The 63,497-nt window shown below is 48.5% G+C and overlaps 2 protein-coding genes and 1 pseudogene across 3 annotated transcripts; 1 reads left to right on the forward strand and 2 right to left on the reverse strand.

The window, feature by feature from the left end:
• Positions 1 to 3,089: 3,089 nt before the first annotated feature.
• Positions 3,090 to 7,590, forward strand: TOB1 (transducer of ERBB2, 1). Its single transcript, XM_054460072.2, has 2 exons — positions 3,090 to 3,761; positions 5,643 to 7,590. The coding sequence occupies exon 2, from the start codon at positions 5,791 to 5,793 to the stop codon at positions 6,826 to 6,828; it is 1,038 nt and encodes a 345-aa protein (XP_054316047.1). The 5' UTR covers positions 3,090 to 3,761; positions 5,643 to 5,790; the 3' UTR covers positions 6,829 to 7,590.
• An 8,924-nt stretch (positions 7,591 to 16,514) lies between these two features.
• On the reverse strand, positions 16,515 to 22,603 carry LOC129017590 (large ribosomal subunit protein uL18-like; annotated as a pseudogene).
• Positions 22,604 to 28,227: 5,624 nt separating this feature from the next.
• WFIKKN2 (WAP, follistatin/kazal, immunoglobulin, kunitz and netrin domain containing 2) lies at positions 28,228 to 35,482 on the reverse strand. 2 transcript variants are annotated; one of them, XM_054460073.2, is made up of 2 exons: positions 34,036 to 35,482; positions 28,228 to 31,077 (listed from the first exon to the last, which is right to left on the reverse strand). In XM_054460073.2, the coding sequence occupies exons 1-2, from the start codon at positions 34,243 to 34,245 to the stop codon at positions 29,557 to 29,559; spliced, it is 1,731 nt and encodes a 576-aa protein (XP_054316048.1). In that variant the 5' UTR covers positions 34,246 to 35,482; the 3' UTR covers positions 28,228 to 29,556. The 2 variants fall into 2 exon arrangements, with proteins under 2 accessions (XP_054316048.1, XP_054316049.1); XM_054460074.2 differs by having other exon boundaries at positions 28,234 to 31,077; positions 35,137 to 35,482.
• Between the last annotated feature and the right edge of the window lie 28,015 nt (positions 35,483 to 63,497).

The following is a 63,497-nucleotide window of genomic DNA, read 5'->3' on the forward strand; positions in this document are numbered from 1 at the left end:
CCATGTGCAAAACTTGGATAAAGAACATTTTATACCTCGTGACTGGCAATGTTCAGAGATGTGAATCAGTTTTCCCTTTTATTTGCAATCCATATATATATATATATATATATATATATTTTTTTTTTTTTTTGAAACAAAGTTTTGCTCTTGTTGCCTAGGCTGGAGTGCAATGGCGCGATCCCAGCTCACTGCAACCTCTGCCTCCCGGGTTCAAGTGATTCTCCTGCCTCAGCCTCCCGAGTAGCTGGGATTACAGGCATGCGCCACAATGCCAGGCTAATTTTGTATTTTTAGTAGAGACAGGGTTTCTCCATGTTGGTCAAGCTGGTCTCGAGCTCTCGACCTCAGGTGATCCGCCCACCTTGGCCTCCCAAAGTACTGGGATTACAGGCGAGAGCCACCGTGCCCTGCCTTGCAATCTGTATTTGAAAAACAGCTGCAGTATATATGTTAGGAACATTGAGTTTTAAGAGCGGAATATTTTATTTATTTATTTATTTTTTTGAGAAAGAGTCTCACTCTGTCGGCCAGGAAGAGTGCAGTGGCACAATCTCAGCACACTGCAACCTCCGTCTCCCAGGCTCAAGCAATTCTCCTGCCTCAGCCTCCCGAGTAGCTGGGATTACAGGCATGTGCCACTACACCCGGCTAATTTTTGTATTTTTATTAGAGACGGGGTTTCACCATGTTGGCCAGGCTGGTCTCAAATTCCTGAGCTCAGGTAATCTGCCTGCCTCAGCCTCCCAAAGTGCTGGGATTACAGGCATAAGCCACTGCTCTCGGCCAAGTGTGGAATTTTTTTTTAATTGAAAGAGACATTAGATACGATCTAATTCAACCCTTTTTATAGGTGAGAAAACTAAAAGTTTATAGAAACTGGTGTGAAACTCAGACCTCCCAGTACCCACCCTTCATTGCTTTTTCCAGAATGCCATGGGGCCTCCGTGTGTGTGTGTTTATATTTGGTCAGACATCTTCTTACACTCCTGGGCTAAGCAGCAAGCAATAACTCATTAATTTTTGACATCTACGTTTCTGACTTAAAAATGCTTTTAATGCTACTGATATTTAATCAGTACCTATCAGATGACTGCTCTCATATTTCAAATCTGGAATTACAGATAGAAGACATTCAGAAAAGAGAACTTGTCCCTTCTCTTTAAAGAATTATTAAAAAGTACAGATAAGTTTGACAAAATTACAATTCATCTATCTTTAGACATTTTAGTCTCAGGCATGCCTAATATGCCCCCCCAAATATAAAATTACTAATCAAGACACATGGTCCCGCGGTTCTAGATGTTTGGTACATTACCATTATTTGCCTAATGGTAAGAGAAGTTGTGCTTCTAGAACACGTGAAAAATGAAGTGTTTCTTTTGGTAAGGCATTCCAAGGATATCCTATCTAGTTTCTTGAAATTTCTGTGCTTAATTAGAAAATTAAAAATAACTCACTTTTATTACAGATGGAATTGTCATTACAGAAAACCAAAAACAAACAAAAAAAGAAAACTGAACAAATAATTTATATTTGACGTTTTGATGACATTTCAATGCAGAGGAAGGGACATTTTAATTTAAATGCTTTCACAATTTTGCCATACTTTCACAGTTCAATTCCACTCCTGTTTGCAACTAAAAAACCCAAACACTAAAAAAAAAAAAAAAAAATCACATTAATCAGAATTTAAGGAGTCACTTAGTAAAACTATGTTTTAGGAATCTGTACAATAAACATGAAATCAGTCACCTGACCACTCCCCACCCTCAGCCCATTCCACAAACCCATCTTCCCACCCCTTCTCCTACGCATTGAGCCTTCAGAAATACCCCTTCTCAATGCGGTTCCTTCTAAAAAGGAGAGGCGGGAGAGTCAGGGTGGAGAAGGCGGCTCCAACCAGATTTTGCGTCCAGAAAGCCAAAAGCTTCTAGGCCTGACATTTACGGCGGGTTTGTGCCCGAGGAGCACAGCTGGTCTACACGGGCCCGCCCCGTAGACACCCTACTCCTCGGTGAGCTGCGGTTTAACTTCCTTATAGCAGGTTGACAGTGCAGGCCCCACCGTTTGGAGGGGAAGGCGGCGCCCCAACTGGTGTTTTTCCAGGAAGTGCTCCAAGAATGGAGAGGAGAGGGGAAAGGGGAAAGGGGAAGGCCAGGCGATGGGCGTTTCATTCATTGCTTCTTTCTCCCCCTCCCCTCCTTCGCTCCCCCCAGACTTTCCCCTTTTCCCAGTCCGAGTTTGACGTCGGTCTCCTGGATACCAGGCAGCCAATCGCCTGGTTGCGAAGGGACCAGCGCGGCCAATCAGGCGTCGTTGCTACCTGCGAGTAATATTTTTAGCTGAAAGGGACGCTCGATTCCACTCCCGATGTAATTTCGTGTATTTCTCTGGGGCAGGTTGTGAAAAAAGCACTTACCCGCCCCCCACCACGAGTCCCTCTCTTACCCCACTCCCTAGGTACCCGCACATATTTCAGCCGAGAATGATCTTAAACGCGCTTTACAAGCAGGCACCGCGTTTATTCTGTGCACCTGCGATCCAGCAAGCCCTAGAAATGCACACAAGCGTGTGTGTGTAGACATGGACACAGATACATACGCAGTTTGGCCTCGTGTCGCCACACTGGGCACGGCGTGGGCTGGGACATTTGGAATAAACGGATCCGAGTCGCAGCCGGGGTCGCACCGGGAGGCCTGAGGCTGCGGAAGCAGTTAAACTGCCGGCGGGGCGGGAGCTGTGGCGGCCTCCCTTCCCCACCCCCAGCCTGGCTCCACGGCTTTGGGTTCTGCAGCTGCCACTCTCTGGGTGGCGGTTGGCCTAGGCCTTGGGGTGATTAATATTCAATTAATTGGGTGCACAAGTCCCGGTCACAGTTTGCCCTTTCTCTACCCCGCCCCTGGGGTGGGCTGGAGGCCGATTTGGTAGCTATTCCACGAGCAGGATCCTCCTTGGCCGCAGACCCCCGCGGAGAGGGCACTTTCTGGGTACCCTTGCCGCTCCTCCAGCCCGGGTTCTCCTGAGCCGCTTCGCCACCAGCTTCGTCCCCCTCCCCCTCTGCCCGGCGCTCTCCGCCTAAACCGGGCGTCAGCGCCCTACCCCACCCCTTTCTCTCTCATTGGCACGTCTACCCCCACAGTCCTTTTCCAGACGTTCTCTTCATTCCGTCCCCAGTGCTCCGATCGTCGGTTCATTGGCCCTCCTGGAGCCCGGAGGGTGCGGCTTCCCCACCCCTGCGTCCACCGCGCGTCCGGACAGGGGCAGGCGGGACTTGGCCAATGGCGTCGGGGGGCAGGGCAGGGGCGGAGCCGGCCGGCGGGGGACCGGGGTGCGGGGCGGGGAGCGCAGGGAATGGCTGCGCAGCCGGAGCTGTGTGACGCGGGGCGAGCGCGCGCACCCCGACGGAGGGGATGGGGGCGGGGAGGAGGCCATAAAACGAGAGGCGGGGCGCGCGCCGCGGCAGAAGGAGCGAAGCTCTGGCCCGGCGTGGAGCGGGCGCACTACGGGGACGCTGGGCCGGGCACCGAGCTGTGTAGAGAAGTGAGCGCGCTCGTCTGACCCCCGTGCCCGCCACCCCGAGCCACCAACGGCGATCTCCCAAGGCCCGCCCGAGGCCTCTGTCTTCTGTCCTCAGCCCCGCAGCGGCGACGTCTTGCACTCGGCGAGCTCGCCGCTCCCGACCCTCCCGCGCCCCCGCCCTGCCGCGCTGCTCCCCGCCCAGCCGCGGGTCTGTGGTCCAAGCCGCCCCGAAGCAGCCCGTAAGTATCTCGGGGCGCCGGGCGGGGTCGGCGAGGAGACGGGAGCCCCGGGCCCAGGCGGCGCAGGAGGGGCTGCAGCGGCGTCGAGCCGTGGGCCCTCGGGAGCTCGGGGACGGCGGGGTCGCGGCCCTGGGCGCCGAGGGGGCAGCGCCGGGACTCGAGGGGAGCGGCTTCGAGGGGCCGCCGGCGCGTCGGGCTCCTCCTGGGCAGTTGACCGGGGACGGGCGGCCCGGGGCGAGCTGACGGGAATTGGGGGGTTGGGGCACCCGGAGGAGCGACGAGCTCGCGGTGGAACGCTGGGGTTCGAGGGGCCGGTGGCCGCGAGGCTGAAAATGGTGCCGGGGAACCGGTGCTCCCCCAGGCTCTGGCCGGGTCCCAGGAGCCCGGGGCGGGGGCCACGGGGCGGGGAGCGGCGGGTCGGGTTACGGCGGGGGAGGGGAGCGGCTGACCCGGCGCCCCGACCTGCTCGGTGCTGGGTGTCCAGCCGGGAGAGGTTGCTCTTCCATTTCCCGGGCCTTCCTCCTCCTTCTCCGAGGAGGCTCGTACTCTCTTCCTCCTCCACCTCCACCTCCTCTTGCTGTTGCTGCTGCTGTAGCGCTTGGGCTCCGAGGGCTGTGAGCAGAAATCTAATGAGATCTAACTGGCTGTTTATGTAATTCTTCACACTCCTGCCTGTCTTAAGGCGTTGCTTTGTAACTACCTTCCATCGAGCCTGAATTTCGCTCGGCTGCACCTTCAAGCAATCGGGCTTAATCAGCTGCGTCTGCCGGCACTCAGGCTTTTGACTTGGGAAGTGTTTGTAGTTTGGGGGCAGCCAGAGATTCTTTTTCCCTTTGTCACCACGAATATGGAAAATAGAACAGACGAATTAAGACCAACTTGATTTTTAAACGTCCTTTTAAATCAACTTCAGTGTGCAAATAGATCCCTTTCGCAAATATCTTCTGTTTGCCCTTGATCTTTTCTTATCCCCACCCAGTGCTGATCCAGCAAACGTTTAAAGGTCGACCTTACCATACTTGCCTCTCCGGCTGTTACCGTGAGAGGGAGGGAGGGACCGACGGAGGTTTTTTTAAATCAGACTAAAACTCAGAAACCCTGGCCATAAACAGAATAATCAATAGTTTTAATTTGTGTCGTTGCTTTTGTTATACTTGCTGCCGAATAGGTATTTCCAGATTTAGAAAAATACACATTGAAAACAAAAGGCCCAGAGAAGCTGGATTTTATTATATTGTATGCTCTTAGTATACTTAAGGCCGAAACTATATAGAATAATTTGGTTCATAATTATTTACTAGGATGAAATTCATTTAGTACTCAGTGTCTTTAATTTTAGCATCATGTACTATGGAAATTAAATTGATCTTCCTAACTTACCAAATTTTTAAATGTCAATGACAGAGCAGATTTAAACAGTATATATCCAAAGTAAACTAAAACGTGGATTCACTTCTAAGTTGGTGAATAACAATAAAAATTACTACCTAAAAGTGGCATCTATATATATGGGGGTGGGGGGAGGATGCTGAGTACAATAAATATTCTTGCGAGAATTGAGGGGAGAAGAACACATGTTCTAGAGATTTTTCTTCTTAGAACTCTATTCAGAAACAGGTTTTTAAAAGCATTATTTCATTTGTAAATCTACATTTTTCTGTGTGATTTTAAACTTTAATAAACGATTTTCTATTTTATGTTTATTTTGTGCTAGTAACAGTTTTCAGGCTTTCTGTCCTGGTAGACATTTTTCTTTTTATCCTTAGCAGACTAACACAGGATATTAGACATTTAGAAAGGTGAAATTACTTTGGGTGGGGGGAAGGTGATGGGACTTATATTACATTTATCTTATTTGGATATGTTTGCTTTTGTTTTAAGGAACAAGATCACTCAAGGTGAAGGATAATCTACTAATACCAGCACTTTGAATGAAAATTTGTTTCTCTGCCACAAACTGAACATCTTTTTTTTTTTTTTTTTTTTTTTTGGTGGGGGAGTTGAAACCTAATTTTGTGGCGTAGCAGCTATGCAGCTTGAAATCCAAGTAGCACTAAATTTTATTATTTCGTATTTGTACAATAAGCTTCCCAGGAGACGTGTCAACATTTTTGGTGAAGAACTTGAAAGACTTCTTAAGAAGAAATATGAAGGGCACTGGTATCCTGAAAAGCCATACAAAGGATCGGGGTTTAGATGTATACACATAGGGGAGAAAGTGGACCCAGTGATTGAACAAGCATCCAAAGAGAGTGGTTTGGACATTGATGATGTTCGTGGCAATCTGCCACAGGATCTTAGTGTTTGGATCGACCCATTTGAGGTTTCTTACCAAATTGGTGAAAAGGGACCAGTGAAGGTGCTTTACGTGGATGATAATAATGAAAATGGATGTGAGTTGGATAAGGAGATCAAAAACAGCTTTAACCCAGAGGCCCAGGTTTTTATGCCCATAAGTGACCCAGCCTCATCAGTGTCCAGCTCTCCATCGCCTCCTTTTGGTCACTCTGCTGCTGTAAGCCCTACCTTCATGCCCCGGTCCACTCAGCCTTTAACCTTTACCACTGCCACTTTTGCTGCCACCAAGTTCGGCTCTACCAAAATGAAGAATAGTGGCCGTAGCAACAAGGTTGCACGTACTTCTCCTATCAACCTCGGCTTGAATGTGAATGACCTCTTGAAGCAGAAAGCCATCTCTTCCTCAATGCACTCTCTGTATGGGCTTGGCTTGGGTAGCCAGCAGCAGCCACAGCAACAGCAGCAGCCAGCCCAGCCGCCACCGCCACCACCACCACCACAGCAGCAACAACAGCAGAAAACCTCTGCTCTTTCTCCTAATGCCAAGGAATTTATTTTTCCTAATATGCAGGGTCAAGGTAGTAGTACCAATGGAATGTTCCCAGGTGACAGCCCCCTTAACCTCAGTCCTCTCCAGTACAGTAATGCCTTTGATGTGTTTGCGGCCTATGGAGGCCTCAATGAGAAGTCTTTTGTAGATGGCTTGAATTTTAGCTTAAATAACATGCAGTATTCTAACCAGCAATTCCAGCCTGTTATGGCTAACTAAAAAAAAAAAAAATGTATGGTACAAGTTAAAATGCACGGGCCCAAGGGGGATTTTTTTTTTTTCACCTCCTTGAGAATTTTTTTTTTTAAGCTTATAGTAAGGATACATTCAAGCTTGGTTAAAAAAATAATAATAAAACATGCATCATTTTTCATTTGCCAACCAAGCACAAAGTTATTTTATACTGACTGTATATTTTAAAGTATACTCTCAGATATGGCCTCTTACAGTATTTAAGATATAGCAAGGACATGGCTGATTTTTTTTTTTATAAAAATTGGCACTAATAAGTGGGTTTATTGGTCTTTTCTAATTGTATAATTTAATTTAGTACAAAGTTTGTAAAATATCAGAGGATATATATATATTGTTTCTACGACATGGTATTGCATTTATATCTTTTTACTACAGTGATCTGTGACAGCAGCAGCTTCATGTTGTATTTTTTTTACTGAAATTGTAAAATATCCATCTTAAAGACATCAACTATTCTAAAAATTGTGTACAGGATATTCCTTTAGTGGTGGAATTAAAATGTACGAATATTTGCTTTTTCAAAAAAATGTATTTTCTGTTAAAAGTTTAAAGATTTTTGCTATATATTATGGAAGAAAAATGTAATCGTAAATATTAATTTTGTACCTATATTGTGCAATACTTGAAAAAAACGGTATAAAAGTATTTTGAGTCAGTGTCTTACATGTTAAGAGGGACTGAAATAGTTTATATTAAGTTTGTATTAAAATTCTTTAAAATTAAAAACGCCTATTGTGGTCTTTGTTTTTAAGTGTTTTCTAAAGATCGACCTCTGGAGTTATGTTGTAAATGCTAATGATGGAAAAAGGCCTGACTCATTGAGTCACAAAGGAGTAATGGAAAGCATTTGCTCTACTAATGCACCAGATCGTGTTTGCCACATAAAAAATGCTATCAAAACTATAGCCTGACCAGTGCTTGGGACAACTTTATTTTTTAACAGCCCTCTTCAGTCCGCATTTGCATACCCCATGATAGATAGAGATGGTATGGTAAGGTTAGCTATACAGCAAGTTTCAAAATATGCTGACATGGAGGAGTCAGGGGATAAGATGAAATTCCTTCATGTAATCTGAGATGATTTATTTGAAATTTATATGGAGAGAGCATTGGGTCAGTTTTCTGTTTTTGCTCAGGAAACTTGCTTGGACAAAACGGCTGACTGAACTTTAAAAAGAAAAATTTACATCACTTTACTAATCTTTAAAGTTTAGCCATTGCATGTAGCTAGAGAACTTATGGTCAAAATCTATTCACAGCTGGACAGATTGTTAGATGTTCGTATTTTCATTTTCCCAGCAAAAACGCTTATGTATTTAATTTTTTGCAAGTGGGTACCCAACCTGCTGGTTTGAAGGATTTAGAGATATTGACAATGTATCAAATTGGAGTGGCTTGGTGAGGATGGAGTTTTTTAAAACTGAAGAGCTGGAGGGAAGAACACTAAATGAGTCATTTCACTAAATGTCAATTGATACAGTATTGGCATAGTATTGGTGAGAAAGCTGTCTTAAAAAACTTTATATGTACTTTTATAGTAAGAAACCAGCACTGCCTGGGTTACCAGTGAAATAAATTTGGTCTCATGAGCTTTTTGGACACTAGTCTACAAAAGCCTTTTGTTATTTACCCATGCAGTGTAGAGCAATAAAAAGTTTTAAGGAAACAAGCACTGGAAATAACAGAGCTAAGCTGTTTGTCAGCTCCATGGTGAGGCTTTTTGTTCTTCAGGGGACAGAATGAGGCTATGAAGAAGTATTGGAATAATGGGTGCAAGCAGCAGAGATCTGGTCTGCCAACACTTAACCACTTACATGCTTTTGTGATCACGAAGTTTGAAGAGCTGTAAGAACAATCTGGGTAATGACTTTAAGCACTAGTTTCTGCTACAGACTGATAAAGTTATGTTTGGGAGAAAACTCTACTTATAAATGAAGGCTCAAGTATAATGTGCTTTTTCTGAAAATCATAAGGCAGCTGGACAGAACATAATAGAATTTATTTTTTTTTGAGACAGAGTCTCTTGCTGTTGTCACCCAGGCTGGAGTGCAGTGGCACCGTCTCGGCTCACTGCAACCTCCACCTCCCAGGTTCAAGTGATTCTCCTGCCTCAACATCCCGAGTAGCTGAGACTACAGGCGCCCGCCACCATGCTGGCTAATTTTTGTATTTTTAGTAGAGGCAGGGTTTCACCATGTTGACCAGGCTGGTCTCGAACTCCTGACCTCAAGTGAGCTGCCTGCCTTGGCCTCCCAAAGTGCTCTGATTACAGGCGTGAGCCATTGCGCCTGGTCAACAATAGAATTTGAAACTGTCTGGAGCACAAATATATTCATTTTATTTTGAGACAAGGTCTCACTCTGTCACCCAGGCTGGAGTGCAATGGGGCCATCTTGGCTTACTGCAACCTCCACTAAAGCGATTCTCCTGTCTCACCCTCCTGAATAGCTGGGATTATAGGTGCGTGCCACCGTTCCCTGCTAATTTTTGTATTTTTTGTACAGGCAGGGTTTTGCCACGTTGCCTAGACTGGTCTCAAACTCCTGAACTAAGGTGATCCGCCTGCCTTGGTCTCCCAAAATGCTGAGATTACAGGCGTGAGCCACCACACCCAGCCAAGCACTAATATATTCAGATTTTAAATACTGAGGTTAACATAAGCATGAATATCTGTTTCAGATCTTAAGGATATATGTATTGACAAAAATCTTAGGGAAATTTCATCTTGGTACATATGTTTGACACCAGAGAATGATTAACTCAAAATGTGATCTTGATTGGTTTTATTAAAACTTGAACTTGGTGTCCTTGAGAACTTCATCTTTTTTTTTTTTTAGAGAGTCTCGCTCTGTTGCCAGGCTGGAGTGCAGTGGTGAAATCTTGGCTCCCTGCAACCTCTGCCTCTCGGGGTCAAGTGATTCTCCTGCCTCAGCCTCCCAAGTAGCTGGGACTACAGACGCGCGCCACCACGTCCAGCTAATTTTTATATTTTTAGTAGAGACGAGATGGGGTTGGCCAGGATGGTCTCGATCTCCTGATCTCATGATCCTCCTGCTTCGGCCTCCCAAAGTGCTGGGATTACAGGCGTGAGTCAACGCATCTGGCGAGGACTTCATAATTTTTTAAAAAATGAACAAAGGCCCTGTTTACATGCCCTTTTTGTTCATTAGGAATGGGAATTTTTTAAAAGGTGCTTTTGCCTAGCACATCGGAGAAAAGCTTACATCTTAGTCCCAAGTCATTTTCTCCCCAAGGTGCCATCATGCTTTTGACTTTCTGTGGGGAGACTGTTTCGGTTGACAATTTGATGAATTCATTATTTTCATAGGCCTTTCCCATTTTTTTGACTCCTATAATTACAGATACTGTAGCAGCCTCTGAATACCCTGAGTGTCCAAAATGTTGCCTTACAGATTTCATAGCTCATGGATGAGTAAGGAATATTATACCAAAAAATAGCTTTCTAAGTTTAGTGTATTCGTTTTCTGCCCTGCCTTGTCTTTTCTGAAATCAGGTACATTGTGAAATCTCCTTTTCACCTATAATAGATGGCAAATGTAAATATAGGCCTTCTTCAAAATGCCTCCTTAAAGATAACAATATATACTGTGATTAGTTAACTTAGCTTTTGAAGGTGAAACTAAAGGTGCTCTGAGTTTAAAATGTTTTTCCAGGGCAGGTGCTGTGGCTCATACCTGTAATCCCAGCACTTTGGGAGGCCGAGGCAGGTGGATCACTTGAGGTCAGGAGTTTGAGACCAGCCTGGCCAACATGGTGAAACCCATCTCTACTAAAAACACAAAATTAGCCAGGTGTGGTGGCGTGCACCTGTAGTCCCAGCTACAGGCTGGGAGGGTGAGGCAGGAGAATCACATGAACCCAGAGGCGGAGGTTGCAGTGAGCCAAGATTGCGCCACTGCCTTCCAACCCGGGTGACAAGAGCGAAACTCAGTCTCAAAAAAAAAAAAAAATAATGTTTTTCCAATTGGGTGTAAATTTCGTTCCCATATACATGTCTGGGATTTTAATTGAGAGACTTAACAAATCTTCAGGACTTCGATTATTTTAAAATAAGTCACCGTAACACAGAAAGAAACAAAGTATGTCTCATTGGACATACTTAAGCTAATGAAGTAAAATGCCAGTTGGTAGACCTTCCTTTATATCTTTTCCCTACACAAACAGAAAATAGCATAGGCATGGTACATCAGATACGTACCCTTGCTTGACTGGAAATGCATGCTTTCGTCAGATGCTGGGTAACAACTCTAGTGCAAGAACAGATACAAGAAAAACAGAAGACAAGTATGTAAAATGGTCACTGCTGAATAAAACCCATTGCATTGTTTAGTATACCAATCAGTTGATGCTTAATCAGTTTGGCCCAGGAGGTCATTTGAGATCAGAGTGCTTTAGTTTTTGTGGTATATTAGGAAGATTATATCTTGTAGTTTAAAGTATTTAGGATCAATTATCTGTGGGCATACAATTGGAAAATTAGCACATTTTCCAATTGCATGCCCAGTTTGAAACCATTTTTGAGTGGCTTATGTAAACATGTAGTTGGAGCCATTTTTTAAAATCTTTTAAATCAGGAAATAAACATATAGCACTTACTATGTGTCAAGTGTAGTTCTAACCCAGTTTATAGACTGGGTCAGGGGGAGGGGGATGGGACTGAGGCACAGAAAGCTTCAATGACCCAAGATTGCATGGCCAATACATGGCAGACTAGCGATTCAAATGCAGGTAGTGGTTCCAGAGTTCACGCTCTTAAGCACTATGCTTTGTTCCCTCAGATTAGTTGCTATTCTGACATGAAGTCAGGGTAATAACACCATTTTTGATGTATTAGCTACGTAATTTGCAGAATCTTTACAAAAGTGTTAATGAGAGGGGTCTAGTGGAAGGCTGTTAACCATGCTCAGAATATGCCATGATGATATTTTGAGTGAGACTTTATATTTCCATTGGTCATAAACTGAACTCATAGGCAATAGGGAAACGTTTTTAGAAATCATTGTTATATCATTGCTCTAGTTTTTTTTTTTTTTTTTTTTTTTTTGAGATGGAGTCTTGCTCTGTTGTCCAGGCTGGAGTGCAGTGGCACAATCTCGGCTAACTGCAACCTCCACCTCCCTGGTTCAAGTGATTCTCCTGTCTCAGCCTCCTGAGTAGCTGGGATTACAGGTGCACACCACCACACCCAGCTAATTTTTGTATTTTTAGTAGAGACAGGGTTTCACTATGTTGGCCAGGCTGGTCTCGAACTCCTGACCTCAGGTCATCGGTCTGCCTCGGCCTCCCAAAGTGCTGGGATTATAGGTGTGAGCCACCACACCTAGCAATGCTCTAGTTTTGTTGGTTTTCATAATTCAGTCGTATAAATTACATCTCTTTTCAGAACCACTGGATGATTCCCTGACTGTATATTTAGTGGCCAGTTACAAGTAAAGTTGTAACCATTAACCTCCTGTGGCTATTTTCACAACCATTCCTTGTCTCTGCTTATTGATAAGCACTCTAAAGAAAGGCCAAGGCTGGGTGCGGTGGCTCACGCCTGTAATCCCAGCACTTTGGGAGGCCGAGGCGGGCGGATCACGAGGTCAGGAGATCGAGACCAACCTGGCTAACACGGTGAAACCCCATCTCACTAAAAATACAAAAAATTTAGCCGGGCGTGGTGGCAGGCGCCTGTAGTCCCAACTACTCGGGAGGCTGAGGCAGGAGAATGGAGTGAACCCGGGAGGCGGAGCTTGCAGTGAGCCGAGATCGTGCCACTGCACTCCAGCCTGGGTGACAAAGCAAGACTCCATCTCAAAAATGAAATAAAATAAAAGCCAAGTGACCTACCTTCAAACAATGTGTTTCTAGTACCTATGATTTGTTTTTAAATTACTTTGAAAAGCTAACTTAAAGATTTCTGTACGTATAGATATTGTGATTAATGGTCTTTTTACTTTTATTTCAAAACATTAAAACTTTTTTTTAAATTTTAGTTTTTAAAGTAGAGTTGGGGTCTCACCATGTTGCCCAGGCTGGTTTTGAACTCCCAGGCTCAAGTGATCCACCCACCTTGGCCTCCCAAAGTGCTGGAATTACAGGCGGGAGCCATCGTAACCAGCCTATTTTAAAACATTAAAGAAACAAATTGACTTCTCATTTCAAACTCGTTCTGAAAACCTTTCTTGAAAAAAAAAAACAATTTGGTTTAAAATAAAAAGTCATATTTTAGAAGCATGAGCTATTGTGGACAAGCTTACAAACCTTTGATTGTTGCTATTAGTTTTGAATATGTTTGCACAGTAAAAAGAAAAGCCCATTTTAAAAATGGCTCAGGGCCAGGCGCGGTGGCTCACGCCTGTAATCCCAGCACTTTGGGAGGCCGAGGCGGGCGGATCACGAGGTCAGGAGATCGAGCCCATCCTGGCTAATACACGGTGAAACCCCGTCTCTACTAAAAATACAAAAAATTAGCCAGGGGTGGTGGCGGGCACCTGTAGTCCCAGCTGCTCGGGAGGCTGAGCCAGGAGATTGGCGTGAACCCGGGAGGCGGAGCTTGCAGTGAGCCGAGATTGCGCCATTGCACTCTAGCCTGGGCGACAGAGCAAGACTGCATCTCAAAAAAAAAAAAAAGAAAAAAAAGGCTCAGGAGAATTTCTGTAGTTTCTATGTGGATTAAATCCTGTTATACTAAATACTATTTACATTGTTGGGTTAGTTGACATTTGATTGGAGCAAATATTGCTGACCCCTTAGATGAGCTTTAGGTGGTTTAGATTGGGCTGAAAGTCTTATTAATGGAATTTGACTCGTAAGTATTAATAGTAAAACCTATATTAACCATTTCTCAGTATTTGAAGTTTTAAGATTTTATGTCTTAGAGGACTCGGTTTGTATATATAGTCTGTTAGTGAGAACTTTGAGATCATCTCACAATTAGGCAAAACTTAGACGAAAACATTTAATCAACAGGCAGTCCCTGTCTAGTGGCTAAGTGAAACTATAGGTCTAAATTCCTTGCTTAATTGTATTAAGTCATTTGATTCAGATGGCTCAGTTTATTCATCTGCAAAATGAGTACAGTGATACCAATATGCTTCCTTGAGGAGCTATGAGAACTAATCATTTGCTATTAAGAGTTGTCAGTGAACTAATAGAACATGTGTCCATAGGGGCTCACAGTATTTAGAAGCCATAAAGTCCAGAATTCTAGCCATGTTCGCTGCCCTTTGAAATCAGGAAAGTAAATGAAGATTATAACTGCCTTCTTATATGAACATTTTGCTGTCAGTTATTTGCGTCAACAGAAAATTGAAATTCTACAGTAATATTCTAAAACCTCATGTTTCATAAAATAAATATAATTATTTTCATAAAAATAAATATCACGGAGTTTGTATTTCTAGTTTTGAGGCACTGAAGGAAACCAGTGCATTCTTTTTCATACAATAGGCAAGTTGATTAAAACCCAGTATACTAGTCGACATTTCCTTTTGGGAGCAGCCATAAGTGTTTGCTAAGTTAAAATGTCCTTGCTGTTGTGAAAAATATTGACATAGTTGTTCTTATTTAAACAACATTGCCTGAGGAATAGTAGTTAAAATGTAGCTTGGTGGTGGATACGTCATATGGATAATGGTGCTAGCTTTATTTTAGTGCAGGTAGAAAAGAAGAGGAGGTTTGCTTTACCAAAGGGAAAAACATAGAGGACTTGGAAGGAAAAACACATTCCGTCTGGCATTATGAGTACTTACTTCACTGATAAAATATGACCAGTGTGCAGTACAGAGAACAGGTGTAAAATATTTTTAGACAAACCTTGGCATATACCGTAGGTCACATCCCTTCTGCCTATACACTCTTCAAGTGTTTCAGAAATAATTGTGGAAAAACCACATTGACAAAATGAGCTAGACATTGATTTTATGTGGGGTTTGTTTGGTTTTTTTTTTTTTTTTTTTTTTTTTTTGCACTGAATGTTAAACATAAACTTCCTTCCCAGCCATCAGGTTGCAGCTATTTTTAAACTCTGGTTCTCCACATGCCCTTCTACAGCTCTTGAGGTCTTTTTTTCCTCTTTCTTAGTGCTAGTGAGAAAGCTGGAAAATTATGTTGCACACTCTTTTGGAGTGTGAAGTCTGACTTAAAACAATTTCGTGCTTCTTTTAGGCCAGAAAGAAAGAGTGTCAAGAATGGACATGGCATCAGTCTAGCTTGTTTTCTAGCAAATGGTGAGTATAAGTAGATAACTTCTGGATACTGATAGAAAGGAATACTATCAGTATCATATCAGTATGGTTTAAGAAATGGAATTATTGGCCGGGTGCGGTGGCTCATGCCTGTAATCCCAGCACTTTGGGAGGCTGAGGCAGGCGGATCATGAGGTCAGGAGTTTGAGACCAGCCTGACCGATAGGTGAGACCCCATCTCTACTAAAAATACAAAAATTAGCAGGGCTTGGCGGCACATGCCTGTAATCTCAGCTACTGGGGTGGATGAGGCAGGAGAATCACCGCAATCCAGGAGGCGGGTCGCAGTGAGCCGAGATCACACCACTGCACTCCAGCCTGAGTGACAGAGCAAGACTCCATCTCAAAAAAAAAAAAAAAAAAGGAAGAAATGGAATCATCATACCCTGCAAATATTGTACATTTTAGTACAGGATCCAGACACCTTGTGACACAGGTTCAGTAGTTCCCAGGCATAGGAACATCTTTTTCTGTTTTTCACTAAATGCAGGTATTCCTTTCAGATGGCTTTCCCTTGCCACCCCTCCACTAGCCATCAATGCATTTCTTTTTTCTTTTTTCTTTTTTTTTTTTGTGGTGGGGGGACGGAGTCTCACTCTGTCACCCAGGCTGGAGTGCAGTGGTGCAATCTTGGTTCACTGCAACCTCCGCCTCCTGGGTTCCATCAATTCTCCTGCCTCATCCTCCTGAGTAGCTGAGATTACAGGCACGTGCCACCACGCCCTGCTAATTTTTGTATTTTTAGTTGAGACGGGGTTTCACCATATTGGTTAAGCTGGTCTCGAACTCCTGACCTCGTGATCCGCCCGCCTTGGCCTCCCAAAGTGCCGGGATTACAGGCATGAGCCACTGCGCTTGGCCCCATCAATGCATTTTTAGTAAGGATGAAGGTTGAATTTTGTTTTGTTTTGTAATGAGAATGCCTATTCTTTCTTCACTCTGATTATCCAGATCTGCCTACTGCCCTCAAATCTCTTTTCCCAAAAAGAACTCTCCTAGTTTTGCAAACTACCTGCGATTCTAAAGTTTTGGGGAGCCCTGGTGACTTACTTTATTCTAATTTCTTTTTATTTCCAGAAAACATGATGGGAATCTCTTAAACCATTTTAATACAAGGTTTAAGATAGCTGCAATTTTTGCAGTCAACCTTTCTAGAAACTAAGGTGTCACCAGAGGCTCTTTAACTAAAGACTTTGAGAACAACCAGTTTTCACACAGCTATAAAGGATTTTACCTGGGGAAATTCTTCTTTGTGAATCTTGAAAAAGGCTGGAAGAAAGGAGGGAAACTTTTTTTTGGTAACTTAGAAAGAAGATTCTTGTTTATTTTCTGAACCACTAAAGTTCAAAGAACTTTTTGGGTTCTGTGTAAAAGGAATAGAGAGATGGAGGTGAGAGCTTATCTCCCCAGGAGCATCTGCCAAAAGAGAAGGGTCTGGCAGCGGGCAAGGGACCAGAGTGTTATATCTTCTATCTGCCTTTGCTTCCAGGGCCTGGGAAAGGTGGAAAGAACAGTAAAGGAGAGAGCTTATGCATACACTGCCTGACAACTTGCCCTGGAGATCAGTTTTCCCGGAAGGAGGCTTTGCAGAAGGTCTGACACTGCAGTTTCCCGAAGATTGTGCAGGTGTTTTTTTCCCACATTTTCAAGGAGGATGGGGAACTGCTCCTATGTAAAGCACTGCCTATTTGAAGGATGATTTTTATACTATCACAAAGTCTCACAGAATCCAGAGGGAATGACCAACCCCAAAACTCAGTAATAATAATGGCAACCCTTATATGAATTTACTATGTGCTAGATACTACCCCATTTAAATTCAGTTCAACTTCATAACAACCCTCTGAAGGTTGTACTGTTTCACCCATTTACAGATATATAAGTGGAGGCAGAGAGCTCGCAACAGTCACAGCCAGCGGAGCTAGGATTTGAACTGTGGGATTCTGTTTCCAAAGTCCATGATCCTTAACCATTACACTATCCTGCTCCTTTGGTTGACTTCAACTGGTTGGTTTTATAAAAAGAGCCACACTTGATTATTTAGAAGTCATCTAAGCTGCACTTTGTGCCCAGTCCCCCTCTCCTGCAAACCTCACTTGTGATTGTTTGCTCAGCAATCCCAAACTTATTTTACTATCAGCCTTTGCCAGGCACAATTAGGAAAGGGAAATCGGTTGCAAAAACACAATGGAATAAGATATGAGTTTGAGGGCTACGTGCTAGCTTTACTTACTTACATTGCTACTGCTCTCTGGATGATTAGATTCATTGAGAAGCAACTACAGGCACTTCACATACTGAAGTCTTGGGTCCTGAGCTTTACTAGTACTTGTGATAGCAAAAGGGTGATGTTGACTCAAGTTGCTGCCCTGGGCTCAGATTCCATTCTTGTCCCTAAATTCTTTCTCAAACAAGGTGAGATATGATTAAAAACAGCTCCTGTATTCATCCACTCAACACATTTATTAAGCGTCTCCCGCGTTAGGAACTGGCAGTGATATATACAATCCTTCAGAACCTCTAAAGGAGCTTACACTCTAGCAAAGGATAACACACACGCCCAAATAATCATAATACACAGGAAAATGTAGGGGTATGAACAAAAAAATGGAGAGACTGTGCCTATCTTAGGGATTCTAGATCTGGGAGGAGATATCCAGCTATGAAGAATGGGTACAATGTCCACTGGAAGCACCCGGGGAAGCCTGGGCTCCCTCATATTCCCAGGTCCAGTGGAGGAACAGGCAGTTGAGAGGAAAACCTTGGTCCTGGTGTGTGTGTGTGTGTGTGTGTGTTCTTCATCAGATGTATCCACAGTAGGAAGAATGTGTGCTGCTAACCCTTGGGGAAAAAGGCGGAGGAAATCAGAAATAGAAGCTCTGCTGCCAGCCCATCTCTCCTGGGAGAACCTGCCTTTGAATTTGAACATTTTAACTTATTTTTTCACTGTTTCAAGCTTTGTACAGAAACATTATGAAAGAGAAATAGTTTAAAACTTCTTTATTCATCAAACCCAGGAGTGAGATGGGGAGGACCGGTAAGAAGTCCAAGGAAAGAAGAGGTGGGACTGAGAGGGGCGTCAGGCTGTGTCAGAGGGATGTCGAATTCCTTCCTTTTAAGACAGTTTCAGTTTCATGCTTAATCTAGAAACCTCCTCAGGCTAGAAGCTCCCTCTAGGGGTCATCTCATTTGTTTTCCTACCTTTAGTGACAAAGCCTCTTTTGGTTTTGTGATGTCAGGGCTCACAGCAGGTACTACCCCTCCAGAAGTTGGTGTTGGTGGAAAGTGCGTGTTCATTGCACAAACTCAGACACCCCCAGGTCACTCCCAGTTGCCACTCCCATCGCCACACCCTACCCCTGGCCAAGGTAACAAGTCTGTGGAGCTCTGCAGTTTCTTTTTCCAGTTTGGCTTTTTGGGTGCTTGTAATATCTTCCGGTTTGAATATAAATCGAAGAATGAGGCTTTGAAGGGAAAGCTTTGTATAAATTTCAGCCAGAAATTAACATTCCCAAGTAACTTTTCGCCTGGGTCACTTCCCCGGGCTATGCCCTTCCCCAGGCTTCTCTAAGTTCTCTTGGTGGCTGAGCACTCTGTCATCCACTGAAAATACCACCACAAGCCGGCCAAGCTCCTTCATGTGACCTGGGACTGTTCAGAGAGCATCGCTACTCTGTACAGAGCGTGGATCCTGCTTTGGCACAGAAGACACCAGCGTCTGATCCTTGTCTCACACTCACTTGACCAGCGGGGACACATGTTTAGGCCCCACAATTTTCCCTGCAGATGTAAGAATGCTCTAGAGTGGTGTAGGGGGCTTCATTCAGCCTCCAAATAACATTACTCCTCGTGATCCTCTATGAGGAAGAATATGGGCTTTGGGGTCAGACTTTTTTTTTTTTTTTTGAGACAGAGTCTTGCTCTGTCACCCAGGCTGGAGTGCAGTGGTGCAATATCAGCTCACTGCAACCTCCGCTTCCTGAGTTGAAGGGGTTCTCCTACCTCAGCCTCCTGAGTAGCTGGATTACAGGTGCCCAGCACCACGCCCGGCTAATTTTTTTGTATTTTTAGTAGAGACGGGGTTTCACCATGTTGGCCAGGCTGGTCTCGAACTCCAGACCTCAGGTGATCCGCTGCCTCGGCCTCCCAAAGTGCTGGGATTACAGGCATGAGCCACCACGCCTGGCCTGGGGTCAGACTTTGAATCAAATCCCAAACTCAACCTTAAATAGCAGTGCACTGTTAAAACGATTCCACCTTGGATTTCCTATCTGTAAAAGGGTTCCAAATTCTACTCGTTAGGGTTGGTGTGATGAGTATGTAAGATAAATAAAGCATTCAGCATAATATCCTCTTCCCTACATAGAATAACCTGAACTCTCTTTACTCTGTGGTGAGAGAGGGCTCAAATCCTCCACCTTTCCCCGCATAGCTTAGCCTCAAGGGCATGTACTCAGCCTATTTAGGGGAGGTCAGCTGGCCATAAATGTGCCTTTTCATGAGAATCCTAGGAAGTAAAACTTCCTGGTATATTAGCAGGGAGAAGGGAGGACACAAAAATGAGATGAAACCAGACTTGACTGTTCTTGAATCTGTGGTGGAAAATATCACACATGCAGTTAAGTACGTGGCCTTTGGAGTCATACAGACACGCCTAGGTTTGGTTCCCTGCTTGGCCAGAGACTTTGGGAAACTTATTCAATCTCCCTGAGCCTCAGTTTCATTATCTCTGAAATGGACAGATTATTAAATGGAGGTGAAAAATATACACATCACAGGGTTGTAAATATTTAATGAGATAATGCATGTTGAACACATATTAAGCGCTGTAAGCTGTTAGTAATGGAAATTATTAACCCTACCAAAAGGATATCTAATTGGTAAAGAGTGCCCACCTTCTATGAGGCCTGGGACAGAGATGGGTTACCATCTGTGTAAGTCTTACTAAAGCTGTGTTCTGGTCATCCATAAACACCAGCTTCAGCACTTATTAGGGTCACAGGGTAAAACTGCTGGTTGTAATGATTGTGAAGATTGCTTTGAGTCTGTTATTGATCATACCAGGGTCCTAAGGCTGTTTCCCCTTTTATTCTGTTGCCCCTTGTGGTACATTGAGATGGAGAGTGGCACTTGAAATAAGGGATCAGTGAGAGCTTAGTTCTGTGCCCCGAGGTATTGGAGCTGGGAATGAAGGGTTCAGAAATATTCTTAGGGCCTCCATGGAGGTCTCAGAGGTTCCTCATCTCTAACCAAATTACTACACTTTATCTTTGCTTCCTGGGCCTCCAACTGCACAACCCCGAATGTGCGAGTATGTGTGTATGCATCTCCCCATCCCTCTTCTCCTTTTTCCTCTCATTCCCTCCCTCCTCCTCTCCCCCTCTCTTCTCCAGCTACCCTCCTCCTGGACTCTTTCCTTGTCAGCAAAGGAGACTGCATCTGTTCTCGTTTTGCTCTGGGAGAGGGGCCTGTTTTCCCTTCCTGGTTCTTGCTCCAATCATGGGCAGGGACGTGCAACAGCAATTATCCCCAACAAGCTGAAGCAATGAGGTCCAGGACCAACTACCCTGGAGAGGCACTATGGCTACCATTATTATTCTGTTGTATAGATGATAATACTAAGGCACAGAGAAGTTAACTACTCAAAGTCACAAAGCCAGTATTTGAGCCCATGCTCTGCCATGACTGACCTTTTCTCACTGCCGACCCAGCCTGGATAGCAAGGAGATTTGGGGATCTTGAGGCCTAAAATATCTGGTCCTTTATTTACTTATCTATTTATTTATTGCTTAATATGTTGATTGTCTTTATCTGAAAAATCCTCATAGAAAATTGTTGTCTAGGGCCGGGCGTGGTGTCTCACGCCTATAATTTCAGCACTTTGGGAGGCTAAGGCAGGTGGATCAACTGAGGCCAGGCATTCGAGAACAGTCTGGCCAACATGGTGAAACCCCGTCTCTACTAAAAATACAAAAATTAGCCTGGTGTGGTGGGGTGTGCCTGTAATCCCAGCTACTGGGGAGGCTGAGGCAGGAGAATTGCTTGAACCTGGGAGGTGGAGGTTGCCCTGAGCCAAGATTGCACCACTGACCTCTAGCCTGGGTGACAGAGCAAGACTCTATCTCAAAAAAAAAAAAAAGAAAGAAAGAAAATTGTTGTTTGGTTTAGCCCTCAGCAGTCTGCTCCTCTGCTCTTGTAAGACAGGGCTCAGAAAAAACAAGCTTGCCTTCTTTGGAGCTACCCAATCTTTCTTCTGGGCAAGGGACATTTGGGGATGGTTGTATCTCCTCCTTTTAGCTTCTTTCTCAGGCTTCTTCTCATGGACTGGTGACATGGTTTGCATCTGTGTCCCCACCAAATTGCATGTCAAATTTTAATCCCCAGTGTTAGAGGAGAGGCCTGGTGGGAGATGACTGGATCATGGGGGTGGTTTCTCATGAATGGTTTAGCACCACCCCTCGGTGCTGTTCTCGTGATAGTGAGTGAGGAAGTCATTGGGAGCTCTGGATGTTTAAAAGTATGTAGCACTTCCCCCTCTCTCTCTTCCTCCTGCTCTGGCCATGTAAGACGTGCCTGTTTCCCCTTTGCCTTCTTCCATGATTATGAGTTTTCTGAGGCCTCCCCAGAAGCAGAAGCTGCTATGTTTCCTGCATAGACTGCCAATTAAACCTCTTTTCTTCATAAATTGTCCAGTCTCGAGCATTTCTTTATAGCAGTGCAAGAATAGACTAACACAGCTAGATTCTCTTGTATAGCAGCATGAGCTTCCTTACACATCTCCTCCACCATGTCTGTAGTTACACTGTTCTTTATGTATTGAGATAACTCTTTCTTGTAAGCATCTCTATTTTCTTCCATTAGGTGATGCATCCAATCTGCAACATTCTGACCTATGATGTACTTCTGATGCACTTCTGCATTAAATTCCTTGCCTTCAGAATCATAAACAGGGAATCATTTGGTACTGTGAGGGATAGACAAGCCTCCATCCACAGCTCCCTTCAGGGCCCCAAAAACTTTATTGCCAATAGTAGTTCTGGCAAAGCCTGCATCCAAATAGCAGGTGAAGGCACCGGGCTGACCATCAATGCTTTCCACATTATAATTCATCTCTGGTCGCCTTCTCTTGGCCATCATAGATCTCGTCCATGCCGAACCTATTGAGAAGCCTGCGGGCCAGCACAGGCTGGTACAACATGCTGCAGCGTCATCTGTCAGGCCAACCTTCACATTGCATTTTGGCAGTTCATGTGCATAAGCTGTACAGACTATCATATCCCCTTCTATGTGAGCATAAGTAATCTGACAAATGATATCTCTATTAGTTACATGACTTTTCCTGTATTTGGGCATGTTGTACTTGTTTTTATCCTATATCACCAAGTGTTTCCAAAGATAGTAATCAGTTTTACCCTCTTGTCATCTTCTAAATTTCACGTGTATCTCTTAAAGTAGGTCTTGTTCTTGACGTCTTTAACCACCCCCATCCTGCAGAACAGAGCCCCCTGGGCCCTCTTTTTAAACGCTTATGCAGCACACTTATAGCAGCAATGACCACTAACAAAATAATTATTAGACTGTTAGTCAGCACTTCCATGCAAGAAACAAGATGACAGCTGCAGCATAGGCGTCTCTGAAGAGCTGCTGAATAACTGGCCTGGTGGCAGACTGATTCCTGGGAGGCAGCAGCCGTCATGAGCACTGTGCTGTGCCATGGGAGGACTTAGCCTCTCATTCCCACTGTCTCCTTCCTATCAGCAGCTAAAAGTTTGGAGACCTACCTACCATATTCAGCTAAAAGTTTGGAGAACTCATCTTCACCTGCGTGTCATGACTGTTGGTGCTGCGTGTGTGTGTGCACTTATTTGTGTCCCTCTTTGGGAACTCTGGGGTATTGAGGGAGGCCATCAAGAACTTTATTTGCGTGAAGATGTATAAACCTGGCCGAGCACGGTGGCTTATACCTGTAATCCCAGCACTGTGGGAGGCCGAGGCAGGCGGATCACTTAGGTCAGGAGTTCGAGACCAGCCTGGTCAAAATGGCGAAACCCCATCTCTACTAAAAATATGAAGATTAGCTGGGTGTGATGGTGGGCGCCTGTAATCCCAGCTACTTGGGAGGCTGAGACAGGAGAATCACTTGAACCCAGGAGGTAGAGGTTGCAGTGAGCCGAGATTGCACCATTGCACTCCAGCCTGGGTGAGAGAGTGAAACTCCGTCTCAAAAAAAAAAAAAAAAGAGAAAAGAAAAAAGCTGTATAAACCTTTCAGGAGAAAAGATGAGGGCATACTGAGGCTGAGATCAGGGTCATGAGACAACGGGAGTGAAGAGAATTTCGTGTCAATCCTTTGTAACAGGGGTGTGCAATAGAATTTCCTGTAATGTTGGAAATATTCTGTCTGTGTTGTCCAATATGGCAGCTACCAGCCACATGAAACATGCCACTTGATCCATAACTAGTGTAACTGAGGAACTGAATTTTACGTTTTTATTTAATTTAAATTCATTTACATGAATTCAGTACTAACAGTATTGGAGGGTATGGCTTTATAAAATTTCTATAAACCCTTGGTACTCCCAGAGGTCAAGGACCAGTTGGAAGTGGTGGTTATGGGTGTTTAGAAGGGGAACTGCCATTTGGGGTCCTCAGCCTTTAACTGCGATGGTTAAAATACATATGTAATATCGTGATAAGATTACAGGTGCCAAATTCGGACAGACTTGGCTTTGAATCTTGGCTCTTTCATTTAATGACCCTATAGCCTTGGGTCCTTTAAACATTTAGAGTCTCCGATTCAGCATCTGTAAAATAGCACCTATGAGGGCCTCTTTTCCTCCATAAAGCCTATAGGGCTTGCCCTATTCATTCATTCATTCAACAAACACTTAACGAACATGGTCAGGCTTGTGTTTGGTGTATAGGTGAACAAAGCACGGTCTTTGCCCTCCTGAAGGTTGCAGCTTAGAGTGTGATCTGCCAAGTGGTGAAAGAGTAAAATAATATGGTGCCTTCAGAGGGTTGGGAGGATTCAACCGGGCAGTCCACGTAAAGTGCCTGGCGCAGGGGTTAGCATTCTCATGTCCACCCCACTCCTGGCACTGTGATTCTCCCCTGTCCAGGGTCCTTGAGAAAACCCCAGGCCCCTCCTCGCTTCCAGGCTACCCACACAGGAAGGAGATAAAATCACCGTCCTCTGCTCTCACTTAGACTATGGGCAGAATTGGATGCATCCCTCACACCAAAACAGAAAACAAGTTATCAGGATGGGTCCACCTCCTCCTGTCGGGTCTCTGGCAGTGTCCTCAAGGCCTGAAAAGGGCCGAAAGCACACAAGTGCCCCCTTTGCCCCTGACAGACACCTGGGAAGAGGCCCCACCTCCGGGAGAGGCTAGTCTATGTTGGGCTGGGTTCTGCTTCCCTCATCCGAGTGGGGTTGAGGGTGGCCAGAGTATTGCTGGAGACCTAGTGGAGTTCCGTGTCCCGGGGTAATTTGGGACGGGACTGCAGGGACTCCAACGTGACCCTGAAATGGGTCAAGGGCCTCAGGAGCCTGGGAGGCAGGCAGGAGAGGGGTGAGGGGCTTGCCCACCTGCCCACCCTGCCCTCTCCCTCAGGAGATGCCAGCTGGAGGTTTACTCTTCCTTCCTCCTGTCACAGCCTGAGTGAGGAGTGTCACCTGACCTCAGGGCACATTCCAGAATGAGGCCACAGCCAAGAATAGGGCCCAGGAACCCTGCCACCCATCCCACCTGCATTAATCACAAATTCTCCAGAGTAGGAGGGAAGCTTCAGACTCCTCAGAGAGGTGAGAGGAAGAGGAGGAAGAGGAGGTAACAGGAGGTGGAGCTGGGAAAAAGAGGGAGGACCCCAGAGAGGCCTCTTCTAGGCTTGTGGTTGTTCAGTGCAGCAGCGCTGCGTGGCCCCTGGTCCCAGGACCCTCTGTTTCACCCAGCAAGCCCCGCCATGAGCTCTGAGAGCTGGGCCCACAGTGTCCTGGAGGCCCTAGGCAATGATTCTGATCTGGATCAGCACAAACACAGAGGGAGAGGGACTCAGAGAGGAGTGCTCACACAGCCAGGGGACAGCAGAGGCTTCCCCAAGGAGCTGAGTCTTGAAAGATGAGTAGGCAGAAGGCTGATGAATCTAGGCCAGGACTACTTGTGTGTGTGATAGAAATACTTGTCCCAGGATGAGGTTGTAAACAGCCCTGAGTTGTATGTGTGTGCTGATGGGAGGCAGTCTCTTTAGAGATATTCGGGGTCCTGAGAGGACGCCACACTGCCCAGCCCAGAGCGGGGTGTGTGTGTGTTTGCGTGTATGTGTTGCACACTAGGGGAAACAACATAACATGAGCATTAAGAGCTCTGGGCTGGGCGCAGTGGCTCACACCTGTAATCTCAGCACTTTGGGAGGCGAGGCAGGCGGATCACCTGAGGTCAGGAGTTCGAAACCAGCCTGACCAACATGACAAAACTCTGTCTCTACTAAAAATACAAAAATTAGCCAGGCATGGTGGCACATGCCTGTAATCCCGCTACTCAGGGAGGCTGAGGCACGAGAATCGCTCGAACCCGGGAGGCGAAGGTAGCAGTGAGCCGACATCACACCACTGCACTCCAGCCTGGGTGACAGAGTGAGACTCCATCTCAAAAACAAAACAAAACAAAAACTCTGAAGTCAGACTGGCAGGATTCAAGTCTTGGCTCTGCCACTCACCCGATTTGGGGCAAGTTTCTTATCCCCTCTAGCCTTAGTTTTCCTACCTACAAAATAGCCTTCTGTCTCCTCCAGTTGCAGTGGAGCTTACAAGAGCTGGTACCTGGCACATAGGACTGCGCACACAGGCTGCTGTTTTACAACAGGACAAGGGGACAGAGGGAGTTCCCCAGGGCCTAAGGCAATCACCGATGCTGTGGACTTATTCTCCCCCTTCCCTAGTCAGGGTCCACCCCATCCCTGCTCTCCAGCCCCACTGTCCGGGGGGTGACATCAGACTACGGAGCGGCTAGCTAGACAATGGAGCAGAATGTCCTAGCAGGCTGGAGGTGCTGGGGGAGGCGGAGGGTGGAAAAAGCCAAGCTGCCCTGCCCCAGAGGCCCTGGGGGCTGATCTGGAGACAGGCCACTCGGGAATAGGCCTCTGAAGAGGCAAACTGAGGGTCAGAACAGGAAGGAGAGAGCCAAGTGGGTGCAGGAAGGTGAGGAGTGAGTATCCAGGGCAGACAGGAGACAGGCGAGTCTAGCCTGGATAAAGGGGCCTCAATTTCATTATGTCCCAGGACCTAGGCTGGGGCCAAATCTCCTCAATTTGACTGAGCAAAGCAACCTCCCGAGACTGGCTGGCAACCAGGCCCTGGGAGCTCCATCCACCCTTTCCTGAGCTCCTGCTAGATGCCAGGCTTTGTATAAGGCCTAGGGTAACGGAAAGAAAGGACCCCCGCTTGGTTTCAAGGATAGAAAATGAATGCCAGGTAGTAGGTCAGAAGTTATAATAGGTTCGAAACCACCCATTCCCTAAGTGCCCATATTTTCTTAACCCCAAATCAGTCTATAGTGGGTGCTCAGTTTGGATATACTCTGTGAGCAACAGAATAAAACATTTGAAACCGCAAAGCCCAAGACCCAGAAACGCGAGGGGAGGGCTTTCGGTTCTGGGGTCTGTTCCGAGCCGAGAACTGCCAAGGTTGGGAGGGGGCAGGGGGCAGCCACTCGGCGCCAGGTCCTCCTTCCTGGGCTTTCCAGTTGTACCCGGTTAATAGGCCCCAGCTCCCGAGCCCCTTGTAGAGTGATCTTACTACCCTCTGTTTTACAAATGAGGAAACAGAGACTCAGAGAGATCGCAGGTAAGCAGCAGAGCCCAGATTCAGACCTAGGCAAATCCGACTTCACGGGCTGAGTTTTCTCGCTCTGCCAGGTGGGGCTGGAGTGTGACAGGGACCCCAGGTCTGGGGCTGTATGTGGGCAGTGGTCTGGTGACAGGGAGCCCCACAATGGGATTTTCCTGAACCTCACACCTTCATCAGGGAAGCAGATGTGCGGCTGGGGGCCCTGCTGTCCCGGCCCAGCCGCAGGGTTTAGGTCCCATATCTGTGCAAATGGGGTTGAAAAGGGAGGTGACAGGTGCTGGCATGTGGACAATTGCCCCCACAGCTTGCCTGGTAACGTGCTAGAGCTCGAGCTGGAAGCAGGTGCACAGAATGTCCCTGGGCCTCTGAGGACAGGGTGAGACCACCCTCACCCTCCTTGGTGACCTGACCCGAGCAGGGTGGGGGCCCGTGGCTGCTGCCCACACCACTTTGGTGGCTAAGTTTTGTGCTCAGTGTTCTCCCGATGTCAACTTGAGAAACCCTGGATCCTCTGCCTCTGTTCTTCCTGCTCCCGACCTCCTCCTCGCACCCTTATTGCAGATAAGATGGGCTGGGCCAGGCTAGGCTGGGCCTGGATTCTTCTTTTGGGTTGGGGCCCAGGAAAACACACGCAAGTATGCAGGGGAGTGGTGTCTCTTGGGGACAAACAGGCTGTGGGGTGTGCCATGGCTGAACACGTCTCCAGGGCTGGGGAGCTGCTGTGGGCCTCCCTGGGGCCAAAGGCACAGCTGTCCCCATTCTGGGAACCAAGCCCCACGCCGTGAGCATACCTAGGGCCTTGAAACAGTCTTCCTGGGACCAGGCCTCACCTAGAGGCCCCCTAGTGAGTCACAGCTGGCAGCTGTCCTTGCCTGCTCCGTTCCGATCTCCTCCACCTTCTCGCCTCTGAACTTGATACCATTGGTGGAAGGGTCTGGACACTGCACCTGACCGACTGTGCCGTCACGCTGGGGTGAGAGCAGATTACAGATCAGAACACCTGGGCTGGTCCCCACCCCTTCCTGCCTTTGTGTTCTTGGCAAGTCACCTCACCTCTCTGACCTCAGCTTAACTCACAGAGCTGAGCTGAGCATCAGTTAAGGGGCCTTGGAGCTGCAAAAGGGGCCCAAATATTACCAGCGTCTCTCCATCCCCCAAAGATGCTCCCACTGGCCAGACTTCCCTCTTGTAAGGTCACCAAAGCAAATGACACTACCCACCTCCCTCCCTCCGCCACCGTAACCCAAACGAATCACACAAGAAGGGCCATTGATACTATGAGCTTTTAATTGGTATCTTCCTCCTTATATTTGAGGAAGAAATGAGGACGCCCCACAAGGACCTTCTTCAGCTTGGAGGGGCAGGGACAGAATAGGGCAGAGGAGGGTAGTGGGGGCAGATGCAGAGCTGACAGTGGGGTTTCCCAATCCTCTCTCTAGCGGCCGGAGGGCCAGGATCACACAGAAAGTCTGGAAACACAAAAAATCACCGACGAGCTGCCCCATCCTTTGCCCAGGTCTCACAGACAGCCTCCTTCCAGGTTCCCGTGGGCTCCCGAGGCTGCCACCAGATGGGAGCATCGAGCAATGTTCCTTTTCCTTCTCCAGCCACCTCCCTCCTCTCTCAGTCCATTACTATCCCCTTCCCTGCCTGCTTTTTCATCTTCCTGCATTTCTCCTGCTACCAAACAGATCCCGGGGCTTTTGTCTGCTCTATGTCCAAGGAAACCAGTGGCATATGAAAGCACACCATCCATCAGATAGAAACTCCAGACAGTTGTGAGTCCAGCAGAGGGGTGCGTCTGGGGGCCCTGGGATGAGGACATCTGTGTTGGGGCTCTAAGAGCTGGGCAGTGACTAACATCTCTCTGTGGTCCTGGCACCCAGTAAGCATTCAGAGAACATCCACTGAGTTGAACTGAACTAGATCGACAAACCAATGCAGCCAAGGAGAAGAAATATGTATTCTGCTGGTGCCGTGGTGGCGTCAGAGGCAAGCTGACCACCACCCAAAGGCACCTGTTCCAGCAGCTTCCATTCAGGGCAAGTCATGTGCTGGGCTGGACTCTGCCTCCAGCTTGCTACTGCCCATGCCCCTAACCCCAAGTGGCCTCTGCTCATGGCAATCGAGGAGGCTGTGGGAAAGGTGTCCCATGAGTCCCTGGGCCCTCCTATCTCTCCCCACCTACCCCCTTTGCAAGCCAATCCATTCAACTGTTCCTGTGACCAGCACACAGCGGCCATCTCTTAAACCCTTGCTGGGAGACTGGCTAGGGGAGGGTGGCTGGGAGACCCAGGGGTGTGGGGCCAGTGAGGGGAGGAGAATGTCTGAGCGAGCTGGTGGTCACGAATAACTTCCGTGTGTCCACTGACTTCTCCTTTTGTCCCCCTCAGCTAAAAAGGATATGAACCCCTTATTGAACCCAAAGAACAGACGCTGATCTGAGACCCTTTGTGGCTTTTTGTCTGACACGTCGGTTGATGTTTCCCTGCTGTCCCAAGCCTGTCTAATCTGACCTCGCCCAGTTTGCTGAGAGGCATTGGGGTGGATAGGTGGAAGAAGACCAGGGAGGGGCAGGGAGGGGTGGGGGGCTTCAGTGCAAGCCAAGAAACTCCTTGAGGACGTCACAGGTCTTCTTGTGCATGACCTCGCGCAGCTTCCTGACCCGGCGGGCACTTGACGCGCCCACAAAGCTATCGGGGTGCAGCACGGCCATGCCGCCGTCCACCTCCCCCATGATGATGAGCGGCGTCTCGCTCACGGTCACGTTGGGGCAGGGGCATGCCCAGTCCACGTGAAGCAGAGTGACCTCCAACGGCTCCCGGCCCAGGAACTTGAGGCCCATTTTCTCATCCTTTAGGACCTCATCCACAGTCACCAGGGCGCGGCCCGAGTCAGGCTCCTCGGTCAGCTCAGAGACTCGGCCCAGGATGACAAAGTCGCTGCGACAGAAGCTGGTAACGAGCTTCTGCCGAGGCTTGCAGGCCCGACAGCGCTGGTTCCCCCTGGGGAAGGGGCACGACTCTTCGCAGGCCTCACGGCTCTCAAAGTTGTTGCCATTGCCCTCGCAGCCACCATAGACAAAGGACTGGCACTGGCCCGTCTGGCTGTTGTAAGCCCAGCGAGGCGCGTAGGCTTTGCAGGGCCCCTGCAGGGCGGGCAGGCTGCACGCGGCCAGCGGCCCACTCATGCAGGCCAGCATGCAGGCCTCATAGGTCTCAAAGTGGTTGAGGTTACGGTGGCAGTGGCCAAAGGTGAAGGTCAGGCAGTTGTTGGCCTGGGCGTCGAAGTGCCAGCGGGTCTGCTCTTCGCCACAGTCCTCGCTGTCTGGGGGCTTCAGGCACTCGGCCGCCGGGAAAGCCGTGCCATTGGGGCTGCTCTCTGAGGTGGCTGCAGCCTGATGCCCCCTGACCACCGACAGTGGGAAGTCGGCCCTCAGGACCCCGGCCACGTTCCGGGCCGTGCAGGTATAGATCCCAGCATCCTGCAGCTGGGCGTTATAGATGACCAGCTGGGCAATGTTGGTGACCACCACGTTGCCACGCACATGGTTGGGCCGCATGACCACGTTCTCCCCATCCTCCAACTGCTTCTCCCAGGTGATCTCAGGCCGGGGCCGGCCCACCACATCACAGAGGAAGCTCACTGTCTCACCCATAGTGACCGACTGGTGCACAGGGTTGTTGAGCAGCGCGGGGGCCGCCATGTCCAGCTCAGGGGTCTCTGGGGAGGCTGTGGTGGGGTGCATGGTGGTCTCAGGTGGCGGGGGGCTGGTGTTGGGCCAGGTGAAGTGATAGCGGCAGGTTACAACAGCCAGCGTGATGCCTTTGGAGCAGGCCTCGGCATCCATATAGCAGCGGTTATAGTAGGTGAGGCCATCCGAGGCACAGGTAAAGCTGGGCTCCTTCTCACAGCGGTCTTTGCACTTACACACGGGCTGGCCATCCCAGATGTCACACTCAGAGCCCTGCTGCAGACACATGAAGTGGTCACACGTGGCCTCCTTGGGCATGCCCACTGGGCCCTTCTTCCCTTTCACGTCCATGTAGCGGGCCGCCACGCAGCTTTTGGTCCCACATACGTTGGGGCAGCACTTCTCATAGGTCTCACACTCCTGAAAGAGCCAGAGAGGGTGTCCTGAACAGGGAGGAGGAGGAAAGGAGGGGCTCCCTATCCTACCCCATGGTTTGTGGGGAGGAGAGCTAACATGTACTCACCATCTAGTGGGAGCAAAACACTTGAAAATAATAACGAATGCATACGTAGCATCTCCTGCATACCAGGCCCTCGTGTAAGAACTTTGACATCTGTGAGCTTGCTATGCTCATCACAAGCCAGAGGTGGGTACAGCCATTATCTCCACTCCACAGATGATGACTGAGGCACAGAAAGGCTAAGTAACTTTCCCAAGGTCACTCAGCTAGCAGGGTAGGAAGGGGTGGGCCAAAGACTCTAAAAGGAAAAGTTTTCCTACAACCATTTTACAGATGAGACTGCAGCGACTCCGAGAGGTGATGCCCAAGTTCAACAGAGATGGGAAGTGGCAGAACAAGGCTCCAAGCTCCCAGTGGAAGGGATCGAGAAATGGCGTTTTTTCTCCTGCATCATGTAGCACAAATGAGGTCTAGCTTGAACAAGGAGGCCTGCCTTTCATCTCTTTCCTATGGGAGTGAGGATGCCTTGCCGACTGGAAGAGATCACATCAGAGGCTAAGAGGGGAATGCCCGTGGGACTTTATCCGAGGTGATCCACACCTCTCCTCTCCTCAAGGAGACCGACACACACAGGGAACAGAGGCTGTGAGAGGGCCCAGATCGATCCACAGCCAACAGTCAGGGCAGGCATGATGGGCCCCGCACGCCAGGTCTCAGAGCCTCAGGCTGTGCCAGGCCCAGGTGTCAGCTCCATGTGGGACCTTTCACAGGGAAAGCAACAAGAAAAAAGTCCCTTTGTGTGGCAAAGGTCAGCAAGGCCGTCAGCAAGGACTTGCCAGGCCGTAATCCCCTCTGATATTCTGTGGAGCCACGTAAAGCATTAGTTTAATTCCTCGAAATTAGCAACATGCTCCTGGAGCTGACACAAACAAGGATTTCACGTGGTGTTTTCAACAATAACACATCGTACCCACTGGGCAGGCAGGCAACGCTCCTAATCCTCCACCAGGTAGTAACTCTGTGAATTACTCCCCACTAGGGCTGGCCTCTTGTCATTCCAACTTTTATTTCGGCCTCTTTGACATTCCACATCAGCTAAGAGGGGGAAAATATCCCCCCACCCTGGCTGCATGGAGCCTGCCTGCTTGACTTGTTTACTGTTCTACCCCTTTCGGCTCAGAATGGGGACTTTGTTTTGCAGCCCTTGTTTGGCATAGTCTTCCAGGCCACACCAGGGGAGGCTTTGGGACAGGGATGGGCAGCTCTCAGAGCTGGGTCTAAGGGAAGAGAGACCCCGCAGGGAATAGAGAGCAGGAGAGGGAGTGGGAGCAGAACCTTCTCCTTGGCCTGAGCCTCATCCCATTCCCTAAGACATTCAGGACCCGGAGGTCCATGAAAGGCTGGGTCCTTGGGCACCAGAGGGAAGGTATTTCTGGCCACAGGGAACCTAGAGGGGGTCCTTAGAACACTTCTGTGTAAGGGGGCCAGAATGTCCCCAAGGGCTGTCTGGATACCCAGCCCTCCACAGGTGCCTTCTCCCCAAGACACAAAATCCACCAGAGTCTCACCATCCCCAAACCCTACCTGGTTTATCAGGCCAGCCTGTGCCTGCAAATGTAGCCAACCAATGGCATGACCTTGGCCAGATAGGAGCAGCCACCACTCCTCCCGACTTCTTATCTTCCTTTCACTTGGCACCACCATTGCCCACTGGGAGCATCTGTCTTGGGAGGCCTAAGAATTGTCCCTGGGCACTGTGAGGTTGAGGCCACCCTCTCCAGGTCAGCCCTCTGCTCTCCTGTGGGTAACCAGGCATCTACGGGGGAACCAGTGGCTCTCATGTTCCCTGGGGATGCCCCAGCCTGGATCTGGAGCCCTGGGAGGCTTCGTGCTGCCCTCAGAGCTGGCCAGACTGGGCAGGAAATAGCTCTGCCTGGAGCAGGTGCAGGTCCCACAGCCTGTTGCCCCAGAGGGGGTGGGCAGGAATGGCCCTCAGGAATGACTCGGGAGCTAGAAGAGAACTGGCCCTGCCCTGCGGCAGTGCCCTCTGATACAGAGCAGAAGGCAGGACCAAGGAAGCTGGGAGGCTGAAACGTGGTCTCCTTCCTCCCAGGGACACCAGAGATCCATTCAGAGCTGCTCCTGCTTGGCCTGCTGTCAGCCTGGTCTGCTCTCAGGCTCAGGGTCCAAACTCCTGAGGAGGTGGCCTGGAGTCCGATGCAACCAAAGCTTTGTTGTTAGACGTGGGTTCCAAGCTCATCGTTTCCTCACTGGCCATGACACCTGTGCCCTCCCTGCCTGGCTCTGTGTCCACTCTCTCACCTGTGAATGGGCTGCTGATGCCCACCATGCTGACATGTCATGCCAACACACATGACGTGCCTGGCATGGTGCTGGCCCACAGTAGCCCTCAGCACACATGAAGGAGGAATCCTCGAGTTCCAGTCCCTGATGAACTGGGACATCGCTCCCACCTCTCCTTCCAGGCTTCGGTGTTAATAGACAGGATGGTGCCCTGTTTCTCTCCAGGTGGACGGGGCCTGTGTTCCTTCACCTTCCTGGGCCCTGCAGGGCACTCCTGCATGGTCCCCATCCTGTAGCTCCCACCCCCATCACTCACAGGCTCACATGGTCCATCTCTGGCTTCTGGACCCCACTCACCTGGTCCGCCTCACACTCCAGCTTCTGGACCCCACTCACCTGGTCCATCTCACACTGCTGCTTCTGGACCCCACTTACCTGGTCCATCTCACACTCCCGCTTCTGGACCCCACTCACCTGGTCTGCCTCACACTGTGGCTTCCGGACCCCACTCACCTTGTCCTCCTCACACTCCCGCACAGTCCCTACCCCATGGCTCCCACCCCCATCACTCACAGGCTCACGTGGTCCATCTCTGGTCCCTGGACCCCACTCACCTGGTCCGTCTCACACTCCCGCCTGCAGGTGCTCTGTGCGTCCACCCAGAGGTTGGGATTCATGTCGTTGGGGCAGATGCCGGCGTGGGAATAGCGGATGGGCGGCAGCGCCAGGCTTCGCGGGGGCACCCCGAGCAGTAGCAGCAGCAGCAGCAGCGCTGCCACCTGCTCCCAGCGAGACCAGAACCGGTGACACCTTAGGGCCCACATGGTGCAGGCTGGGGCTGCTAGAGACCTCCCCTGAAACGATGCCAGGGTCTGGGGCCCACCAGGGCCTTCTTCTCAGGGGCTGCAGACACCTGCCCTCCCCACCCCAGCAGGTTTCCTGCTCAGGCTGCTCTGCCGCTGCTGCCTGCACCAAGTCAGCACAGCCTGCCGGGCTGTGCGGCTTCAGATAAAAGAAAGGTCTTTGGAAGGAAGCTCCCTCTCCTGAGTGTGCAGGGAGAGGAGCCACAGCAGGGGCCCGCGCCCGGATTTATATCCTGGGCGCGCCACCCGAGTGGGAGCCAGCTAACCTGATGCCTGTCACAGGCAGGCTGCTGGCGCCTCTGTCCCGTGGCTGATCACAGACTTATTGCAGAAGGGGGGGAAAAAAAAAAGAAGCTGGAAGCAGTTTAGGCAGCGTATCTGGCACGGTGGGACACCTGCTTGTTTTTGACTCCAGGAGGCCTTTAACCCCTTCAAGGGCCAGAAATGGCATGTGCTTTGCGGGGAGCTGGCTCCAGGACACGCAAGCTCACTCTGAAGGAGGGCTTGTTTCCCTTTCCCCCACCTCCTTGGGGCCGGGCCCCCTCCTCCTCTTTGGCCACCTCTAAAGAACACACAATCGCTTGTTACGAGGAGGGACCTGCAGCCGCCGGGTTAGCATCGCCCGGCTTGATAGTACATTTGAGAGCAAATGACGTGGAAAAACAACAAGTTCACGGCCATTCCAGGGCGGGCCTGCGCCGCGCTGTGCCCTGTAAGCTGACTCCCACCCCGGCCCCAGCCCTTTGTGGGGGGTGTGCACACGGACAGCTCCCTATCTCTGTGTCCAGGGCAGTTTGCGTCTTAAGTTCCAACTTCAGTTAATTTTCCCCAAATCATTCCAGAGACACATACCAGATATGCTCTGGCTCCCCCGGCGGCTGGGACGGATCACATTCCCCGCTCTTCCTTGACACACCAAGAAAACCTCCGCGGTCACAGTGTCTCAGGATTGTGCCGGAGTCCAGCTGCCTTCGCTGACTACCACAGTGGCTGCTCTTCAGTGAGCTCCTTCTGACTGCCAGCCTTGTCTGGCCTCCCCCACTTCCCAAAGGAGAAGGTCTGTGGTCGAAGAGGGCGAGCGACTTGTCCAAGGTCGCACACAGTGAGCAGTCCTGGTGGTACCAGCTGCCAGATGCACTGGGCTCTTCACACGTGTGGCTTCTCTGAACGCATCATCTCATTTAATCCTCACAACAAACTGCACCTCCATTTCAGATCGGAGGAAAGGACGCACAGAGAGGCTAAGCAACCTGCCCATGTCGCACAGCTACCCCACCACGGTACGGGAAACAGGGACACCAGCCACAGCTACCCCACCACGGTACGGGAAACAGGGACACCAGCTTGCTGGGTGTGGGCAGGGGCCTTTTAAAACCACCCCTCCCCCATCCATCTGTCAGAACTGCTGTCAAGGCACAGCCCAAACTCTGGTTTTCACAGACTGGACAAGAAATTTTTGAAACATCAGGGGCTATATTTGTGGAGGGGCCGGGAAGAGAGCCAGAAGCTGCCAGGGGCTGGGGGCGATTCCTCCCCCATTTGGCAGCAAATGGCTTGTATCTAAAATGCCACACAGCAGCCTGCAATCTGAGTGTTTTCGAGTTGGTCACTCGATCCTGGGGGTAGGGGGCGGAGGCACATAGAGCCCCGAAAGAGAGGTACCTTTCCAAGGCCAAACCACAAGGGCCTTGAGGAGCTGCTGTGTCCCAGGGACAGTCGGTGGGGTGGCCCCCACACGCATCAGAGACGGAAGGGATCCTGAAGGCAATCTCGCTTTACAGCTAAGGAAACTGAGGCCTGAGCCCAGGCCACTCCTTCCCCTACATCCACTTTCCCCTTCAGGAACACAGCTCGCCATCTCACAGGACTGTAAAATGGCCACGGGACACTGGCTTCCACGCCCAGACCCTTCCCCTTCCCAGCCGGGCGGGTGCTGCCTTCTCCCTGCCTGAGCTGGTTCCTTCCCGTTGGGCGGCCATTCTGCAGGATCTGTCTTTTCTGCTTATGTCAAATCGCTAATGAAGGGTGTCAGATCCTAATCCTCTAAATTATTGGAATAAACTTCCCTTCGAGGCCAGTCCCCGTAATGAAGCCAGACAGCGGGCGACGCCGGCTGCTTTGAATTCCCGGTAATTTCATCAGCCCGTGTTCCAGCTGCTCCGCGCGGGGGCCTTCACACAGCCCTTGGACAAACGCGGTTTGCGCAGCCTCCTTTGATAGCACAAAGGGACATGGACAGTGACACATTTCTAAGCAGGACTTAGAAAAACTGTCACAGCCCCATTAGGCCTGGACAAGTATCCAAGGAGAGGAGGCCGATTTCTGGGCAGTCCCAAGAGACCATTAGAGGGCGTGAGAGAGATGAGAGGGGGGTCGGAGGAGGGGAGGCGCCCAGCAGAGGTTGGGGGGTGCTGAGGAGGGCAGGAGAGGGGCACACGGCAGGGCAGGGGAAGCTTGGCTATCGTACCCCTACTCCTGGGGCTGATGGAGAAAGCCCCCACACCCAACCTGGTCCAGTCTCAAGCCACGGACTTCTCCTTCCTGGGCCCCATTCCTGGACGTTCTGCTCTGAGAACTCTCAAAGCAGCATCGGGGAAGAGAGGAGCCCAAAATACTCTGACTCTCCCTCCAGCCCTTCCAAGTCTCCCACCAAAACACAGCTCAGAATAATAAATAACATCTGATCGGCCTGGAGCCCACACAGCGTTTTCACCTGCACATCGATCGCTGCTGACCCCACGGCAGCCCCAGGAGGGAGCTCCCTAGCGCGGGAAAGGAAACCGAGTCACAGAGAGGTTAGGCTGGGCCCTCCTCCTGCCCACCCCAGGCCTATGGCCTCCACACACGCCGTGCAAGCTTCCAGCCCCTCCAGAAAGCGACCCCCAGCCCACGCTGGCCACCCCACCCACTGGCCTGTTTATAAGCTGTTTGGGAGCGCTTTGAAGTCTCCTCCTCCCTCCCAGAGGCCCTTGGAACTGGCTCCAGATCTGCGGCCTTCTCTCTTTCCTCTTGGTGTGTCTGTCTGTCTGACTCTGTGTCCCTCACACTCTTCCCTGTGGGTGGTGTGGGGCCCCACCCTCACCAAACCCACGGTACCGAAGGTGGGCCCAGCGGGAGCGGCTCAGTGGCACATGCCTGCTGTCCACCGGGCCTCCTCCACTCAGGACACTGGGAGCAGAGGCTGGGCTGGGTCTCCTGAGCAGAGGCCTGGCCTCGGGCGTGATCTGCCTTCTCCCCTTTCCCCTTTCCCCAAGGACACCAGGCACAGCTCTCCTGCTACTCAGAATGAGAGATCAGAGAGGGCTGGGCTTGGCCCCATTTTGAAAGGGCCCCTCCATCCCCTGCCATTGTCACAGGGTGGAGAACCACGGATTCTTCACACCCCCAGGGTGGGTTCAAACCTGCTCTAGGAGCCGTGGGAGGAGGTCACCAGGTCACTCTGGGTGACCCTTGACCTCAGGTTCACCCTGACATTAAGAACTCCTGAACCACTAGGGTCTTGACAGGACAGCACAGCTGACACCATTTCCCAAGTCGGCCAGCCCCCAGCAGCCATGATGGGGAGGCACAGAGGTGCCACAAGAGTATCTTGGGCACGACGTGGCTTATGCACACCCCACACCCACACTCCTACCTCACATTGCACCTGTTCCCTCTATTTCTTTCCACAAAGGTTTTTTAGAGCACCTACTGTGTGCTAAGTTCTGGGTACATCGGAACCAATAACCAGCCGGGCATGGTGGCTCATGCCTGTAATCCTAACTCTTTGGGAGGTCAAGGTGGGTAGATCACCTGAGGTCAGGAGTTTGAGATCAGCTTGGCCAACATGGTGAAACCCCATCTCTACTAAAAATAAAAATAGAAAAAATAGCTGCACATGGTGGCGTGAGCCTGTAGTCCCAGCTACTTGGGAAACTGAGGCAGAAGAATTGCTTGAACCCAGGAAGTGGAGGCTGCAGTGAGCCAAGATCACGCCACTGTACTCCAGCCTGAGCGGCAGAATGAGACTCCATCTCAAAAAAAAAAAGAAAGAAAAGAAAAGAACAACCATCTTTGTCCACAGGGAGGGTACCGTCTAGTCTAGAAAGACAGCATGCAGAGATAAGAATGGTGAATGCTAGTGGGGAGTCCTCTCAGGGCTGGGGAACAGAGAGGAGGGAGAGGCCTGGGGCTTGCTCTCGCACGACCGTGACATTGGGTGGGGCCCAAGCCTGGGCAGAATCTCAAAGGAGAGAAGGCGTTTCCTATACCTCTCCTTGGAAAGGCCTGGCCCACACTACAGTCTCCTCGGCCAAGGCCCTCCCTCCGCGGGGCCCAGGCCTCCGGAAAGGGGAGGTGACAGGGACGTCAGCAGGTTTAGGAGATGGGGTGGGGGTGGGAGCTGCAGGTCTTGCAGGCGCTGCATGGGGTGGCCCCAGCAAAGTACACCCCAACGGCCCATTCTGGTCTACTCTGCTTGGGCCCCAGACCTGAGCCAGCCACATTTTCTCCCAAATAGATGGGGGGAAACCAGCCCCCTGGGAGCCCCTCCCGCTCTGATCTTGGTCATTTAAACATGTTTGGGGAGGAGGGGCAGGAATTGGGGTGCTGAGAAAGAAAGGAAGCCCTAGCCAGGTTGCTCAGACAGCAGCCCAGGTTGCCTTGACTAAAGGCAGTGATTAGTCAGACCCAAGCCGGAGAATTCAATAAAGCCAGAGGCTCATTACCCAGCTGGGACCCCCTGCCCGCGCGGCCTCGGGCCTGGGTTACATTACAGGACTGCGTGAACTCTCCCCTCTGAGTGAGGCTGCACCGGGCCTTGGAATAATTATGGGGCCTCAGCAGATGGTGGAGACGGATGGGGGAGGCCTTCAGCTGTGAGACACGTGACCCATCCGCATCTGTGTGGAACAGGACATGGGAGGGTCCTCGCTGAGCAGAGAGGTAAAGCGAGGGCAGTCCTGAATCCAGATCTGAGAATTATGGGGTTGTCAGGGGTGGGGCATGGCCTAGTGTCCCAGGCCAGCTGGGCCGGGGGGGTCTACAGGTGCAGTGAGCCCCTGGAAGCTGGAGTCCTGGAGTCTGTGTGTCAGGAACCCAGAAAAGGAGGCACTTCTGGGATAGCACAATTCTGGGCTCCTTTGGCATTCAAATGTCTTCCTAGAGGATTTGGAGCCTGTCTCGGGCTCCTCACCCGCTCGGGAAGCTCCATGGTCTTGGTTTGAGCACTGTGCAAAGGAGTCAGGAGACCTGGGCTCTCTTCCTGCTTTGCCATCATCTCACTGTGGGACCCCCTCTGTTTCCCCATCTGAGGCCTCTTCCAGCTGCCTCTTCTGTGATCCCGTGTCCTGACTCCTCCAGCTTTGCCTTGATGGAATCAGCTTCAAAAAGCCCGGTGGAGCTCTCAGCCAAGACAAACACCGGAGTGCAGAAGCCACAAGGCCGTGGGGCTGCGGGGCTGGGGCCGGCTCCACCACCCTGCTCTGCTGGGACACAGCGAGGGCGGGTTTCCACTCTTCCCAGGCCTGTAGGAATACCACAAACAGAGGCATGGCCTCTCTCCCACTTGGGTCTCCCCCACCCTAAAAGCTTCCCCAGCTACTCTACTCTCCACACTCTGGAGCTCCTGCCTTCCTCCTTTCTCCCTTTGAATGACAGGGAAATGAGAAGGTGTGAGACTCTTGGGCTTCTCTGCTTCCCTGCCTGCTGCTGAGCAAAGGAGGACAAGATCTCTAAAGCTAAATGCACCCCTCACACTCATTCCAACAATACGAAATGTCCAATGAAGTCTGGGTGCGGTGGCTCATGCCTATAATCCCAGCACTTTGGGAGGCCAAGGCGGGCAGGTCACCAGACGTCAGGAGTTTGAGACCAGCCTGGCCAACATGGTGAAACCCCATCTCTACTAAAATTACAAAAATTAGCTGGGCGTGGTGGCACGTGCCTGTAATCCCAGCTACTTGAGAGGCTGAGGCATGAGAATCACTTGAACCCGGGAGGAGAAGGTCATGGTGAGCCGAGATCACACCACCATGCTCCAGCCTAGGTGACAGAGTGAGACACTGACTCAAAAATAAAAATGAAAAATAAAAACAAAATGTCCAATGGCTGTGTGGGGGTGAGCTGGAGTAGGGATGAGAAACAGGTTTCTTTCTGACTGATCATGATTCCAAGACTTGTGGCCTAAAGACAGCTTCCCCATGCCTTCAAGAGGAGGCCAAAGCATTTTTCTGGACTGCCGTGACCTTCTGCCTCCGTTTATTTCTCCGGTCTTATCATCTTTCACTCTCAAACTCTGGAGGCTGCCATATCGCGCTTTCAGACCTTTAAGAGCTCCGCACAGTACTCCCCCTTCCACCTCACACAGACATTGTCCTCTGTCCTAAACACTCTCTCACCCCTGGCCTGCTCTGTCTTCTCCCAGCCCACTGCTTCCTGACCCATTTCAGAAACAACATCTTTCAGGAGGCCTTCCTGACTTTAAATGACAAAGCAAAACAAAACAAAAGCCACAACTGGGTTGTAAAATACAGGTAAAGTTTAAATGTTCAATGTAGTGGGTTGAGTGGTGCTCCCCCCAGCCCCCCACCCCTGCCAAATATATCCACGTTCTAACCCCCAGAGACAGTGACCGTGACCTTGGGAAAAGGGTCTTTGCAGATGAAATTAAGGATCTTGAGAAGAGATCATGCTGGATTACCCAGGAGGGCCCTAAATCCAATGACGGGTATCCTTATAAAAGGCAGAGAGAGAACCGAGACACAGAAGACGGGAAAGTCATGTGCAGATAGAAGCAGAGATTAGAGCGATGCACCCACAAGCCCAGGAACACCTGAGCCCCCAGAAACTGGAAGAGGAAAAGGAGTCTCCCCTAAAGTCTCTGGAGGGAGCATGGCCCTGCCAACACTGTGGTTTCATACCTCCAGCCTCCAGAACTGTTAGATAATAAATGTGTGCTGTTTTAAGCCACCAAGTTCCTGGTCATTTGTTTAGCAGCCCCAGGAAATGAACACACCTGCCTAAAACTTTTCAATGGCCTCTCCTGGTCATAATTAAATGCCACAACTACCCTGAGCTGCCCCTTTTAGGTTCCTCCTAAAAATACTCAATGAATTGCCTCTCCAGAGTGTGTTCTCTTTTCTGAGAACTGTGCTTTTTTAAGCACTGAGTTGACAGACTCAGTGCTTTAAAAATCTAAAAAAAAAAAAAAGCTATGGTTGTTGTTGTTTTACTCTTTAACAGAAACCGAGAGTCAAGATGATCTCAAAGTAAAGACACTCCGTAGAATGTGGGTGGCCAGAACAGTTGAGAACTGAGCTCAGCTGCTGAGAGCTTTAATTCACCCCACAGGGCCAGAGGTGCTGGTGGCATGGGACAAACTTTTGGGAGGCAGGTACTGAGCGGGGGGCTGAGCTGAACTGAGCCCACCTCTAATCTGTAAGCCTTAGGGAAGAAAACCCCTCTGTGGCAGGGGCTTTCAAATGTTTTGACTGCAACACATAGTGAGGAATACTTTTTTTTTTTTTTTGAGATGGGGTCTCGCTCTGTCACCCAGGCTGGCGTGATCTCTACTCACTGCAACCTCCACCTCCTGGACTCAAGCGATCCTCCCACCTCCGCCTCCCTAGTAGCTGGGACCACAGGTGCACAACACCATGCGCAGCTAATCTTTTGTGTTTTTGGTAGAGATCGGGTTTTGCCATGTTGCCCAGGCTGGTATCGAATGCCTGGGCTCAAGAGATCGCCTGCCTCAGCCTCCTAAAGTGCTGAGATTACAGGTGTGAGCCACTGCACCTGGCCAGAAATACATTTTTTATTACGATTCAGTACACATATTCATGTAAATAACTGAAACAAAAGTTTCACAAAACCATAGTTGCCCTTTCTATATGTGAGGTACTCCATCCCCCTGGTGTGACTTTGCTAGGGCCATCCGTGCAGAGCTGGCAAGACCTACAGCTCCCACCCCCACCCTGTCTCCTAAACCTGCTGACTCCTCTCTCACCTCTACTTTCCAAAAGCGGGGGTCCCATGGAGGCAGAGGCCTTGGCCAAGGAGGCTGTGCTTGGGCCAGGCCATTCCAAGGAGAAATATGGGAAACTCCTTCTTTCCTCTGCATGCAGATTCCAAAAGTCGAAGATCACTTGGGAAAGTTAGGAACAACCAAAGGCCAAGGGTTTGGGGGCTCCTATTGTCGTCATCTAAAAAGCCAAGGTGGCAGGATACAAAGTTAATATACAAATGTCAGTTGCTTTCCTTTATATCAACAATGAACAATTGGAATTTGAAATTAAACAGAAACCATTTACATTAACGTAAAAAAAAATTTAACATGTACATCTTTTAAAAATATGTATAAAACCTATGTGAGAAAAACTATACAACTGGTAAAAGAAACCAAAGAAAATCTAAACATGGAAAGACATGTTCCAGCTGGGTGCAGTGGCTCATGCCTGTAATCCCAGCACTTTGGGAGGATGAGGTGGGCGGATCACCTGAGGTTAGGAGTTTGGGACCAACCTGGCCAACACGGCAAACCCTGTCTCCACTAAAAATACAAAAATTAGCCAGGTGTGGTGGCTAACGCCTGTAATTTCAGCTACTTGGGAGGCTGAGGCAGGAGAATCGCTTGAACCTTGGAGGCAGAGGCTGCAGTGAGCCAAGATAAAAAAAAAAAAAAAAAGAAAGACATGTTCCATGTTTATAGATTAGATTAGATTCAAAATTGTCAAGATGTCAGTTCTTCCCAACTAGATCTATAGATTCACTGCAACCCTGATCAAAATCCCGGGAAACTATTTTGTGACTTCAACAAAATTATTCTAAAGTATATATGGAAAGGCAAAAAACCAGAACAGCTAACACAATCCTGAAGAAGGAAAATAAAGTTGGAAGACTGACATTACCCAACTTCAAGACTTACTATATATTAAGCTGCAGAAATAAAGGCAACATGGTATTAGTTAAAGAATAGACATATAGATAAATGAAACCGAATACAGAACCCAGAAATAGACTCATACAAATATAGTCAACAGGTCTTTGACAAAGGAACAAAAGCAATCCATGGAGAAAGAACAGTCTTTTCAACAGACGGTGCTGGGCCGAGTGGACATCCATATTCAAAAAAAAGTCTAGACATAATGGACCTTACATGTTTCACAAAAATTAACTAAAAATGAATCAGAGCTAATTGCAAAACACAAAACCATAACATTTCTGGAAGATAACACAAAAGAAAATCTAGGTGACCTTCATTTTGGCAATGACTATTTATTTATTTATTTAGAGATGGAGTCTTGCTCTGTTGCCCAGGCTGGAGTGCAGTGGCGTGATCTTGGCTTACTGCAGCCTTCATCTCCCAGGTTCAAGCGATTCTCCTTCCTCAGCCTCCCGAGTAGCTGGGACTACAGGCAGCCCCCACCACACCTGGCTAATTTTTATATTTTTAGCGGAGACAGGGTTTCATCATGTTGGCTAGGCTGGTCTCAAACTCCTGGCCTCAAGTTAACCACCCGCCTCAGCTTCTCAAAGTGCTGGGATTACAGGTGTCAGCCACCACGCCCAGTGACAATGACTTTTTAGATACAATAACCAAAACATGATCCAGACAGAAAAAATTGATGTTACTTTTGCCCTGCAAAATATATTATTAAGAGGACGAAAGCCTAGGCAATGTGGCCAAATCCTGTCTCTACAAAAAATAAAAACATTAACCTGGCGTGGTGGCACGTGCATGTAGTCCCAGCTACTTGGGAGGCTGAGGAGGGAGGATTGCTTGAGCAGAGGAAGTTGAGGCTGCAGTGAGCTGTTATTGCGCCACTGCACTCCAGCTTGGATGATGGAGTGAGACCCCGTCTCAAAAAAGAAAAGAAAAAAAAAGAAAAGACGAGCCACAAATTGGCAGAAAGTGTTTGGAAAACATATATCTGATAAAGAACTTGTATCCAGAATATGTAAGAACTCTCAAAACTCAATAATAAGAAAATAAACAACCCAGTGAAAAATGGGCAGAATATTTGAACAGACACTTCACCAAAAAAGATATATGAATGGTAAATAATTATAATAAAAGATGCTTAACATTGACTGGGTGCCATGGCTCATGACTGTAATTCCAGCACTTTGGGAGGCTGAGGCAGGCAGATCACTTGAGGTCAGGAGTTCGAGACCAGCCAATATGGCGAAACCCCGTCTCTACTAAAAACACAAAAATTAGCCAGGTGTGGTGGCTCACACCTGTAATCCCAGCACTTTGGGAAGCTGAGGCAGGAGAATCACTTGAACCCGGGAGGCAGGAGCTGCAGTTAGCCAAGACTGTGCCACTGCACTCCAGCCTGGGTGACAGAGCAAGACTCTGTCTCAAAAAAAATAAAAAATAAAAATAAATAAAAGATGCTCAACATCATTAGTCATCAGGGAAATAAAAATTGAAAACACAATAAGAAATCATTACACACTGATTAGAATGGTTAAAATTTAAAAGCCTGGTCATACTAAGTGTTGACAAAGATGTGGAAGAACTGAAACTCTCATACACTGTTCCTGGGGAAATTAGTGCATTTGGTACCATTGTAAATGGTACAATTACTTGGTAAATCAGTTTGCTTCTTAAAAAATTGGGAAGTTAAACACTTCTACCATTCCCCTCCTGGGTGTCTACACAAGAGAAATGAAAAGATGTGTTCACAGAAGGCCTGAACATGAATATTCGTAGCAGCTTTATTTTTAATTGCCAGAAACTACAAACAACTTCAAAGGTGAATGTTTCAACACATTACGGTGTATCCATACAATAGAATACTACTCAGCAATAAAAAGGAATGAACTACTCATACATGCAATAATACAGATGAATCTCAAAATAATTATGCTAAGTGAAAGAAAACTAACCCAAAAGAGTATACTTTAAACATGTGCAGTATATTGTTTATCAGCTGTACATCAGTAAATCTGGTTTTTATTTATTTGCTTGTTTGCTTGTTTGTTTTTTCTTTGAGACAGGATCTTGCTTTGTTACCCAGGCTGGTGCGCAGTGGTACAATTATGACTCACTGCAGCCTTGACTTCCCAGGCTCAAGAGATCTCCCAACTTCAGCCTCCTGAGTAGCTGAGACTACAGGTGCATGCCACCATGCCTGGCTAATTTTTAAAATTTTTTTGCAGAGATGGTCTCATTATGTTACCCAGGCTGGTCTTGAACTCCTGGGCACAAGCTATCCTCCTGTCTTGGTCTCACAAAGGGCTGGGATGACAGGCATGAGCCACCGCATCCAGGCAAATCTGTCTTTTAAAATGTCAAACTCTGACCTTATCTACAAGAGCCTGCCTTTTCTGACCCCATTCAGCCTCTTGGTCCTCATGCTCTCCCTCTCTGCTACCACTCTTCTCCAGCCTTATTGGCCTTCCCTCTCAAACATGTTGGCTGTGTTCTTACCTCAGGGTCTTTATTTTTATTATTATTATTATTATTATTATTATTATTTTATTTTTTGAGATGGAGTCTCGCTCTATCACCAGGCTAGAGTGCAGTGGCGCAATCTCGGCTCACTGCAACCTCCACCTCCTGAGTTCAAGCGATTCTCCTGCCTCAGCCTCCTGAGTAGCTGGGACTACAGGCACGTGCCACTACACCCAACTAATTTTTGTATTTTTAATAGAGATGGGGTTTCACCATGTTGGCCAGGATGGTCTTGATCTCCTGATCTTGTGATCCACCTGCCTCGGCCTCCCAAAGTGCTGGGATTACAGGCGTGAGCCACGGCGCCCGGCCGCCTCAGGGTCTTTGTAATCTGTCCTTTCTGCCCAAAGAGCTCTTCCCATAGTGGTGTTTTCTATTCATTCAAAGACTTCCCTCACTTCCTTGTCCATTGTTACACACACACTCATGCCTAGATTTTTGCCACCCTCTCCCCAAGTCACATGACACTTCGCCCTGTTTTATTTTCTTAAAAGCATTCACCATTGCATCCATTGAGGTTCTTTTGGCTGCAAAAACTGTAATGGAACACCCACCCAAGGTATCTCACATGTCAAGGGCTCCAAGAATGGGCAGTACCAGGGCTGGTTCAGCAGCTCAACAACACTAGGGCTTCAGGTCAGCCTTCCTGGAATTCTCTTGACCTTCTCCTCATGGTCACAAGATGGCTGCCATCACCAGAAGTGCTCACATGACAACATTCAAAGGCCGGAAGAGAAGATGTGGCAGAGGCCATTTGTGCACACCAACCATTCCATGTGCTCCCTACATTTCCCAGCCTTCCTTGCAGTTAGGTTGAAGCCATGTAATTAGTTCTGGCCCATAAACTGTGAGTGGAAGCAATGTTGGTGGTTGGAAGCCCTTAGTAGGAGTTTGAGGTCTTCAAGAGTTGCCTGATTCAAGCTCCCATGCTGGTATTTGGTGATGCCTCCAAACTATTTACTCTCCATATGAACACCAGTTTTAAGTTTTATAAGATGTATGAGATAAAGATGGTGATAAGGGAAAGCCATTGCTTTGCCCAGGAATATGTCAGACCACAAGGCATGCACTCGAGTTAGAATTTCGAGCCTTAAAGCAAGCAATTATGGATAAGCCCTGGGAGTGTTCCTATGGGAAGCTCTTCCAAATGCAGCCTGAGGCTCTCATCTCTGGTTCAACAGTGCCAAATTAGGCATCGTGGTGGATTAAAGATGGCCACAAATTCTTTGCCACTCCCTCAGTAGAGAGATGGGCTTTCCTTCAACCTGGCTGGTCCTATTGACTTTGGCCAACAGAATGTAACAGAAGTATAACTTCCAAGTCAAGCTTTAAAGATCACGACTTCCACATCTGCCCCTCTTTGAAGGTTTCCTCTTAGAAGCCAGCACTGTGTAAGAAGTCCAGCTACCCTAAGACCACCATGTCATGAGGAAGTCCCAGCTAGCCACTTAGACAGAAATACTTAGTGGATCCATGGAGGAGCACCAAGATACCAGACAAGTGAATGCATTTTCTTGGACCTTCCAGCCTAGCCCAGCTACCAGCTATGTAGTTAAATGAATGATTCCTATAAGGTAGTTGAATGAATGATCCCTAATATTTTTGTCATTAAAAGTAATGGCAAAAACCACAATTACATTTGCACCAACCTAACATCACATAGAGCAGAAGAACAGCCTAGCTGACCTCTGCCCAAAGTTCAGATCCATAGGATCATGAGCAAATAAAATGTTTTATACCACTAACTTTTGGGATAGTTTGTTACAGAGCAATATACAGGCTGGATGCAGTGGCTCACACCTGTAATCCCAACACTTTGAGAGGTCAAGGCAGGAGGATCACTTGAGCCCAGAGTTTGAGACCAGCCTGGGCAACATAGCGAAACCCTTGTCTCTACAAAAAAAAAAAAAAAAATTCTTTTAAATTTATTTAGAAACAAAAAATAAAACGTAGAGCAATATACAAATGGAATAGACATGAGGGAACTGTGGTAGAAGCCAGTTTCAGCTGCTCAGCTTCACTGCTCATGACGAATCAGGAGGCAGAGACAAGAATCCTGCCAGAATTCTCTTTAGGATATAAGATAGAATATCTGGGGCTCCTCTCAAAGCCTGTGCCCTTAGCAATGCTCATGACAGGGGTCTGGAGTGTGGGCTTAGAGGAAAGCACCATCAGTAGCCTCTAAGCAAACAGACCATGATTATGATCCAGACCATAATGTTGGCTGGAGTAGACTTGAAATACGTGGCCAGCTCAGATTCTAGGGGAACAGCATTAGAGGGTAAAAGCCCTATTTCCCACTAAAAGCAAGGTCAGGTAAGGGCTTCTAGAAGAAATGACATCAATAGTGAGACCTGAGGGATAAATCATAGTTAGCTGAACAAAGAGGGGACAGTATATGCAAAGGCTGTGAGATGGGAGGTGGCACAGAGCATAGGAGGAACTGGAAGACAGCCAGGGTGGCTGGAGAGGAGGGAGTCCACACAAGTCCCAGTGGGACTCAGAGGGTAGAATCTCTCACCCATGCCTACACCACCACTAGGAAGGAGGCTTTGATTTTGCCTTCTATTTCAGAAAGGCTTGCTTTGCACTTTGAACTCTGTTTCGGGTTGATCTTGGGAGTGGAGATTTGAAGCAAACAGCAACAACAAAACAGTATGTGGCTTAAGTGAAGAGTTAGACCACAGAAAATATATATTAGTCAGTGCTCTAGCTTGTAGCAAGCAGATTGAAAGTCTCACAGGAGGCCGGGCATGGTGGCTCACGCCTGTAATCCCAGCATTTTGGGAGGCCAAGGTGGGCGGATCATGAGGTCAGGAGTTTGAGACCAGCCTGGCCAATATGGTGAAACCTTGTCTCTACTAAAACACAAAAATTAGCCGGGCGTGGTGGTGGACATCTGTAGTCCCAGCTACTCAGGAGGCTGAGGCAGGAGAATCGCTTGAACTTGGGAGGCAGAAGTTGCAGTGAGCCGAGATCGCGCCACTGCAATCCGGTCTGGGCGACAGAGTGAGACTCCGTCTCAAAAAAAAAAAAGGTCTCACAGGAAAGGTTCCTTTGTCCCCCTCAGAGGGTGTGCGATGGGGGTGTGGCTCGCTTCTTCAGTGCCCTGCTGCTCAAACCTCTAGGGGAACATACAGATGGGCAGGCTGTGGGGCTCTGACCCCACGACAGTGTCGAGGGGTGAATGTTTACAGGTGAAGCTCCAGTAAGCGTGTGTTACAGGGTGCTCTTTCAGTTTTGCCATCTGTAGGCAGCTTGGGTTAGTCAGCTCAATTAGACCCTCTATTTTGTCACTACGACAGAGGGTTTTCTGTATCCCGGGGTTTCTTGCCTTGGTGTACCGGAAGAATCAGATCACACGTGGGCTTGGAGAATGCGTGCAAGGTTTTATTGAGTGGAAGTAACTCTCAGCAGATGGGGGAGCCAGAAGGGAGATGGTTTTCCTCTGGAGTTGGGCCGCTTGGTAGCTCAGGCTCTCCTCCAACTGCCCCAGCCAAACTCTGCGTCCTTCTGCTGGTCAGTGGCCTGCTGGCATGCCGGTGCCAGTGCGTTCCTCTTGACATCCAGCCGCCTGTGTGTTCCACTGCCAATATACTACTCTAGATGTCCAGCCGCTTCTGTCTCTGCCCTGCTAGGGTCTCGGGTTTTTATAGGCACAGGATGGGGGTGTGGCAGGACAGGGTGGTCTTGGGAAAAGGAACATTTGGGTGCAAAAGCAGGAGTGCCTGTCCTGACCTAGGTCCATGAGGGTGGAGCCCTAGCCAGGGAGCACACACCCTTCCTCTACCCAACACTTCCCTTCCCCCGGTCCGTATCATTTAAAGGGACCACACTCTTCCCTTACCAGTGTTTCCATATCAAAAGCAGAAGAACCCATGACTGTCCGCATTTGGGCCAAGTGAGTATGAAATAGTTGAGGGATAGAAAGCTACCGCACATTTCATGGTGGAATGATTGGGGGCACTGCTGGGTACGAGGATGGGCAGCAAATGGGCCAGGCTCATTCATTGGGAGCCACCAGGAGGACTTTCTGCCAGTGAGGAGCTGGGGGGAAAGATGGCAGGAGAGGTGCTTCCCAAAGTTTGGAGAGGCTCTCTTCCTAACTCTGAGTCAGCAGAAGGGAAACAGGAGGGAACTGGAGGATAAAGAGGGGGCCCATGCACGGAACCAGCCCCTCTGTGCCTGCAGGGCACAGGGCAGGTACAACCTGCCCACTGTGGCCTCAGGTACATGAGGATCAGAAAGGCAAAGACCCCACCACTGAGGGTAGAAGGTGTTAGGGTGCTGGAGTGAGGGCTCAATGTCTGAGTATCCCCTTCCCTCTGGGGTTTCTCAGGGAGGGAGTCATCTTGGTGCCTGAGCCCTGCCCCCAGTGCAGAGACCCTTAGTATGGTAGACCCTGATGAACCATGGGGCTTAGGCTTAGGCCGGGCTTCAACCTTCCAGCTTCCTTTCCCAAGGGTCCAGCCACAGGTGGAGAAGATGGGCCAGAAAGAGAGGGTGGCCAGCCCCTACACTCCCCCAGCTAACTCATCACTGGGACAGTGCCTCCGGGTCTGGCTGCCATGAGGGAGACGTGAAAGAAAGAGAGGACGTAGAGAGAGGCTTCTATCAAGGCCACGTGCCTCTGAAAATCCAGTCACTGCCTCCATGAGTAAACTCTGAGTGATGGATGTTCTTGACCCCCACCAAATAAAATGAGCCATCCTGCCCCCACCACACCCTCTCCATCTTCCACCCTGTTACAACTGAGGAGGTGTCCCTCCTATTTAAGGTCAATGCTGCCAACAATGTGTTGGATCCCAACACTTCCCTTTCCTTCCACCTCCTTAGGAACTTTATACCATCAATTATGCCTTCTGTCTCCCAAATACCTGCCACCTTCAGACACATTCATGTCTCTCTTATCCTCAACAGATCATTACATCATTCCTTCCACCCCATATTCCCCCTCCATGAACAGCCCTGCCTCTTTCTACCTTCCAAGTCAGTCCGCATCCTGGCTCCATTTTCTCACCTCCCAAGTCCCTGAACTCATTCTCCTGAACTCTGTGATCCAGCCTCCCACGCATCACTTTGCTGACAAGCCTGCTGCTAAAGTCACCTGCTGCTAAAGTCACCTGCTGCTAGTGACTACCATGGCCCTAAATGACACAATCAGTCCTCGTTTTCTTGCCTTTCTGCAGCTTGTGACCTGTTGACCACATCCTCCTTACTGACCACTCTCCCCCTGCATCTGTGTTGTGATCTTTTTTCTCCTGGCTTTCTACCCACTTCCCTGGTAGCTTCTTCTTCATCTCCTTTACAGAAGCTTCCCCTTCCACCCAGACATTGCACCCTAGCCCCGAACAGTTAATATATCAGTTGCCAGAGCGGCTGCCATGTGTGGTAGATTTAAGAAGCTCCTAGGTGGCTGGGCGTGTAGTGACTCATGCCTGTAATCCCAGCACTTTGGGAGGCCAAGGTGGGTAGATCACTTGAGGTCAGGAGTTCGAGACCAGCCTGGCCAACATGGTGAAACGCCATCTCCACTAAAAATAACAAAAATTAGCCGGGCGTGGTGGCACATGACTGTAATCCCAGCTACTCGGGAGGCTGAGGCAGGAGAATCGCTTGAACCCAAGAGGCAGAGGTTACAGTGAGCCGAGATCATGCCACTGCACTCCAGCGTGGGCGACAGAACAAGACTCCGTCTCAAAAAAAAAAAAAAATTCCCAGGTGATTTTTACGTGCCGCCAGGGTTTCGAGCCACTGCCTTCGAAGTTGTATCTGCAGTTCCTGGAACACCGAAAGACAACTCTGCTCCCCAGAAGGCATCCACCCAGATCCAGTGATTCCTTCTCCATTTGCATATGAGCCATTCCGGAGACTGACACAGAAGTTATGCAGGGCCTTCCCCTATCCGTAAATAATCTGAATACATCTTTCCGTAGTGGACTAATTAGGAAAGTAGTTCTCTTTGAGACCTTAGTCATATATCTAGAAACAAACTTATATTTTTATCTCTTGAATCATGAATTTTAAAGAAAATCTAGAATGCTAAAATGCCTATGCCCAAATTATGATGTTTTGGTTCAGGTCTCTGCTTCCCTCCACCCCCCACCAGAATTGTCACTGCTCTCTGCTTTCTGACTTCCTGTCCCCGGGGAATTTTCCTGCTGATCCTGCTAGTCTCCACTGAGAAATCACCTCTTCTTGGTGATTCCCCAAATTCGAGCCAGGTAAGCCAGGCATCCACTTCTGTGATCCCACCCTGAGCTGAGCATAGCGTTTTGCTTTTCCTAGCATTCATCACATTGGAATGTATTGACACGCCTCCCCAGCCAGACCTCAAGGCAGGAGCCGTGTCTTATTCACCACGGTATATCTGGTGCCTGGCATAGGGCGTTCCATAAAGTTCTATTGAACTAATGAACGAATGAGTATTTTTCAGGTGTAAACGTAGAATAAGCCATTTCTCTGTGGTTGGTTCACCTGAATGGATTGATTAAAAGGAGAGATGAGCCCGCAAGCAAGACTCTGCAGCGTAGAAGGCAGACGCATGGTGTCTGCAGACCGTGAACTTGAAGGAGGGCCGTGTGTACGGAGGGCCGTATAGCCTGGGTATAAGAATCACCTGGAGGCCTCATGGACTCTGTCCTGGTCCCACTGGGATCATGTCCAGGAATTTGCCTTTTCACACGCTCCCTGGGTAGTTATGAGGCGGCCAGTACAGCACTAGCTGCATCCCAAAATTGGGGAGCCGTCCAGACTCCCCATGGGCAAGTAATCCTCACTCAAATATGTGTGAAGTAAACTGAGGAAGAAGACACCGCAGCAAGGTGGAAATTCACAAGCAGCCCAAGTAGGAGAAATTCACAAGCAGCCCGGGTAGGAGAAAGGCCCCTGGAACCCGACTTGTCTCAGCGCCCCCTGCTGGGGGGAGCCCCGCGTGGGCTCAACCCCGTGTTGCTGACCGCGGCACCGTGGGGCACGGAGCCCTCAGCCGCCCGTGACCGAGGAGGGGACCTCCTGTCTCCCCGGAGAGGTTTGAAGAAGCTGCCTGAGGCATAAAAAATGTGGGGCTGTAGGGCAGAAAGCTCGGAGGCTGGATAATCTCACCCGTAATGACCCCGTGGCTGTCAGCCCTGCAGCACTCACCTCAAGCCGTCACCACGGTGTGGGAAACCACAGATGGGGCTGACAGATGATTCAGGGGCTGCAGCACCCCCAGCCACGCCCCAGGGAGCTGGCATCGTTGTGCTCCTGGTTGAATTTTTCCAGCCCCCAGCATATACCTGCCCTGCCATGGAGCCTCCACTCCCTTCCAGTTCCTTAAAGAACAGATACAGAAATGTAGTCCATCCACACAATGGAATATTACTCAGCCTTATAAAGGAAGGAAGTTCTGATACACACTACAACGTGACGAGCCTTGAAGACATCATGCCATGTGAAAGAAGCCAGACACAGAAGCGCACATACTGATTCCATTTATGTGAAATGTCCAGAACAGGCAAATAGGTAGAGACAGAAAGCAGGTTAATGGTTGCCAGGCTGGGGGAAGGAGGGAATTGGGTAGGGAGGCCTGCTGATAGGTCACAAGTTTCCTTTTGGGATGGTGAAGATATTCTGGAACTAAATCGTGGTGATGGCCACACAATGTTGTGAATGGACTAAATGCCACTGAACTGTACAACTTAAAAGTTACCACTTCAGGTAAATTTTACATTATGTGCATTTGACTGCAATTAAAAGAACAGATATGATTGCTCAGGCTTAGATGGTCCCCTGGCTCTAAGAGGACGCCCAGGGCTTGGGCACCAATGGCCACCCAAAGGCAACTGTATAGAAGTTTAGCCCAGGGGCAGTCAGTTCCCCAAACCAGGTCAGCGGCCACAGCCCTCAGAAACAGGAAGTACCACTGTCCCTCCCAGCCACTAACGATCAGCAAACCACGTTGAACACTCATTCTGTGCTGCTCCAGAGACGGAAGAAGCGGGGAGGAACAGGTGTGGAAAGGGGAGGAGTAAAGATTCTATTTGGACAAAGCTAAATTCAAGATGTGAATTTTTAACTGAGCACAGTGGCTCATGCCTATAATCCCAGCAGTTTGGGAGGCTGAGGAGGGCAGATCACCAGAGGTCAGAAGTTGAAGACCAGCCTGGCCAACATGGTGAAACCCTATCTCTACTAAATATACAAAATTAGCTGGGTGTGGGGATGAGCACCTGTAATCCCAGCTACTGGGAGGCTGAGGCAGAAGAATTGCTTGAAGCCGGGAGGCAGAGTCTGCAGTGAGCTGAGATTGCACCACTGCACTCTAGCCTGGGCAACAAGAGCGAAACTCCGTCTCAAAAAAAAAAAAAAAGATACTAATTTTTTATTGTTTTTATTTATTTTTGAGATAGGCTGCTCACTGCAGCCTCAGGTGAGACTCTGTCTCTACAAAAATATTAAAATATTAGCCAGGCCTGGTGGTGTGCACCTGCTACTTAGGAGGCTGAGGTGGGAGAATCACTTGAACCCAGGAGGTTGAGCTGTGACCACGCCACTGCACTCCAGCCGGGCGACAGAGCAAGACCCTGTCTCAAAACAAAAGAAAGATATTTACAGCCATGGCCTTGGCACTGTTACCAGGTGGGTGAAGAAAAGGACCTGTCCCAGGGCCCAGGAGACTGCTACATTTGGAGGTCTAGAGAAGGAGGAAAAACAAGCAAAGGAGAGGAAATCCAGCAGCCGGTGAATAGGAGGAAAGCCAGGAGATGGTGGAATCATGGAAGGCAAGGAGACAAAGCACTTAGAGAACGAGGAAGTGGCCATGCTTTGGTTAATGCTGCTAGGAAGTGGATAGAGGAGGGCAGAGTCGTGGACCCCGGGTTGGCAGAGGGGATCTGGGTGCAGTGCCAAAAGCTTATACAGTATTGGGAGATGGGCAGGCTCTTCTTATGAAAAATAATATAAACTTACAAGTAAAAGTGTATGTTAAAGTTTTTAGAATACGAAAAAAAATCACAAATTACACATTTTAAAAAACTGATAACACAAACCTCACCAAATCTAGAAAATTAACATAATATTTTTATAATTAACTGCCTGACTATAATCCTGTCCTTCCTACATTTTGACTGCCTACTCTTTGATTGCCTTTTCATATTATAATGATTTTGTAATATGAATTTTTATAGAAAAAAAGAAAAATAATCGATTCAATTTTTCTTTTTTTTATGAGAATTTAATACTTTTTTTTCACCTTTGCAATTCATATTACTAATGCAGTGAAAATGTTTAGGGTTGTTTAGGATTTATTGTCAAACTTGGGGCAAATGGTACCAAGCTTCTTTCAACAATGAGCCAATAGGGAGAAACAACTCAAGCGTCCATCAACGGATGAATGAATAAACAAAATGTGGTATATCCAGACAATGGAATCTTATTTAGCTTTAAAAAGGAATGAAGTTCTGATATATACTACAACATGGATGAAACCTTTTTTAGTTTCTTTTCTTTTTTGTAGAGATGTGGTCTTGCAATGTTGCCCAGGCTGGTCTTGAACTCCCGGCCTCAAGTGATCCTCCCTCTCAGCCTCTCAAAGTGCAGGCATGAGTCACTACATCCAGCCAACATAGGTGAACCTTGAAAACATTACACTAAGTGAAAGAAGTCAGACACAAAGGACAAAGACTTTAAGATTCCACTTATCTGAAGTATCTAGTGTAGGCAAGCTCACTGCAGCCTCGACTCACTAGGACTCAGGTAATCCTCCCACCTCAGCCTCCCAAGTAGCTGGGACTACAGGCATGCACCACCACACCCAGCTAATTTTTCTATTTTTTTGTAGAGATGGGGTTTTGCCATGTTGCCCATGCTGGTTTCAAACTCCGGGGCCCAACTGAGTCACCCGCCTTGGCCTCCCAAGGTGCTGGGATTACAGGCATGAACCACTGCACTCAGCAGCAAATTCTTTATTGCAGGTAAATCTATGAATCCTCCTTTCTTCCTCCTCCCTATCCAAGAGTCCACCAGATCCTACTGGTGGTGCCTCTAAAATGTCTGTTGCCTGTCTTCTCTCATCTTCCTTGTTATGCATTAGTTCATTATGCCATTGCCGTGTCTGGGATTGGCTCCCCTACTCATCCCTCTGCCCTCTGGCTCCTGCATCTCTGTCACCAGGAGTCATAGTCTTCCCCTGAGGACCAACCCCAGGGCCTCTTATCTTCATCTTCCTTCTCCTCCTCCTCCCAGGGATCTGCTCCAAGATGATGGATGTGACCAGGCCTCTCTGTGGGAGCTGCCACCTCCTCCTGGCCATGTTGCCTTGTCTCTCTCCTCATGGTCACAACATGGCTGCAGCAGTTATTCTTTCTTTCTATCTATCTATCTATCTATCTATCTATCTATGTATCTATCTATCTACCTACCTATCTATCTACCTATCTATCTATTCTAATCTATCATCTATCTATCTATCCATCATCTATCTAATCTATCATCTATCTCTTATCTGTCATCTATCTATCTAATCTGTCATCTATCTATCCTTCATCTATCTAATCTATCATCTATTATCTGTCTATCTAATCTATCATCTATCTGTCTATCCATCATCTATCTAATCTATCACCTATCTATCATCTATTATCTACCTATTATCTGTCATCTATCTAATCTATCATCTATCTATCTAATCTATGTATCTATCTATCTAATCTATGTATCTATGCATCTATCTATGTATCTATCATCTACCTTCCTATCTATCTATCATCTATCTATCCACTCATTCACCCATCTATAATGAATTTTACTCACATGAAGATAATAAACACCCAAGACTCATCACTTCCTAATTCTTCTACTACCTGGCTGGAACTAGAAAAGGAATGAGAGCGAGCATACCGTCGGCAGAAGGGATGCCTACACTAACAGACGTTAGTTAGCATCATTCAAAAGTCCTCTTGATCTGGTTCCTGCCTACTTCTCCAGCTCCGTGTCACACCCCTCGCCCTGTTGGACACAGTTCCACGCCATACTGGGCATCCTTCAGTTCCTGGAATCCGCCAAACTCTCACACACCCCTGGGCGTTTGCATGTCTTCCCATCCTGCCACTGACTCCTATCCTCTGCTGGGTCTTGGTTCAGATGACACTTTCTCCAGGAAATCTTCTGCGACCTTTGGACTGGGTTGTTGACCACCTATGAGCTCCCATATCTGCCTCTATTTTATTTAATAAATATGTATTCGCCACCTCGTCTGTGTCAAGACCTACTGCTCCGCTGCTTGTTCTTGTCTGTTTCCCACTGGAACATATGCCCTGCAGGGGCCAGCATCGCATGCACCTTCCTCATCACCATGTCCCGTGACAGCTGACAGCACACATAGCACAGGCCACAATGCCACACATTTTTGTTGGAGAAGAAAAAATGAATTAATTGTTTTAGTTGAGGTGAAATTCACACAACGTAAAATCAGCCATTTTAAAGTGAACAATTCGTGGCCGGGCAGAGTGGCTCACGCCTGTAATCCCAGCACTTTGGGAGGCCGAGGCGGGCGGATCACCTGAGGTCAGGAGATTGAGACCAGCCTGGCCTACATGGCAAAACCCCGTCTCTACTAAAAATACAAAAATTAGCCGGGTGTGCTGGCACACGCCTCTAGTCCCAGCTACAGGCAGGACAATTGCACGTGCCTGTAGTCCCAGCTATAGGAGGCTGAGGCAGGACAATTGCTTGACCCTGGGAGGCAGACACTGCACTCAAGCCTGGGCAACAGAGCGAGATTCTGTCTAAATAAATAAATAAAGTGAAGAACTCAATGGCATTTCGTACAGTCACAGTGTTGTACAACCACCGCCTCTGCCTGGCTCCAAACATATCCATCACCCTCCAGGAAATCCTGCACCCATTAAGCTGTCACTCCCCACTCCTCCCTCCTCCTGGGTTCAAGTGATCCTTCCACCTCAGCTCCTGAGTAGCTAGGACTATAGGCACGCACCACTACACCCAGATAACATTTTGATTTTTTGTGGACTGTGTTGCCCAGGCTGGTCTCAAACTCCTGGGCTCAAGAGATCCTCCTGTCTTGGCCTCCCAAAGCACTGGGTTTACTGGCATGAGCCACTGCGGCCGTCTTGTTCTTCATTTTTAAAAGGAGACAAAAAATAAGGTAGTTGTGTCACTTTGCCTCTGAGTCTGAGGGTCTGATGCCTGGAACCATAGGAACTCTTTCTGAGGCCAGGAGGGGTGGCTCACGCCTGGAATCCCAGCACTATAATCCCAAGGCAGAAGGATCGCTTGAGCTCAGGAGTTTGAGACCAGCCTCAGCGACATAATGAGACCCTGTCTCTACAAAAAAATAAAAAACATCAAACATCAGCTAAGCATGGTGGTATGTGTTGTAGTCCCAGCTACTTGGGAGGCTGAGGTAGGAAGATTGCTTGAGCCCAGGAGATTGAGAGATTGAGGCACAGTGAGCCGAGATCGCACCACTGCACTCCAGCCTGTGCAACAGAGCAAGACCCTGTCTCAAAAAAAAAAAAAGAAAAGAAAGAAAAGAAAAAAAAAAGAAACCGTCCTTGAGTCCAGGCGAGCAGCCCAAGAGGACAGGCACGAGGTGAAGGGGACAAGGAACCAAATGAGTTTTCGGTGGTGTCACAGAGCTGCTGCATTTACCAACCTTGGGCCTGCCCTTACTCCAGGAAGGGTTTCAAATTTGCAGTGTTTCATATATGCAAGCACATCACCAATTCATCTTTCTGTGGGTGCTTTATGCTGCCCTTTGCTCTGTCACTCCCCGTCTGTGGCCCTCAGGTCCCTCTGTCGACTCTGCGCATCCTTGCAGCAGCTCCGGTTCCTCCTCACTGTTCCAAGCCTCTCTCCACCCCACGCTTGTTTTAGCATCACAGTTGCCCCTCTCCTGTTCCACTCCATCAGGAAGGAAGTCACCATGAAGCCCCACAGAACAGTGTCACCAGGTCGATAAAGTGGGTATGAAACGGTTAAGCTTGGGTTGTGCTGGGTGGGTGAGGGGGAAGGGGATTCACTTGGAGTTGATGGATCCCTGCACAAGGAGGAGCACTTTTTGGTTGTCACTCAACTGGAAAGTTGTTCTCTTCCTGCCATAAGTCAGGGTGGTCTACACAGCCCCTCCTATGGCTGGGAGTGGTGCAGAGACAAAGCCCAGAGAAGTGTCCAGTAGCTGGAAACCACAGCAGGAGGGGAGAGAAAATATTGTACCATGCTCAGCCTCCTGCAGATGGGGTAGGAAGAGCCCCCAGAACGTCAGAGCACAGTGGGTGAGGCTAATCATGTGATGAGGCTGGGGCTGTAGGAGATCAATGCCAGGCGGCTAGGAAGTGTCTGTGCTGTGCTTGCTCAGTGCAGGCCACTGAGAACAGACAGGAGGGTCTGTGGACAACACAGAGCCAGGAGAACCAAGGACGAGAGGATCCCAAAGTCCATCCTGGATGGGGCACTTTACTCAGACTCCTTGTGCTTCGGCTGCGCTGGTCTTTTCTGGGCGAGTGTTTGCAGTTAAGACCGAAACTGCCTTCCCAGTTACTTGCAATCACGCAACTATACAGTGTGCATTGGGTCAGCCATGCTCCTGGAATCTTGTGAAGTCCCCCAAGTCCCTTAGGCAGACTCATCAGTTATCTCTGACACCCTCTTTCCCTCTCTTCACCTTCCAGCCAGTCACCAAGTCCTCTCAAGTCTGCCTAGGAAAACACACACATGGCCGGGCGCAGTGGCTCATGCCTGTAATCCCAGCACTTTGGGAGGCTGAGGCGGGAAGATCACCTAAGGTCGGGAGTTCGAGACCAGCCTGACCAACATAAAGAAACCCCGTCTCTACTAAAAAATACAAAAAAAAAATTAGCTAGGCATGGTGGCGCATGCCAGTTATCCCAGCTACTTGGGAGGCTGAGGCAGGAGAATCACCTGAACCCAGGAGATGGAGGTTGCAGTGAGCAGAGATCGCACAATTGCACTCCAGCCTGGAGTGCAATGCAAAACTCCATCTCAAAAAAAAAAAAAAATGGAAAAAGAAAAAAAAAACACACACACAGACATACAAATACACACATATATACACAAATGCATGCACACACTCACACACACGTATATGTACACATGGCTACAAACACACAAATGCATGTATACATATACAAACACACAAACATGCAAATACATGTACACACATACACAATTAAAAGCAAATACACACGTACATAAGTACATACACATATAAATACACTTAAACACAAACATGTAGGCATGCACACACATTCATACACATGTGTTAGGCACATTCTTGGGGTGCTGGTTAGAAATGGAGATTCCTTCATCTCACCCCATCTAGGCTGGAGGATTGGGGAGCTGAGAGGAAAGTCTAAATCTGTCTTAGTCTGTTTCTGCTGCTATATCAAAATACCACAGACTGGGTAATTTATGAACAACAGAAATGTATTTCTCGGCCAAGTACAGTGGCTCACACCTGTAACCCCAGTGCTTTGGGAGGCTGAGGCAGGAGGATTGCTTGAGTTAGGAGTTTGAAACCAACTGGACAACATAGCAAGAGCCCATCTCTATAAAAAATATTTTAAAAAATCTTTTTAAAGAAATGTGTTTCTCACAGTTCTGGAGGCTGGGAAGTCCAACTCCAGGTGCCTGCAAGATTGATGTCTGGGGATGGCTACTGTCTGCTTCCAAGAGGGCACATTTTGCTGCAACCTCCAGAGGAAGTGAACGTTGTGTCCTCACATGGTGAAAGGGGTGGAAGGGCAAGAGGAGCTCTCTTCAACCTTGAGCCCTTTAATAAGAATAATAGGCCCTCAAGACTTAATCACCTCCCAAAGGCCACACCTCTTAATACTGTTGCATTGGGGATTATGTTTCAACATGAATTTTGGAGGGGACACCATCATTCAAACCATATTAAAACTTCCTTTTCAGAGCCCTAAAGCTGGTCCTGCACCACACAGCAAGATCTGCACATAAATAGGCCTCCAGGTCGCATGGCACTTTCACAGCCTCCATTCTGAACTACCAGCCTTGACCTCCCTTCCTGGTTTCTAAATTCCTATTTATTCTACTATCAATAGCCTTATTCCACCAGAGCCTGACACTTGGCCTTGTTTCTCTGAGAACTCTTTCCCGTTCCCCCACAATCCACACTGTAGCTCTGGCTCCAAATGCCTTTATCTCCTGGAGAGGCACGAGTCTACAAGTGCACAGCCCCAACAGTACTGACCTCAACCCTACAAGCAGGATTTTGGTCCCTCAGAGAACCTATCAATGTCGCCTGGCTAGGAACAGGGGATCCAGTGAACTGAAAGAATGTTGCCAAATTCACCCAACTCCAAAGCAGCAGGAAGGATCTCTACTGGCCCCATTCCACAAGGGCTACCATTCACCCAGATTAGCCTCTCTTGGTGTGAGTTGGAGTCCACAAAGTTGAGGTCTCTTTCTCTCTCTCTCTCTCTCTCTCTCTCTCCCCCTCCCTCTCTCTCCCCCTCCCTCTCTCTCCCCCTCCCTCTCTCTCTCCCTCTCTCTCTCCCTCCCTCTCTCTCTCTCCCCCAGTACCTAAGGCAGAGGTTCTCACACTTTACTGTGCTAGAGATTCCCTCAGTATCTTCCCAGAGCCCTGACCCTGCCCAGGCAACCAGCAGACTCTCTGGAGCTTGAGATTCAGGCGTTGGACAAGGGGAGCAGGAAAGGGAAGAAGACAGAGTTGGTGACTTATGCGGCTTGGAAAGAACCCAGGAATCTTTGTTGAGGTTGTCGCCGGGATAGTGGTGCAGATGTGGCTGGGGGAGGCCTGCCAGCCCCTGTGGGACCGTCTCACTTGGTGCACAGGATACCTAGTGATGGTCATCAGTGCACCAGCCTGGAGAAATCTTCCCATGGGCGCATGGCATGGACCAGCCAGGACCTCTCAGAAGGCAAAAAAGGCCCAGCCCACTCCCCTTTTCTGAGGGTCCCAGTATATTTTTTAAAGTCAAGACATTTTAAAACAGAGTTTCTAAAATCATGGCATATTTTAAATGTTTTAGTTATTAAATTAGTGCTTTTGATGCATATACACACAAACAATGAAATATTTTCCTTGCCTAAAAAAAAGTATAATAATATAGTTTTGAGTGATGCAAAATGTCAGAAGGTTTGCAGCAAAATTACATTTATTTTACATTTTCTTTCTTTCTTTTTTTTTTTTTGAGACAAGGTCTTGCTCTGTCACCCAGGCTAGAGTGCAGTGGTGTGATCATAGCTCACTGCAGCCTCCACCTCCTAGGCTCAGGTGATTTTCCTCCCTCAGCCTCCCAAATAGCTGGGACTATGGTGCTTGCCATCATGCCTGGCTAATTTTTGTATTTTTAGTAGAGACGGGGTTTCACCATGTTGGGCAGGCTGGTCTCAAACCTCTGACCTCAAGTAATCTGCCCTCCTTGGTCTCCCAAAGTGCTGGGATTACAGGCATGAGCCACTGTGCCCGCCCTAATTTTACCTTTTTAATAAGACAGAATTTTATACTAATGATGGTTTCATGATAACTATATTAATTTCCGGTGGCTGCTGTAACAAATTGCCAGAAACGCAGTGGCTTCAAACAACAGAAATTTACTTTCTCACAGTTCTGGAGGCCAGAGTCTGAAATCCATTTTTACTGGGCCAAGCCTCACAGGGAGAATCCGTCCCTGGCTCTTCCAGCTTCTATTGGCTCCCAGCACCCTGACCACCTCACTCCAGTTTCTCCCTCTGTGATTGGTTGCCTCCTTCTCCTCCTCCTCCTCTTCTTCTTCTTCTTGTTCTTTTCTTTTCTCTCTTTTTTTTTTTTTTTTTTTGAGTCAATGAGTCAAGGTCTGGTTCTATCACCCAGGCTGAAGTGCAGTGGTGCAACCTCTGCCTCCCAGGCTCAAGTCGTCCTCCCACCTCAGGCTCCCAAGTAGCTGGGACTACAGGCTTCCACTACCATACCTGGCTAATTTTTGTAATTTTTGTAGAGACGGACGGGGTTTTGCCATGTTGCACAGGCTGGTCTTGAACTCTTGACCCAAGCTATGGAAACCACCCATTGTGTGGGTAACCGTCTCACACACATCTTCTCCCGAGTCTCCAAGCTGCAAGCTCCCATGCGTTTGTCTGAAGGAAGCTCATCTTTTTTCTTATTATTGTGGTGAAACACACATAATATAAATTTTACCATTTTAACCATTTTAGGTATGCAATTCAGTGGCATCAAGGACATTCACATTGTTGTGCAACCATCACCACTACCTAGTTCCAGAACTTTTTCATCATCCCCAAAGGAAATCCATTAGCCATCACTCCCATTCCCCCTCCCCACAGCCCCTGGCAACCACAAATCTACTTCCTGTCTCTGTGGATTTGCCTATCTAAACATTTCACATAAATGGAGTCATACAATATCGGCCTTTTTGTGTCTGGCTTCTTTCATTTAGCATGAGGTTTGCAGGGTTCGTCTATACTGTGGTGGGTGTCAGTACTTCACTGCTTTACATGGGTGAATAATATTCTGTTGTTTGTTGGTTCTTTTTTTTTTGAGATGGAGTCTCACCCTGTCACTCAGGCTGGAGTGCAGTGGTTGGATCTTGGCTCACTGCAGCCTCCGCCTCCCGAGTTCAAGTGATTCTCCTGCCTCAGTCTCCCGCGTAGCTGGGATTACAAGTGCACACCACCACGCCTGGCTAATTTTTGTATTTTCAATAGAGACAGGGTTTCACCATGTCGGCCAGGCTGGTCTCAAACTCCTGACCTCAAGTGATCCACC

Source organism: Pongo pygmaeus, chromosome 19 (assembly GCF_028885625.2).
Source record: "Pongo pygmaeus isolate AG05252 chromosome 19, NHGRI_mPonPyg2-v2.0_pri, whole genome shotgun sequence".
NCBI classification, from domain to species: Eukaryota; Metazoa; Chordata; class Mammalia; order Primates; family Hominidae; genus Pongo; species Pongo pygmaeus.

Excerpts from the sequence above, each read along its gene's own strand:
- TOB1 (XM_054460072.2), top strand. The coding sequence starts at position 5,791 with ATGCAGCTTGAAATCCAAGTAGCACTAAATTTTATTATTTCGTATTTG.
- WFIKKN2 (XM_054460073.2), bottom strand. The coding sequence starts at position 34,245 with ATGTGGGCCCTAAGGTGTCACCGGTTCTGGTCTCGCTGGGAGCAGGTG. Across the intron at positions 31,078-34,035 it reads GGGAGTGTGAGACGGACCAG|GAGTGTGAGACCTATGAGAA; the intron begins GTGAGTGGGGTC and ends TGGCTCTTTCAG.